Here is a 72,089-nt window from a genome sequence, read left to right as displayed (position 1 = left end):
TAACATGCAACTGCCAGACCTGTTGTGGTATGTCTGTGTAGGTCTGGAGGGGGGCTGCTCACCATTACCATCATTTGAAGGTCTTAGCCTGACCTTTCTTTATGGTCATCTACACCTGTCCTGCTGGGTGAGAATGGTGGTGGGTATGTGACCCTCAGTGACATCCACGTGTGTGACCTATTGACACCCACAGTTATTTGGGCCATCACATGTACTGCAGTGGGGGTTGTCACCTTGTCTAGTATTGCCTAGTATGTTGACACCAGAATTTGTTATGGATTTCCTGCTGACCCATATAGCTGTCACCTGTCAGCTGCTATCCCATTCAGCCACCCAATTCCCTTGCATGCTTGCATCCATATCATACATACAACTATCAGAACATAGCACTCCATTCAGCAATTGATAGGAAGAGTGACTTACCTTGTGGCTGTGCCAGTATTGAGGATGGTGCTGGAGGGCTGACTATGTTGGATGTACATAGTACACTCCCTATACATGGTTAAGCTCAGGTAGTGTCATAATTGGCATCCCTTTTACTGTATGTGCGAGTCAGAGAGAAGTGTCATTCCCTGGGTCCCTACCATGTCAGTGTATGTGCTATGCGTTGTCTCTTTGCCAAAGCCTGGGCATACTGGGCATTCCTCCTTCTGCCTACATGGGTAGGCTCAGGTTGTTCCTCCTCCGAGTCCCTCTGTGCCTGTGCTGGCTTTGGTAATGGTGGGGGGCTGTGTGGCCCTGGAGGGGCTCTCCCTGTAGGGAGCTTATAACAAGAAAGAACATGAGGAACTAGGAAATATTTAATAAATTCTATGAAAGTCTGTATAAAGCAGAGAGGTATGGAAATCAAAAAGGTACAAATGGAAATGTTGATGGAAGGTAGAGGTAAAGGAGGTTCAATAGCTAGCAGTTAGTATAGGAGGATGAAATAAAAATGATGATGTATAACCAATCTACAAGAAAGTCCCAATGAATAGATGGTATTCCTGTGGAAGTTTGGAAGCTAGGAGGGAAAAAACTGGTAAAGATATGAAAGGTTTTGCTTAATAGTATATTAAGATGATGAGAAGTACCAACATCCAGAAAGAAAGTGGTAGTGGCTGTAATACCTAAAGAGGGTAAAGACCCATCTGATCCAGCTTCATACAAGCCCATTTCAATACTAAACCATGATTATAAAGTGTTTATGTCTATAATGGCTAAAAGAATGGCAAATGTGATGCCAAAATTGATTGATATGGATCAATGTGACTTTGTGGAGGGGTGACAAACATTTGACAACATTAAAAGAACACTGATGACCCAGAGGGAAGCAGAATGTAAGAATATACCACTGTTTTTGCTGGGTCGTGATGCACAGAAAACACTTGAAAGAGTAAGTTGGGACCTTATGAGCAGGACAATGGAAGAATTTGCATTCCCTGATAAAATTATAAGGTTGATTAGGAGGATATATGAGGGATCGGAGGCAAAAGTTAAAGTGAGTGGACTCCTCTGTGATAATTTCTGCTTGAGCAGAGGAACCAGGCAGGGGTGTCCTCTTTCTCTTTTCTTATTTGCCTTATATTTAGAACAAGTGGCAAAGAAAATAAGGAACTCAGAAATTCAAGAATATAATTGATATGGTAGTCAAGAAAAGCTGGCTCTGTTTGCAGATTATATTATTTTATACCTGACAAAACCAGAAAATGACATTTTAGTATTGTGAAACATTTTGAGACTGTTTCAGATCTTTTTGGGTACAAAATTAATGAAGCTAAAACAATGACAATAGCTGTAACTCATGTGCCCACACACAAATTGATTCAGCAATATCCATATTATTTGGACAAGATAAAATGAAGTACTTAGGAGTATGGATTAAAAATGATTCCCATGTGGCAGCTAAGGATATGTGGGAAGAGACTAACTAAAAGATATTACAAAAATTGAGAAATTGCATGCTCTGCTATATGGCTAGTAAGATACAAGCAGTTAAAATGTTTTTCGTCCCTTTAGTTTTATAGACAGGTCAGGCATATTTTTATCAAACAGAGAAGTTGTAGATAGCAATTAACAATGAGCTGAAGGATTTTATATGGGAGGGGAAGACAGAAAGAATCAAGTGGGATAAGATCATAGGATCTTATGATCATAGTAGGTTACTAGGCTAACAGCCCCAGCTCCCTTACAAGCCTTGCCAAGTTCAACCCATATTCCCAAGGGTGTCTGATTCAAGCAGACACTAAAATCCAAGACAGACACAGGTGGAAACCCTTGAGTGAATTTCCAGTTACCCATCCAATCATCCAAACTGCAGTTAAATAGTGCCAGTGAGGGGCTTTGTTTAACATGAATAGGAAGCTTGATCCAAAGATGGGGCAACCTCTGTGTGACAAATATGTCACTCCAGCAAGTTCTGTTGGTGTCATTTACCAGGATAAGGTCCTTTGAGTGAGTGACCTGTATGCCATTTGACTTGCGAATGTGCAGCATTTCCATTAAAGATGGGTTAGAGATTGCTGTATATGCAAGGCACAGGTTGCCTCTGAGCAGTCTGTACTACACAGAGTAAAGTGACAATGATTTCAGTCTGTCCACATAAGACAGATCTTGAAGACCCTGAATTTTCTTTGTAAGGAATCTTTGTGGTCCCTCCAATTGCTGCAGGTGTTTGGAAAGGAACATACCAAAGGGAATGTTGTACTCTATTATTGGCCTGATGAGGAAAGAGTACAGGGGGTTATAACCTCTGTTTTTTCTAGAGGGAATGCCCTTACTAATGAGATGTGTAATATAAAATGCCCTTCTTACCACTGTGGAGGCATGGTGATTGAAGTTAAGGTTGTTGTCAACCTGTGTGCCCAGATCTCGCATCACTGACTGTGTTTAGGGTATTGCTATTGATGTGGTAGGTTGCAGGAACATCACCCCTGCTGAAGGGGATGATAATGCATTTTTTTTGCATTAAGTTTAAGGCCATGACTTTGGCACCAATCAGTCTGCATAAGACCTTCTTGCAGGATGTTGACATCACTAGGGGTTTCAATGATCACTCCTAGTTTGTAGTCATCAGCAAACCTTGTCAGGCACAGTCCTTTAGTTTTAGCCTGTACTTTGCAGAAGTAGAATCTGAACAGTATGGGTCCCAGGACCAATCCCTGTCGAACACCACTGGTTACAGGTCTGCTGGAGGAGGTGGAGTCCCCCATTTTGATGGTATGATGATTCTTCCAATAGAACCAGGTGGATTGGGATTACCTGATTTGAAGGGGTACTTTAGAGCAACATAGTTAAGACTCCTATACATAGCACAAGCAGAAATCTATAAGTCAAACTGGAAAGAGATGATGACGAAATAGGGGGAAGTTGAAGAAACAAGGAGAGGCTGGGATTTTGGATGCAGATCTTTAAGGAGAATAACAATAATCATACAGAATATCATATTCATAAAGCAGCAGAAAGTATTCTAAGAATGAAGCCAACACAGGAATAGAGAAAGGAGATTCTGTCGATAGGGATGACTGCAATTAGGGATACAAACAATAGGCAAGAGGGGGATGGGATTTATTAGAGAAAACTGGCAAAGGAACCAAGGTATTGAGAGTAAATAACTAGAGAGAGAAAGGCAATAGAATGGGAAAATGCTAAGAATTTATTTGGACTGCAGGTTAGAGATTGCCTTCAATATCAAGGATTAATATCAGAGTATAGGCAAAGAGAAAGAAATAGAGGGGCCCTAAACGAAAGACCAGCACTGGTAGAGTTTTCAGTAGAATATGGAACAGAAGCTGCTGTTAAAAAAGGAATAATTAGTAGACCATATAAAACATTGCATGATAACTATAATAATCAATCAGAAGAGGTTAGAAAGGATTGGGAAAAGAGTCTGGATAAGCTGTGCCAGTATTGAGGATGGTGCTGGAGGGCTGACTATGTTGGATGTACAAAGTACACTCCCTATACATGGTAAAGCACAGGTAGTGTCATGTTTGGCATCCCTTTTACTGTATGTGCGAGTCAGAGAGAAGTGTCATTCCCTGGGTCCCTACCATGTCAGTGTATGTGCTATGCGTTGCCTCTTTGCCAAAGCCTGGGCATACTGGGCATTCCTCCTTCTGCCTTCATGGGCAGGCTCAGGTTGTTCCTCCTCCAGGTCCCTCTGTGCCTGTGCTGGCATTGGTAATGGTGGGGGGCTGTGTGGCCCTGCCCTGTGCTGTTCCTGCTGCAGCTGTTTCCACAGGATCATATTGTGTAACATGGCACATACTATGAACTTTTGTGTACATGTAACTGGAGAGTACTGCAAGGCTCCACCAGATAAGTCAAGGCAGTGGAACTGTGACTTGAGCATCCAAAACACATGCTCTACAATGATCCTGGTTTGTGCATGTGCTTCATTATGGTGTTCTTGTTTGGGTGTGTGTGCATTTCTGATGAGTGTCATCAGCCATGACTCCAGTGCATAGCTAGCATCCCTCACTAGATGGCCATATGGGATGTCCCCCCCTGGCAAACCTCTGAAACAGCTGTGAGCAATGCCAGATGTGGGAGTTGTGATAGCTTCAAGGGCTGCCAGCACACACATTCATGATAATGCCCTGGGCATCACACAAAATCTGGCAGCTGATGGAGGGGAAGCCCTTGTGGTTTATGTAGACCCTACCCCGCTCACCGGGTGGTGCTTTGATGTGGATGTGGGCACAATCTATAGCACCAACTACCTCAGGGTATTTGCTATATGGTGGAAGAGATGCATACTTCTGGTCAATGCCTCACAGGTGTTGTGGAAATATATGTGCTCATTGGCATGTGGTGTCATGGCATCAATGAGCTGGTGGAGTACGCTGGATGCTGATGCCTGTGAGACCCCCATGGTATCCCCATTTGGTCTTTGGAAGGTACCTGTGGCTAATATTCTTAAGCCTACACATACCTTGATATCCACTGGGATGGGTTCCCCTCTGTTGGTTCTCTGTGTGTGGCGGGGACGGCACAGCTGGATGATTTGCTGTAAAATGTTCCTGTCCACCCTATAGTGCTCCACTATCTCCAGCTCATGTAGGCCCTGGCAGATTACCCTGGGTCTGTCCACACTTCTCTTCATCCTCACTGTGGGTTGGTTGTCAGCATTCTCTTCCTCACCACTCTCAGTCTCTAGCACATATTGATGGAGTAAAGCAGCAGCAGCCTCTAACATTTTTAGTTAGTTTTGCCAGTTAAAAATCCCTCATCTGTGTACACCCGTGGTGCAGAGTTTGTGGGAAAAACTGTCTGAAAGGTGTTTGCATAGTTTATAGTAGTGTGCTGAGCTGCTGCATGTGTAATTGGCTGATTCTAGTACATTCCACCTGACATCTATGCTAGTTCTCCTTGATTGTCTTCCTACTGCTGTTTCCCCTTCCCAGTTTCTCCCTATTTAAGCCCTGAGGGACGCCATGCATACACCGTGCTGAAATATAAACATTGCTGCCATTTCCACTTTTTTTTTTTTTTTTTATGTTTAAAACCCGGTGCATGGCGAGCACACCAATTTAGGCTATGTACACACTGCTCAGGCACATCTGACACACCCCCTTCCTTAGCTGTGGTTAGCTAAGGGCAAACACAGGCCACAGAGCTCCAGTGAGCTTTCAGCAAGCATGACACAACCCCTTATGAAGTCATTCAGCTCTTAGACTTGCACTATTGTATTGCTGGACCTACACGGTTAGGTACAAGCTGATACTACAAGAGAGCATCTGGGGAAAAAAAAATTAAGCTTGTTTCCTGCCTTTCCTGTAAGTGGTCTAGACTGTTTGTAGGTTTCTGAGCCCCCAAGCCTTTCTGTGTTGGAGGGAAGCCTTCCAGCTTAATTTTGTTTCTTAGAACTAGCCAGTTTTCTAGTTTCAGCACACATATCTGTTTCTTTGAGCTTAGCACTTGTTCAGAACTTGTTGTAAGCACTAAATAAGCTGCAAATTACTACATCACTCAACTTTCCTCACTTGTCTAGAGGAAAGCAGTTTTAGTACTTAATAAATAAGCACCTATCCAGGCATGTCTAAGGGTCAGCTCCTGGTGATTTCTCCTATCTACCTGATGAATCTGGGCATCTTGGGGCAATGCAGCAATTGCCTCATGTACACAGACAACCCTCTCCTCCTACCACCCAACACTACAACCTGTGAGAGATGCACTTATATAGCCAAACTGGAAACAAAGCTCTCTTCACCCAAGACTGGACTAGACAGTCAAGAGGAGAAGGTAAACACTTGCTCCACACCACACTCATCACATAGTCCCTCAAAACCTACACCACCAAAACACACATAGAAACACAAAACACACACCTACATTCACGGAAGCTCTCAATAAAAATCTGCCCAAGCATCAGGGACCTCCAAAGCAGAAACGCAAGTAAACTCCACCCAGGAGCGGCCTTAAGTCAACTGGTGTCCTAGGCAAAAGAGCACCACGGCACCCCCCACCACACCACCCAGTGCCCCCATCCTGGTCTACCTACACCAAATAAATACTGGAAAAGTGCCCCTACTAAAGCGGCGCCCTAGGCGGCCGCCTAGTTGGCCTATGCCTAAGGCCGGCTATGACTCCACCTCCCAACACAACCCAAATGACACACAGCCCACAAACTCAGTGTGCCACTCAACCACAGCCCATAAGGCATAGCAACGTACCCAACACTCTAGTCATAGGTGACTCTATAGTCAGGCACACTGATGTTCCACTCACCAGGCTAAACAAGGAGAAAGTTGCTGTCAGCTACCTGTCAGGTGCCAGGATCTGCCACATAATGCATGCACTCAGGTCACTCCACAACAAGTACAAATATGACACTGTCATTGTCCATGCTGATGTGAATGACCTGAGATGTACCACCCTGGACTACATGAAAAGAGACATGGAGGAGCTCTCCGATCTTGTAGCCCAGGCAGGTATGATCCTAGCCCTGAGTAGCATCCTGCCATCACCCAGAATGATACCACAGTACAAGGACAAAATTATTAACTTCAACAATTGGCTAAGCTTCTGGTGTAATTCTAAGGGGATCCAGTATCTGTCTGCCTGGGATGACATGATTGACAGACCACAATGCTTTACCACAGATGGCCTGCACCTGTCGCCCTTGGGATTCCGGATACTGGCTAAGGCTCTTGCCACCCATATAGTGCCTTTTTTAGGCAAGGTTCAAATGACAAATTCACCACTGTAACAGGTACAAGCAAGCAAAATCTGAGGGCAATGCTACTCAATGCTAGAAGTCTAAACCTCAAAATGCACTCCCTCGAGGCATTCCTTAAAATGGAGAATATTGACATCTGTGCAGTGACAGAGACCTAGTTCAAAGATCCAGAGAGCACCCCTGCATTACCAGGCTATAATTCATACCACACCTTTCAGCCACCTAACCCAGAAAGAAGCACTAAAGGTGTAGGTGTGTCCATATTCATTAAGGATATCCACACCTTCAGGCTAGTTGCACAGCATAATGCATCCGAGATTATCCAAGTGCAACTAACTCTGGGCAAGACCACAATCCAAATTGTAGCTTGCTACAGGCCTCCCACCATGCCCCAGGATTTACACTCCTCATTTCTTGATACACTGGAAAGTATTAGCGCATAACCCAACACCCTAATAATGGGCGATTTCAACTACCCCACCATTAACTGGGAAAACTACTCATGTACCAACTCTTTTGCTCAACGTTTTCTGAAATTCATAAATTCCAACACCTTGGATCAACTTATTCACACCCCCACCAGGGGCAGCAATATCCTAGACCTGGTCATTACCAACATGGGCAACCAGTGTTCAACACCAGAGGTCAATTCCTCGTTGGTCAGATCCGACCACAAGCTAATCACCCTAGACATCCACATCCCGCCCCCACCCCCAATTAGGGAAGCCACCATAAAAAAACTTCTCCAAAGCCAACTTCACACTTCTTAAGACAGAAGTGGCAAACTTCATGACACCCATGCAGACAGACAATAGAGGTACCACTGCTGAATCCTACACAAATGCACTTTATAAGTAGTTACACGAGTGCATGGAACATTCTATCCATAAAATAACCAAGATGCTATCCTCCAAAAAAAAGGAAGCCAATCTGGTGGTCCTCTGCCATAAACAAACTCTACAACAGAAGAAAGAAAGTGTTGCAAAAAAGAGTAAAATACCATGACTGGAGGAACTCTCTGGTCAACCTCAGTAAGAAGCTGAGATCCCTCATAAAATCCTCCAAAGCTAGTTATGAAAACAAAATTGCCACTGACTCTAAAGACAGCCACAAAGCATTCTATAGCTATGTCAAGAATCTCAATGGCAACACTCAGATCTGCTCTGAGTTACAGCACAATGGCACTAAATATACAGAACCAACTGATATTGCCAACATCCTGGCAGATAGGTTCAGTGCTAACTTTACCCCCTGTCACCCCTAGAGGGCCCATCTCTATACCGGACGAATGCAAAGTTTCTGTAATCACGGCTGCACAGGTAAAAAACACACTCTCCAAAGCCAAGAACACAGCATCCATTGGAACTGACAATATCCCAGGCTGCATTCTACACGAACTACAGAATGAACTGGCACCCCACCTAAGTACCATATTCAATCATAGCCTCACCTCAGGCTTTGTGCCCACTGAATGGTGCACTGCGGCGGTTATCCCACTCCACAAAGGGGGAGCCATGACGGACCCTGGGAACTACTGCCCCATTAGCCTGACGAGCCTGGTCTGCAAGGCCATGGAATGTATCATCATGGAACTTATAAACAAAGACATTGGTAATCTCCAAACTCTGGACCCTACCCAGTTCAGATTTGTAAAAGGCAGATCATGTCTCCTAAATCTGATTGACTTCTTTGAAGTAGTCACCAAAGCCATAGATGAGAGTAAGGTGGTTCACACAGCTTATCTAGATATTGCCAGGGCTTTCAACACCATCCCCCACTCTGGAATTATAGATAACCTCACTAAACTAGGTATAAATCCCTATGTCACAAGATGGGTTGCCAACTGCCTCACGGACAGAGCCCACACTGTGAAAGTAGCAGACTCCAAATCTGACTTCAGACCAGTGACAAGTGGAGTACCACAGGGTTCAGTCCTGGGTCCTCTCCTGTTTAGTATCTACTTCTCTGAAGTACAGGCTAACACAGAAGGTCCTTGGCTAACAAAGTTTGCAGATGACTGCAAACTAGGAGCCATAATCAAAACTCCTAACGATGTGGACATACTACAAAAGGGCCTCACTGAGACAGATGCCTGGTGTCAAAGCCATGGCCTGAAGCTCAATGCCAAAAAGTGTATTGTCATCCCCTTTGGTAAAAACTCTGTACCCATGAACTACCACATAGCTGGTAGTCTACTTAACGCCAAAAATGTGATGAGACCTTGGGACACAGGTGGACAGTAGTCTCTCCTTTGATAATCACATTGCCACAGTGGTCAGAAAATCCTTCTACATGGCTCACCTCATCACAAAAGGTTTCTCATCCAGAAAAAAAGAGATCATTGTTCCCCTCTACTCATCACTCATTAGACCCATTATAGAGTACAATGGCCCTTTTGGTATGTACCTCACAAGACATCTACAACAACTGGAAAGGCCACAGAAATACCTCACAAAGAGGATTACTGGCCTCAAACAGATGCCCTACGCAGACCGTCTCAAAAAACTCCAGCTTAACTCCGTCACATATCGCCTACTCAGAGGCAATCTCTAACTAACATACAAAGCTACGTCAAACCCAGAACTGTTGGACATGCTCCACTTAAAGAAATTCCAATCCCTCTGAGCTACACGCTCTAGGGACCTAAACCTTGTCATCACAATAAACAGAACATGCTGGAGGGATAGATTCCTGTCCCAGAGACTTCCCATACTCTGGAACAGACTACCTATCTATGTCAAACAGAGCTCCTCATTAGCACTCTTCAAGAAAAATCTTGATGACTGGATGGGAAATAGGAAATTCACCCCAGGGATCACTTCTGTGGCTCTGCTTGGCAGGGGCACAGGAAAATAATTTTCTTGGGTGGCGAAAGCCAGGGTACATTTTTGGCTAGGCTTATATAGGTTCTAGGGCCTATAGCCTACTACCTACCTATGAACCTATGAACTTTGAAGAAATATGTGATTCAGTATAACTCCCCTGATTTGCATACCCCAGTGTGTAGGTCATTAGCTACTGTACTTAAACAGACCTTTTCCCCTTGACAACCAGTGCTCCCTGGTATTGTTTGCATTCTGCATGCCATTGACTATAATGGCAAAATGCAGATTTATCTTAAAATTGAGCTTTCCCATTTTTTTTTTTTATTTTTGGCCCAATCCCGTTTGCGTGCCACTGCCCTACGCTTAAATGGCCGAGATCAGCCAAAAAAAAAGTTTAATTTTCATATAATTGAAACAATTTTTCATGCCAATGGCCTTATAGTTGACCATTGGCATGAATAATGTACATAATGCATGTTTTTTCACAAGCTGTCATGCCCCCGTTTTGTCAGTTGCAGAAATGTACTCAGTTATTTTCCGAGTACATTTCTGCACTGACACTGGAGACCTGGCAGATTGGTGAATCGCTAAATTACCTCATTTGCATGGTTTTCACCAGCAAATGAGGTGATCTGCATGCCGCACGGTTTTCCATTCTAGAACAGTGTAGGGTCACTCGTGCACGTGAAAACGGCACTATCCTGAATCGCTTGGTGGCCATTTTCCATGCAGGAGCTCCTATACTGTTCCTGCATAGAAAATATGGCTTTCTGAATCCTGGGGAATGAGCACTAAGGGGCTAATGGCCAGGGAGGAGGATTACACTGGCATGTATTTATATTCCACCTAAAACTGCTATAATGGAGAGAAAATTCTGGGAGAAATGATAAGCTTTCAGCAAGGAATATTATTTATAGGTGGGGGACTGGAATTTTATTTGGAGCAGTGAAGATGTGCCTGAGGGCCCTGAAGAGAAAATATAACAAAGGAGGGTAGATTTTTGAAGAAATTTATGAAGACATTTGGCATGAAAAATATGAATTCAGTACTAGGAGTTTGGAGTGAATTTATATATTATTCCCCAAGATGTAAAAACTGGGCTAGGCTAGACAGAATTTATATTTCACAGGAACATGTGCATTTAATTGAAAGTCTTGATACGCACCCAGTAATTATTTCATATTATGCACCAATAATAGCTAAAATAAAAACATGGGGTAATGAAATAAAAATGAGACTGGTGCTTTCTCACCTATCTGTTTAAAAGAGGGAATATAAGGAATGGGTAGTGGAAATTAATCAAGAGCCATTAGAAAAGATAGAAATTTCTTCTGAAAATATGGCTAGGGAGTGGGAAAATTTAAAGTGGAGTTTAAATAGGGTTGAAATAAAAGAAAGAGAGATATGGTTAAGAAGTAACAAAAATTATTTAGCATGACTGACAAATGTTAAAGAATTACCAAATAAGGGGAATCTCACAGAACAAAAAGAGGAGCAACTGCAGAATGCTAAACAGAAAATAAGAGATTACTACGATAATATGCATGAGTTTAGAAAGATTGCAGTTAAGCAACTGTTTTTCATAATAATTCTAGAGCACAAAAACTTTTAGTATAACAACTCAGGCAACAGAAAGCAGAAAGGGCTGTTGCCAAGCTTAGGGAGCTTATAACAAGAAAGAACACAAGATCCTGTAGAGGAACTAGGAAATATTTAATAAATTCTATGAAAGTCTGTGTAAAGCAGAGCGATATGGAAATCAAAAAGGTACAAATGGAAATGTTGATGGGAGGTAGAGGTAGAGGAGGTTCAATAGCTAGCAGTTAGTATAGGAGGATGAAATAAAAATGATGATGTATAACCAATCTACAAGAAAGTCCCAATGAATAGATGGTATTCCTGTGGAAGTTTGGAAGCTAGGAGGGAAAAAAACTGGTAAAGATCTGAAAGGTTTATTTTAAGAGGATGAGAAGTACCAACATCCTGAAAGAAAGTGGTAGCGGTTGTAATACCTAAAGAGGGTAAAGACCCATCTGGTCCAGCTTCATACAAGCCCATTTCAATACTAAACCATGATTATAAAGTGTTTATGTCTATAATGGCTAAAAGAATGGCAAATGTGATGCCAAAATTGATTGATATGGATCAATGTGGCTTTGTGGAGGGGAGGCAAACATCTGACAATCTGATGACCCAGAGGGAAGCAGAATGTAAGAAAATACCACTGTTTTTGCTGGGTCTTGATACAGAGAAAACACTTGAAAGAGTAAGTTGGGACCTTATGAGCAGGACAATGGAAGAATTTGCATTCCCTGATAAAATTATATGGTTGATTAGGAGGATATATGAGGGATCGGAGGCAAAAATTAAAGTGAGTGGGCTCCTTTCTCATAATTTCTGCTCGAGCAGAGGAACCAGGCAGGGGTGTCCTCTTTCTCTTTTGTTATTTGCCTTATATTTAGAACCAGTGGCAAAGAAAATAAGGAACTCAGAAATTCAAGAATATAATTGATATGGTAGTCAAGAAAAGCTGGCTCTGTTTGCAGATGATATTATTTTATACCTGACAAAACCAGAAAATGACATTTTAGTATTGTGAAACATTTTGAGACAGTTTCAGATCTTTTTGGGTACAAAATTAATGAAGCTAAAACAATGACAATAGCTGTAACTTATGTGCCCACACACAAATTGATTCAGCAATATCCATATTATTTGGACATGATAAAATGAAGTACTTAGGAGTATGGATTAAAAATGATTCCCATGTGGCAGCTAAGGATATGTAGGAAGAGACTAATTAAAAGATAATACAAAAATTGAGAAATTGCATGCTCTGTTATATGGATATGGATAATAAGATGCAAGCAGTTAAAATGTTTTTCATCCCTTTAGTTTTATAGACAGGTCAGGCATATTTTTATTAAACAGAGGAGAAGTTGTAGATAGCAATTAATAACGAGCTCAAGGATTTTATATGGGAGGGGAAGACAGAAAGAATCAAGTGGGATAAGATCATAGGATCTTATGATCATAGTAGGTTACTAGGCTAACAGCCCCAGCTCCCTTACAAGCCTTGCCAAGTTCAACCCATGTTCCCAAGGGTGTCTGATTCAAGCAGACACTAAATTCCAAGACAGACACAGGTGGAAACCCTTGAGTGAATTTCCAGTTACCCATCCAATCATCCAAACTGCAGTTAAATAGTGCCAGTGAGGGGCTTTGTTTAACATGAATAGGAAGCTTGATCCAAAGATGGGGCAACCTCTGCGTGACAAATCTGTCACTCCAGCAAGTTCTGTTGGTGTCAATTACCAGGATAAGGTCCTTTGAGTGAGTGACCCATATGCTATTTGACTTGCGAATGTGCAGCATTTCCATTAAAGATGGGTTAGAGATTGCTGTATATGCAAGGCACATGTTGCCTCTGAGCAGTCTGTACTACACAGAGTAAAGTGGCAATGATTTCAGTCTGTCCACATAAGACAGATCTTGAAGACCCTGAATTTTCTTTGTAAGGAATCTTTGTGGTCCCTCCAATTGCTGCAGGTGTTTGGAAAGGAACATACCAAAGGGAATGTTGTACTCTATTATTTGCCTGATGAGGAAAGAGTACAGGGGGTTATAACCTCTGCTTTTCTAGAGGGAATGCCCTTACTAATGAGATGTGTAATATAAAATGCCCTTCTTACCACTGTGGAGACATGGTGATTGAAGTTAAGGTTGCTGTCAACCTGTGTGCCCAGATCTCGCATCACTGACTGTGTGTTTAGGGTATTGGTATTGATGTGGTAGGTTGCGGGAACATCACCCCTGCTGAAGGGGATGATAATGCATTTTTTTTTTGCATTAAGTTTAAGGCCATGACTTTGGCACCAATCAGTCTGCATAAGACCTTCTTGCAAGATGTTGACATCACTAGGGGTTTCAATGATCACTCCTAGTTTGAAGTCATCAGCAAACCTTGTCAGGCACAGTCCTTTAGTTTTAGCCTGTACTTTGCAGAAGTAGAATCTGAACAGTATGGGTCCCAGGACCGATCTCTGTCATACACCACTGGTTACGGGTCTGCTGGAGGAGGTGGAGTCCCCTATTTTGACGGTATGATGATTCTTCTACTAGAACCAGGTGGATTGGGATTACCTGATTTGAAGGGGTACTTTAGAGCTACATAGTTAAGACTCCTATACATAGCACAAGCAGAAATCTATAAGTCAAACTGGAAAGAGATGATGACGAAATAGGGGGAAGCTGAAGAAACAAGGAGAGACTGGGATTTTGGATACAGATCTTTAAGGAGAATAACAATAATCATACAGAATATCATATTCATAAAGCAGCAGAAAGTATTCTAAGAATGAAGCCAACACGGGAATAGAGAAAGGAGATTCTGTCGATAGGGATGACTGCAATTAGGGATACAAACAATAGGCAAGAGGGGGATGGGATTTATTAGAGAAAACTGGCAAAGGAACCAAGGTATTGAGAGTAAATAACTAGAGAGAGAAAGGTAATAGAATGGGAAAATGCTAAGAATTTATTTGGACTGCAGGTTAGAGATTGCCTTCAATATCAAGGATTAATATCAGAGTATAGGCAAAGAGAAAGAAATAGAGGGGCCCTAAAAGAAAGACCAGCACTGGTAGAGTTTTCAGTAGAATATGGAACAGAAGCTGCTGTTAAAAAAGGAATAATTAGTAGACCATATAAAACATTGCATGATAACTATAACAATCAATCAGAAAAGGTTAGAAAGGATTGGGAAGAGAGTCTGGATAAGCAATTCACAAAGAAACAATGGGGGAATATATGTATGACTCCCAAATATGAATCAAAATCTAGAGGATTTAGGATTTTTGCATGGAAATGTTTACATAGTATTTTTAGACCCCACGTAGACTCCAGAGAATTTTTTCTCAGGTAGAAAGAACATGTTGGAGGTGTAATAAGGAAGAAAGAGGTAATTGAAAACATATTTTCTAGGAGTGTAAGGAGTTGGCAGACTTTAAAGATTCCTTGCAGACTATTCTATCAGATATACTAGGTGAGTAAATTGGTGTATCTAGGGAAATGATTTTTCTGAGCTATGATACAGAATCAGAATTGTCTAGACATAGGAAGGCCTTGCTGAGTCTAATTATCGTGGCTGCCAAAAAATCAGTTACTAGAAAATGGAAATCAAAGTCTAAACCAACTGTATTAGAAGTAGTGAATATAGAAACAGAGATAAAACAAATGTATTTGGGGTCTTTAGAAAAGGGTAGGAGCAAATTAAAAAGAAAAAATGGGACTTGCGGGAACAATGCATACAGAGGAGGAATGAGGTTTAATAGAAAGCAGAATATGAATGAGCCAGGTAATGTTTGACTGACAACGGCTGGGTAGATTATTGGTGATGTATAATGTTTGCAACTAAAGTTATGCCAGTATGGTTTGTGATGTGTAATGCTTGCAACTAAGATGATGTCAGTGTGGTTTGTTTTCATTTATATAAATGTATGGTTGTCTATGGCATTAGTGATAATTTAATAAAGATGTTTCTTTTTTAAAACAATATATATTCATTTGGTTGCCAGGTGGTGGTGCTTAATATTAAACGCATGAATAACTGAATGTTCAAAATGTCAAGGTACTGTTTAGGCATAAAAGGTGAGTGGTATTGGAGGGGATGAGATCATTTGTGTTACTCAAGGTTAGGGTCAGGGATAGATGGGGGATATGTTTTGAATGTTTGTGTGCGAGTGTGTGTATTTTAAGGCTCGGGTCAGTGTTAGGTAAGGGGGTAGATGTAGTGTTGTTAATGTGTCCTTGTGTGTCTGAGTGAGTCTTGTGTAGTGGCAGTGTTACAGGAAGGTTTTTATTGAGTTAAGCGGTAGGGTTAGGATTGGGGGAAGGGGCATTGTTAGGGTTAGTAATGGGTGCCCCTTCACACATGCATGCCTACATTCTTAACATACCAAATCCCTCTACTTACTGTGACTACTCAGAGATACACACACACACACACACACACACACACACACACACACACACACACACACACACACACACACACACACACACACACACACACTCAGTCATCTTAGTCTATTTGTACCCTGCAGATATACACATATACTACCATACACTGGCACCCCTCCCACCACTAGCTATCCAGTGGACATCACTAAATTTACCTGCAACATTGGGTCTCCAGTTGACTTGAATGCAGAATAACAGCATGTTTGCTGTGTTAATCATCATGGTTGGCCATACTATTAATACCCACTGAGTAATATTCTGCATCATTCATCAGATTAATTCACTAACTATAGGCCTTTCTGGGGGACAGTACATGGTTAATTATCATTAACAGCTGCTCTGAAATGCTTCATAATCTTACATGGCCAGTGGGATGGCCCACTGTGGTAATTCTTCCAGCCATGAAAAATCAATGTTGTGGGCATGGCTCTGAATTAGAAAGGGTTACCACAAGGGATTGGTTGCTCATGTTAGGGCTTCCTCTCAAAGTAATCCTTTCTGAATCCAATGGTATGACTATTAAAATCAGCTTTATCTTAGCAGCTAGCACCTTTTGTGTGGAGTCTGCATGTCCTCCCCGCAGTCGAGTGGCATTCGAAAGACATGTGTAAATGGGCGTGCCTTCGTTGAAGGTTGGGCGTTGAGCTGGCACCATAAAAATCTACTGCCAATCATTAGCAGACTGGAGTTCCGCTGTGGTGACACCTAACCGGGAAAAGCCGAAAGAAGAACAAACAAGAAGAACAAAGTGGAACAGGAGGAAAGACATATATCCATTCTTCCAGCTTTGAAGTATTTGACCAATGATCTAGTAGACAAAATGATGCATCCTATGTATTTAAACATGCAGCAAATAGAAACAATTTTGGCATACCCCAAAAGTTTACATTTGAAACAATGATGTATTCATGAGACAGGGTGCATATGTAATATTCAGGAAGGGGTGGTCAGTGTTCAGGTCTTATAGCCCCACAAAGTTTATCTTTGAAGATGTAAAACTTCCTTACCCTTCATTGCTAAGATGTGCTTAATGGATTCTGAAAAAAAGGAAGCCAAAACTATCTTAAATGATATAGCATCATGTTTGCAAAACTACATATAATCTAATCAAGTGTATGCTTTATCATTAACTGTTTTATTTCCATATGTAAACATCAAGACTTTAACTTTTAAATATTTAATGTATTTATCTGCTATACTTGTTAGCACATAAAAATGTATTGCTTATGCTTTTATTTTGTATCTTGTGTTACTAACCTGGATTGTGGGTGAAAAAGACCCTTGGTTACTCCGCCAGCTGGGTTAGTTAACAAACGAATAAATAGTAAAGTGCTGCAACCTTTTGCATACTGCACTCAGTCAAAATGATGTTGCTTGCTGGCAATATGGCAGAGTAATAAAGCTCTGCCTGCAACCCAGATGATAGCTGATGGATTAATGGTCTAGGTGCTGGAGGAACTACAATTGAGAGAGTGTGAGTGAGTGACTGTCGGCTTGTGCAACCTACAGTGAGTAATCGCAGACTGGCCCATTACAAGACAGACACTAACAGAGGCTAATCATAATAACAGATGGTGAGAGGGTTTGGGATGTGCAGTTACCAAACAGCATTCATGCTTCAGTGGGGTAATCCATATATAGCACTGAGTTCAGTAGGGATATAAGAGTACCCATATATCATAGATGCTGCTGGGAGTGGTTTGGTTAATTGAAAAATCCACACTCACTCTTTGAGTAATTCAGCACTTATGTGAATGGGACCGCCATGTAGTTCTCTGACCTGGAGACATTTAGGATCCAACTTTAAATGTAGATGGTTTTGACCTTGAGGGATGAGGCCACACCCTCAGGCCACTGTAGGGTGACAGAGATTGGTGTAGGAAATGTAAGAATAAACTTCCATCTTGCCTGTCTGATGATTGCTACTCCAGCTGACTCTCTTACCAAGAGAGCTGACGACTGATGGGAACAGACATGATTATCCACAGGGAAAAGGGTGAGAGGAATATTAAAAAAAAATGTTTTTTGCTCAAAGCAAATACTACATGTTAGTAAAGTGCAGGTAGCAGTAAGCAGTACCTCCACACCTGGGCTGGTTTTATCTTACTTTCTCTTACTTTTTATACAATCTTCAGCTTAACATCTTTTTGCTCCTGTAGATTTTAGTATTTAGTTTTGGCTCTAAATTTCCTGATATTTTATTCAGAATTACTCCAAATTTTCATATATTTTCTAGCAAACTCCTAAACAGTATTTTTAAATGAAATGCCAGATTCTGTGCCACAGAAGTTAGACTTTGGACTGGTATTCAGTTGAAGAAAATGTGTGTTCTTGATGGCTTGGTGCAGCAAACATCTAGCAAAGTCAGCAGAAGACAAAGACAATGTATTGGGACTAAGAGTATACCTAATGCTTTGTTCTGCTTTACTGTGATGTAGCATGCAAACCAGAGTATCCTGGAACAATATAGAGAACTTTGAGCTGTACTCATATTGTGATATACACTCACTTCCCTCTTTCTGTTATTTAAAAGTCTTAAACACACAATAGTATTGCAGCAATTCAACCGCAAAGCTAGTAACATAATAATCAAAACTTTTTATTAAAAACAATTAATTAAAAGAGTAAGCACTTTTATCTGATGCAGACATCTTCAGTATCTAATCAACCCATTCATTCCATTTTAAATCATTAACTTAACCAATCAAATTACATCTTCAAATCACGATTCAAACATTTATATAATTGCTTCTTTTATGTTTGTTCCCATACGTACCTCTATTGCAAGACTATGTATTAAAATATTACTCCTTAATAAAATCATGAATAATGTACATTTTTAAATCATGTGATTTGAAGAGATAATTGATTGAAGGATCACCGATTCATTGATCTGTATGTCTTTAGGTTGTAAGAAAAAACATTGAGTCCCTCTATTAAAATACACAGGGGAGAAGGGAAGATATGTATACTCTACACAGAAGGCATTCCTGTCATTGTTAAATGCAATTGAGAATGTGCAGATGTTAATGACAGTTGATCCTTAAAGTGCGATGACTTAACAGGAAAATATGTCACAGTATACATGCCTTTCTACACAGCACAAACTAAACAAGCACAGCACAATTTATCTTTAATTAAATTTTTTGAAGTGGTTTGGAATTTTAGTTTGCTACACAACTTTACAAAACAAAACCATATTACTTACAATTTCTGTAAAACTTCATCAAAAATAGGGTAACGATATAAAGGCAGTAGAAATAAGTACAAAACATTGTAAGATATCTGAAAAAAGTGGAAGTCATAAGCATGGTAGACATATACAAAGGGCAGGTACATTGAAATGCACACATAACAGAGCTCTGTGTGATTTACAAAACCCATGTAAATATATAAGACATCAGTATATACCAACATGTACATTTTTGTTTTGGAACCTTTATTAAACTATCACTAAAGACATAGGCCAACATACATTAAAATAAAACAAAATATACTGTTTCCATTTACATACATTATGCATCACATATGTTCTTTTTTATAATAATCCTCCATCCAACATTACATAAATTGCACAATTCCTGTCTTTCCTTATGCTTTACTCCTTCTCCGGAACATTATTCTTCATGTATTGTTTCCATAATTTCCATTTATTTCTGTGTAGTTTGCTACTTTTCATTTCCAAAAATCCCATGTCCAGTTCTTTTATCTCTATTACAATATTCAGTACTTCAAATACAATAGGTTTAGACCTTGATTTCCATTTTACAATAATTGCATTTTTTGGCAGCCACCAGAATTAAACTAAACAAGGCCTTACTATGTCTATGCAATTCAGATCCTGTGTTCCAGCTCAACAGAATCATTTCCTTAGTTACACTCATTTGCTCACCCAATATTTCTGACAGAATATTCTTTAGGGGACTTTCAAAATTTGCCAACATTCATTACACTCCCAAAACATTATCTAAGTCTAGATAATTATGATTCTATCTCACAGCTCAAAAAAATAGTTTCCTTAGTTACATCAATTTGCTCATCCAGTATTTATGACACAGAAGTCTGCAGACAATTTTTAAAGTCTGCCAACTCATTACACTCCCAAAAATATGTTCCCAGTCACATCTTTCTTCCCCATCACATCTCCTACATTTGCCACACTTCCAGCAAAAATCTTAAACCTTCTAGACTTTGTTGTATACTTGGGAGCCATACATACATCCTCTCATTGTTCCTTTGTGAATTGTTTATCTGATCTCTCTTCCCAATCTTTCTAACCTCCTCTGATTGATTCTGATAGTTATTATGCAATATTTTTATGTCCTAATAATTATCCCTTTTTAACAGCAGCTTCTATTCTAAATTCAGCTTAAAAACTCTACCAGTGCACATTTTACTTAGGATTCCCATGTTCCTTTCTGTTTGCCTGTACTCTGATCTCAATCCCTAGTAGGGAAGGCAGCCTCTTGGCCTCATCCCATTCTATTACTTTTATCTGTCTAGCTATTTACTCCCAGTACCTTAGTTCCTTTGTCAGTTTTCTCCAGTAAATTTCAGCCCACTCTTGCCTATTCTCTGTATCCCTAATTGTAATCATCCCTATATGCAAACTCTTTCTCCATTCTCACATTGGCTTAGTTCTTAGAATTCTTTCTGCTACTGTTTGAATATAATATTCAGTATGGCTGTTATTTGCCTCAAGAATATGCATCCCAAATCACAGTTTCTCATTTCGTGAATCTTCTACCATCATCATCCCTTTCCACTTTCAATTGTAACTTTCTGCTTATGTATACCAGCCTTAATAGTGTAGCTATAAAATGTCCATTCAAATCTGGTAATCTTAAACTACCTTGTTCTATTGGAAGTATCAACTTATACCACTTAACTCTTGTCCTCTCCCCCCCAAAAAATAAATTAATTCAACTCTTTACTAATTATTGTCCACAACTTGCCTGACCTGTATATAGAACGAAAGGGACTGAAAACATTTTCACAGCTTGTATTTTACTATGCATATCTATAAACAAGAGCTTCCATTTTCTCTGATTTTATATTATCTTTTGTTTAGTCTCTTCCCACATACCCTTAGCTTCCGTAACAGAAGCTTTTTTAATCCATACTCCTAAATACTTCATCTTATTTTGTCCCCATACATATGGGTATTGCTGAACCATTTTCATGTGTGGGTACATAATTTATGACTATAGCCTTTGTTTTATCTTCATTAATTTTACATACCAAAACAACTTTAAACTGTCTCTAAATTTTCCACAATACTGAGATAAACTTATTAGGTACAAAATAATATTGTCATCAAATAAGCCAACGTTTCTTGATTACCTTGCAAATTATATTATTGAATGTCTAGGTTCCTTGTTCTCTTTCCAAGTAGTTCTAAGCATAAAGCAAATAAAAAGGAGGAAGGGACTACCCCTGTCTTGTTCCTCTGTTCAGACACAGCTTATCAGAGAAGAGCCCACTCTCTTTAATTCTTGCCTCTGATCCCTAAATTATCATCTTAATTAACCTGATTATTGCATCAGGGAATAGAAAATGCTTCCATTATCCTACTCATAAAATCCCAGCTTACTCTGTCAATAATTTCTCCTCATCAAGACCCAACAACAACAATGATATTTTCTTACATTCTGCTTCCCTCTGGATTATCATTGTTTTATTAATGTTGTCAACTGTTTGTATCTCTACAAAACCACATGTATCCATATCTATCAATTTTGGTGACACCTTTGCCATTCCTTTAACTAGTAGAGAAATAAGCACTTTATAATCATGATTTAAAACTGAAATGGGTCTATATGAAGCTGGGTCTGATGGGTTTTTACCATTTTTAGGTGTTAGAGACACCACAGCTTTCTACCAAGATAAGTGTTTCCTCTACTTTTTAAAATACTATTAAACGAAACCTTCAAGATCTTTATCACTTTCTTCCTTCATAACTTCCAAACTTCCACAGAACCACCATCTGTTCCTGGAGAATTTCCTACTGATTGATGATATGTCACCATTTTATCTCATCTCCTCCTGTCTTAACTATTAATTGTTAAGCCTCGTCTACCTCTAATCTTGTCATTCTTAAGTCTTCCATAAATATTTCCATGTTTGCTCCTTCTTGATTTCCATATTTCTCTGCTTTATACAAATTTTTATAACATTTCCAAAATATCTCTAATACATGTGCAGGATCTCTGGTTATTTTTCTTATTACAGGCTCTCTAAGCATAGCTCTCAACCTCTTAGCACAAAAAATCTGGACAAAATCAAAATAATAGGGTGCAAAGCCTCAAAGTAGGGACAAATGATAAATATCACTTTTATAAACTTAGAAAGATGCTAGAATAAAAGATATGTCACCACGCATTTTCTGAAGCGTATGAAGTCTAAAACTCAAATGACTATCATTATTCAGTGAATTCATTCCTCACTGATTCACAACAAAAATCCAGAAAATCACAAAGTTTATGAGGAAAAGACCAAAAATATGAGGCAAAAATCTGGACATTTCTGTGAAAATCTGTACAGTTGAAAGGTATTTCTCTAAGTTTGGCAACAACCCTTTCAACATGTTGCCTAAGTCATTGTGCTAAAAGTTTTAGTGTTCTGGAATTATTATCAAAAAACAGTTGCTTAACTGCAATATTTCTAAACTCATGCATATTATGTAGATATCCCCTTATTTTCTCTTTGGAACTCTACAGTGGTGCCTCTTCTTGTTCTGAGAGATTCCCATATTCTACAATACTTTAACTTTTGTCAAACACTCTAAATAATTGATAGTACTTCTTAAACCATATCACTCTTTCTTTTATTTCTACCTTAGTTTCAACTCCATTTTCATTCTACCCCACTCACTATAACTTATCAAGAAAGTTCTGTCTTCCCTAATAACTCTTGAATAATTTCCACTACCCATTCTTTAAATTCTTCTTCTCTTTCTAAATGTCTCATTTTGACTTTATTACCTTGTATTTTTATCTTATGTTTTACTGGTGCATTATCTTAAATAGTTACTGTGTGTGTGTATCAAAGTTTTCAATTAAATATATATGTTCCTGTGAATATAATTTGTATGTAGTCTAGATCCGTCATTGTACCTTGGGGAATAATACATCAATTCTCTCCGAGTTCCTTCTACTGAATTCACATCATCCAGACCAAATATTTTAATTAATTTCTTCAGATATCTACCATTTTTGTTATATTTTCACTTACAGGTTCCCCAGATACATCCTCACTGTTACAAATCAAATTCCATTCCCCACTTATAAGCAATATTCCCTTGTTAAAACTGGTTATTTTCCTAAAACTGTCTTAAGCACCATAACAGCAATTTTTGGTGTAATATAAATACATACCAGAATAATCTCCCTGCCCTGCCAGTAGCCCCTTTCTACCACAAAGCTACCCTTAGTATGTTTTTTCACTAATCTATTACTATTGGAGCTCCTCTAGTAATTAGTATAACTATTCTCCTTTTCCTTTGCCCCTGATAGTCTGCTGAATATCCATCCTGAAATCCTTTCTTTATCAGATTCACACGATCATTTCTTTCGAAATGTGTCTCCTACAGAATTGCTATTTGCTCTCTTAACTTTTTGTCTGTACCTGCAAGGCCATTTACATTCCAAAATAATAGGGATAGGGTGGCTATTATGATAAGAAGGTATTATTCCCACTTATCCCACATGGCAGCTTTTTTGAATGTATATTTACAACTTTTTGTGTTACATGCACAAAAAAGTTATGTATTCATCATAATGTTTCATCTGTATTGTCTATTTTCGTTCTTCCTCAACTGATGGGTTCAGAGCCAATCCCTCAGATCTGACTCAGCTGTTGTTAAAGCTCATGGCAACCAAAAAACTCCCAAACTTCTCCCTTACCCATAATGCACCAACTCGAAGTACCTCAGATCTTGCTTGCTGACGTTGGAAGAAAGGAAATATTTATAGTCAAATAGGAAGAAGATTACATCTGGAGCTCAAGCTTATACAGGATGGGGGTTGGTGGGTGGTCAGTTGATGAAGAATGAAAATGGACAACACAGATGGAACATTATAGTGAGTACATAACATATTTATTTGATATTGTCAATTTTCATTCTATCCTCAACTGATGGGACAGAGTCCCCAGCTACCTAAAATCTAGGGTGGACTCAGGAAAGGATATCCCTGAGCACCATTGAACTAAATAATACTCTACCTGGAGACCAGATCCAATTTGTAATGGGTAATAAAGGTATGGGGAGCAGCCCAAGTTGTTGTTGCACATATATCGTACATGAACATTCTGGATTGAAACACTGAAGAGGTGGCTATAGATTTAGTTGAATGGGCTCGTGGTGTTTATGTTAGAGTAATGCCCAATTTGTTATAAATTAATGAAATACAATCAGTTAGCCAACTAGATAATGTAACTTTAGTAACTGGTTTTCCCAATTTTACTTCCGCAAATGAAACAAATGATCAGTCAGTTGTTCTGAAATCTTTCATTCTATGCAGATAAAAATGTAATTGTCTGTGAACATCCAATAAATGTAACATGTATTCACCTTTGTTAGCAAATTTAGGAAAGAATAGCAGTAATTTAATGGACTGATTGATATTAGATTCTGACACCACCTTAGCAAGAAAGGTTGCATTAGTCCATAATGTAACTCTGTCTTTATGGAAAATCAAGTATGGTGGTTTCGAGGACAATGCTCGAATCTCAGAAATTCATCTGGCAGAGGTAATAGCTACCAGAAAAATTGTTTTCCAAGAAAAGTATTTCAATTCACATGTAGCTGCTGGTTAAAAGGGAGACTGAGTTAGAGCCATCAGTACCAAATTCAGGTCCCATGGGGAAGTAAGATCTTTAAAAGGGCATCTGAGAAAAAGTGTGCATTTCAAGAAGGCTTTGTTCAATTTATGAGATGCTACAGCAGAACCATCAAAACCAATGTGAAAATTTGATATAGTTGCTAACTGAACTTTAACCATAAATGCACTACCTCCTTCTTTAAAAATATGTGTCAAAAATTCAAGGATGATATGTATCAGGGCTGAAAAGGGGTCACTATTACTTTGATGAGCCCAGTAAACAAACCTCTTCCATTTGCTGGAATAGAGTTTTCTGGTAGATGGTTTATGGGAAGTTAGAAGGATTTGATGGACAGGAGAAGAAAGCATAGGTTGTCTGGCTATTAATGGAAGCAGAGAAGCCAGACAGTTAGCCTGAGGATGGTTATGTCTGGATGAATCATGCCTGTCGGGTGAGACAGGAGGTCTGGAGTTGGATCCAAAATCTAAGGTTGGCAAAGCAAGTAAGGCCAAAGGAAGGGGAAACAAATCTGTTGAGGCCAGTAAGGTGCAATGAGGATGACTTTGCTCTTCAACATGGTAGCGTTCTGTAGGAATTTGAAAATCAATGGGACTAGTGGATAGGCATAAAGTAGACCAGGGGCAATTGTGAATTAGAGCATCCCTCTGTGATTCCCCTTCAGGGGGGATTAGGGCAAAGTAGCTGCTGCATTTGTTGTTTAGGGGAGAGGCAAAAAGATCACAGCAAGGCTGGTCCTATTGATGACTGATGGAAAATCATTTCTGTCATGTTCTTGTTGAGGGAGCATGCATGTGGTAAAAGAATGCACTTGCTCAGTTTGCCTGCTATCACTTTGGATTCCCCCTGAATGTGCATTGCTATGAGAAAGTGGCTGGATAAGATTCCGCATTGACACAGTCTGAGAGCTTCTTGATACAAAGGGTAAGATTTGGTCCCTCCATGTTTGCTGATGTACAAAACTACTGACATATTGTTTGTTTGTTTTGCAATAGTCCCTAAGGGAATAGTATCCTGGAAGGCCTGCAACACTAAAAGCACTGCTCTCATCTCTAGGACATTGATATGTAAGTTGGCTTCTTCAGTGGACCAAGTGCCCTGGAATGTTTTCCCCAGAACCCCCCCCCCACCGTAGCTGGGAAGTGTCAGTGGTCACTGTGGCCTTGGGCTGAGGGGGGATAAATGGAAGGCCTTGTAGAACCTGATCTGACTGAATCCATCACCTGAGATCTCTCTTGCATGTCTGAGTGATTCATATCTTATAAGACAGGGGTTGATGAAGTATTGACCATTGTGTTGCTAGCATCCACTGATGAATTCTCATGTAAAAGCTGGCTAAAGGTACTAGTATTATTGCCACTGTTATTGATCCAAGAGCTTGAAGTACTAGGTGGACTGAAACCTTGGCACTGCAGATTATTTTTCTGACCTGAAATCTTATGGTTTGAACTCTTGAGGGCAGTAGTGAAGCTGTGGTTGACTTTGTGTTGAGGATTGCTCCTATGAATTCTAGAGTTTGAGTTGGTGCTAGTTGTGACTTTTTGTAGTTTATGGTTATCCACAGAAGGGAGCATGTCTGGAGAATCTAGTCTCTTCCCCTTATCAATTGGTACCTTGTTGAAGTGGAAATGAACCAGTCATCAAAATCTGGAAACACTTGTAATCCTTGCAGTCTCAATTGAGCTGTTACTACTGCCATTCACTTGATAAACACCCTGGGGGCTGTGGTGAGACCAAAGGGCAGAACTCTGAATTGGTAGTAACTGGCTCCCAGCCAGAAGCATAAATACCTTCTGGATCATTTGTTCATCTTTATATGATAGTAGGCATTCTGAGGTCTATTGAGCACATCCAGTCATCCTTGCCCAAGAATGGACTGAACTGTGATCATCCAAAACATGGCTCATCAAACTGACTTGTTTAAGATATCAAGATCCAACATTGGTCTCCAGTTCCCTGTTTTCTTTGTCACTACAAAGAACATTGAGTAAGTTCTGGATTCTATCTGGTTAGGTGGGACATCTTGGATGACTTTTTTTTTCTAGCAGCATTTGAATTTGAATGGCTGCTTGCTTCCTCTAACTGGGTGGAACATCAAGGAGTTTTCTCGAGATTGGAGGAGGAGGAGGGAAAAGGGAATTATATAGCCTCTGGAAATAATTCTCTGTACCCAAGTATCTTTTGTTAAATCTAGCCAGGCTCTCAGGTGCATGGATAAATGTCCTCTGACTGTCTCTAGAGGTGAGAAGCAGGCTTTCCTTCAGGACCACTGGTAGGGTCTGTCACAGAAAGATTCTCTAGACCCCTGGTTTTGCAGGCCACCTCTGCCATGAGGGCATTGTCATCCATTAGCATCCCCTCCTCTGCCCCTGGGGGAAACCTTCTCCACATGTCTTGAATGGACTGGCAGACTTCTTGAACTGCATCTTTCATCTATCTCATTGATTCTTAGAAAAGAATCTTTGAGGGGTCAAAAAATGTATGCCCATGGCAGAGACATCTTTCCATCCTTTTCACACCTGGACATTGTGTCCTTCACCTTGGGGCCAAACAAGAACATGCTGTCAAAGGAAGCATTGATGAACAAGGACTTGAAGGCCTCTGCAAAATCATACAAGTGCATCCAGGCATGCCTCCTAATGGAAATTTCAGAACCTGCTGCCCTAGAGGTTCCTTCTGCTACACGTGAAACTAACCTCATGGAGGAATTGGAAATGGATTGCAGGGTAGCCAAATGAGAAATCACAGATAACTGAACTCCTTCAGAAACACCTGCTAAGAGGGTATTCAACAACTCCTTAATCAAATTCCTCTGAAGTCTTGTAAAGTGTGCCAAATAATTTGGAGACCTTAAAGTGAAGGTCACTGTAGCATAGACATGCTTCCCAAATCTGTCTATCACCCATAAGAACCTGTTGGGGGAATGGACAGTGGAACTCTCATTGTCAAATTTCTTTTTCATGGCTGCCACTATGACCATGGCATCAATAGGCACCCCTTTTCCCAAAAACTGCTTGTCCATGGGTGATGCCATAATCTTAAATGGTCACCAAGGTATAGGTTCAGCGGTGTCAGGTTCATTCCATGCCTACCAAGAGATCAACTCAATGAGCTCACTGGTGGGGGGAGTCACCCAGGAGATAGATGGGCCAGTGCCGAAGGCCTCCAGGAATATGGACTCCTTGGATGAGGGGTTGCTGGGCAAGCAGCCATCTCTTGTTTAAGGATTTCAAGGATGTCTCCACATAAGACATCTTCAGGAGGTGACTGTGGGGATGCTTTACCTTCATTGAAATCCATATCTTCTGTAATTGATCCCTCTGGTGAGGTTAGGTGCTTCCTCTTGCACATCTTCCTCTTAGATACCTCCTCCATGGTATGATCTGGAGAGGTATCAAAAGAAGAAATAAAGATTTCCTGTGGGGAGAACTGGGGTCTTGGTACTGGCTGTCTATGTGGAAAGATTTGGTGAGACTCTGAATGCTGAGACATCAGGGTTGAAGATCTAAAATCCAAGGGGGTTGCATCCATCTATTCTGTCAAGGAAGAGAAAACTCTCTTCACAACCTTGAAAGTAGATCACCCCAGAGAAAGGGAAGATCTTGGATCCAAGTAGGCAAGTGTCTAGACCATGGTCCTACTCTTCTCTGAAGGAAAATCCCAGAGGTGGAAGCGAGAGTTGAGCTGTTCAATGCTGAGGCTCTGAGGCACAGAGATGGCTTTGAAAGCATTGGAGTTGACTGTAACACCTCAGCTCTGATGGAGAAGCTTCTACTCAGAGAGCTCTCCAGATCTGATGGGATATGAGTGCTCAGAGTAAGCTTGGGACCTGAGGATACAGCAATCCTTGGATCTGAGTCAGACAGATCTAGGCAGCTAGGATCCACAGACTCTGAGACAACTGAAGGAGTCAGAGGAGGAACTTGTAGTGGGGATGTAGTAGTGGAATGGACCTCCTGACCCAGAGGGGTAGGAGCCAAGGGGACACCCATCTGACCCTGCATCGAGAGAATTTTTCTTTCCAGAAAGGGGGAGGGTACCCTAGAGGGTACCAGATGCACTGAGGGTGAATATTGAGTCCAGTGTAGTATTTAGATGGACTGGCAACAGCCAGGACTGAAGAAGATTGTCTTTGATCTGATGAAGTTGGATCCATCAACTTATGTTTCTTTGGATCTGAGGGCATTAGATCAGACAATTTCAATGTTTTTGAATCCGAGGTTGAAGTCTGATCTCTCTTAATCCATTCTCAGGAAGACTCTGAAGCTGAAGACAATGAGGAAGGCTTTGGAGACCCTGTTTTTGTCTTAGATTTTAAATTAGAAGACTTATTTCCAGATATAGCCTCTCCAAAAGAACAGGGTAAGAGTTCTTTCAATATTTATTTTTGCATTCAACCAGAGTCCTGAGATTGACTGCATGACATATTGAACAGTCCTCCTGTAAATGAAGAGGCCCTAAACAGAACACATAAGGTGTGTGCATCCGATAACAGAATCTTATGTCTGCATTTTGAACATTTTTTAAAGCCAGCAGGACCTTTCTCCACATTATTCAAAACTATATCAATGCTAAAAGTTTAACTAACTTAACTTTTAACTTTTTTTCTGGAGACAGGGAAAGGAAAGAAAAAGAAACTATTAATTGTAGAAATAACTGCAATTACTGTAGATTAATAGAAAAAAGAATACTAATGATAGTATTCAATAAATACTTAAAACAGTAATAGAAATAAAAGACAGATAAGGGGAAAATGAAACACTAAATATTTCAAAGTTTTTTTAAGAAAAAAATAGAAATTTAGACTTATAACAAACACGCAAGTGACTGATTAGCACATCTTTCACTGAAAGTGGCAAATAAGATCTGAGGTACTTAGGGTTGGTGCATTATGGGTAAGGGAAAAGCTCGAGAGTTTTTTGGTTGCCAAGAGCTTTAGCAATGGCCGGGTCAGATCTGAGGGATCAAATGTGAACCCATCACTTGAGGAAAGATTGAAAATTAACATTAGATCTAATGTTTGGCAAGTTGATCTTTTATACATATGTTTCTTGTCATCTCCATCTGAACTTATGTCATACTTTTTTGTTTTAATGAAAACCCTCAAACAAAAAACTAAATATGTTTTCAGATCACCCCATAATGTATTGACTTAGAACAAACACACAAAACTATGTGCCTCTTCAAAAAATAAGTTTAACCCTCCTAATAGGAGCAATTGTTCCAAATTGACAGTTACTCCTACAGGTATTACCTAACCCAAAATTGAGGTAACCCATTGTAAATCTTATGCTACAGCCTTTTGTTCTTTCAGAAAACATTAACGTTTAGCCTTACAAAAACAGTGCACTGGCTGTCTTCAGATAAAACTAAATCATACACTGTTCTGTTAAATGCACCAAAGTATTAAGGTTGTTAGGGAAGGTGCTATCTCTTATTCACCTCTTATCATTTCAAGCTATATTTTTTACTGAACTTATTGTCCTGTAACTCTACATTTTACATTACTCTCAGCAAATAATATGAGCAAGATCAATTGCTTGCAACTGAAGACACCTTGTTTCCACGGAAACACATTAACAGAATGTATATCTGCCTTCAGCAGCAGATCTCTTACATCCTACTGCACATTTTCTAAAGGAAAACAAAGCAAGCTAATATAGCTGAACATGCAAGAAACTTAATATTTCTCATAGTATTCATCATTCTGTCTTATGTTTCAAGCCTACTTCTTTTCAGAAAACACTTGTTTTATATTAAGCCAAGGACATTAATACAGACAATCACCTATGCAAAAATATGATAAGACATTTCATCTCAACATATAATATAATCAGTGCATTTTTACTCCCCACCCTAGATACCAAGATTACAGCATATTAACTTAAACATGCTTTTGTACAGTGTTTCTTCTATTTTTACATTGTAATGCCTATATTTCTTAAAACTAAAAAATACTGGTTTACTTTACTATCTTTATCACATGTAACAATCACTGAAAAGATTCACCTTCACCCCATATTTAAGATACCCCTGATTTTATATAGAACATGCAGTTTATATCATGAAATGTTTTATACAAATACTATTAAGAACAAAATTATTTTACTTACGGTTACTTTTTCCCTTTTAGTGTCCTAAACATCAATGACATAAAGTAGAGTATATGACTTACAGTCCATCTGCAAGTTTAACAAAGTCAACAAAAGTCCAGTCTTTCCCAGCCACTTTTTCTTGCAAAGCCATATATCACAAATGTGATCAGATTGATGCTTTATTATCTCATATTTATTCACTAATTTCAGTGTTGGTTGTCTTCTTCTAGTTCATCTCCATATCCCAACACCAGACTTCAGTTCAAGTCCAAAGTACTCCTGTTGCTTCTAGTCAACTTCTGTGTTTTTTCACTGTCTCTCAAGCAGTTTCCTCTGGAACATTGGAAAAGGTTTCACTGGCAAAGTGTCTCTATGAGCTTTACTGTCAGAAGAATAAAAAGCAGAGTCCCCTTTTGTCTGCTGGCTCACTTTTTTTAGATAAACTTTTGTATTATCTCCTTAGCCTGCTCTGCATGAAAAAATGTATTTGATTCTCCAGAAAAAAATATTCTGGAGATAGTTGCATACAACTTGAATCTCATACCTGCATCTTGACAATATTTGATTGCTGGGATAAATTTGCTTGTATTAGGCATGATGTACAATGAATAATAATTCTCCACAAACACTCGACTGTTTCCAATTTATAATACTTTTCCCTTCTTCCACAGTTTTGTAAGCATAAAGTCTTTCTGCTGGTATAATTGCATCTTTACTAATACAGGGCCTAGCTGCTTTCTCACAGCCAGGTTTGCAACATACAATTGATGTGCCCTTTCAATTAACAAATCCTGCTGTGAAATGCCAGTTCAGTTGCTTATTTGTGCTTTCATAAAATTAATACAGTCTGTTCCTTACAATTTCTTTGGCACAGCAGAAAATCTCAGGTTTTCTCTGTATGCTCTGCCTACTAACTCCACCATTATTTGAAACAGCTCTTACTGAGAAGTGTCATATTCAGCCAGCCTTTTCTTTTCAACTTCTGATTTTTTACTTTTATCAGCTCATCTAAATAGCTAGTTAAAGTTTCTTCTATGTTTTCCAGCCTTTTGTTATTTGAGTTGATATACTCCTTTAAAGGAAAACAATGGGATATCAAATCAAATATCTCTACCCGATGTCTCCCTAAAATCCTGTTATGTGATACAGCCTCAAAAAAACATAACCGCAGCTTTAAAAAAAATTCACTATTCTCTTTTACTGCTTAGGCTTCATACTTTTCCATACTGTTTGACTTTCAGTTTTAAAACCAAGATGAAAACTGTCTAGTCGTCTCTTAAATAATGATGTCACATCTGCCATAGCTCTTGCTGAAGATCCTGGGAGGTTTCCTCCCCCAAAGTGACGTAAACACTGCCTTATTTGCATGCTGTACAGAATCCCTGTGATCCTCCCACATTGTGATGTCAAATTGTGATGCCTTTCCCAGCCCACTGTTAACCTAATAAATGGACTAGGTGCTGTGTGGAACTCCTTTTCTGTGTTAGCAAATCTGGTCGACTCTATTCATGTGAAGCACTTCTTCTTCACCAGCGTTTTGCTACTTCATAAGTAAGGTAAGTCTTATTACTTCTTAACAGTGTATCCTAAATGTAATTTGTTCCTGTTTCTATGCCTCCCTAGCCCTGATATTGTGTCCTCCCAAGTTTTTAATTGCACATTAGTGGAGTTAATCTTTTTCTGTTTGTAAGGGTGCCATGTGCTTCCCTTTCACAGCTGCATTTTTAGCTTAGCCTACTTATTTTCATTTTGATCCAGGGTTTATATTTCCCCAGTTATGTTTAATGCTTGATGAGTTATGGCGGATACTATTTGCTAACAGAAGGGAATAAGAGAAAGTGGAATGTGTGTGTGTGTGTGTGTGTGTGTGTGTGTGTGTGTGTGTGTGTGTGTGTGTGGTGGGGGGGGCTGCTTACAAGCCAAAGCAGAGTGCTCTCCAGGGGAAAATGAATATTGGCTCAAACAGGTAGACACATATTCAAAGTTAACTGTAGCTGTTTGCAGACAGTTCAGACCCGGACTGCGCTTTTTCGTTTGTGCCTTTGTCCCACTTCTATGTATGGCTTTGTCCTAATTTCTTGCGCTGAGGTTCATAGATATTTCAGAATCAATTTATCCTTGCTTTTGAACCAAATTTCTCTGCTTGGTTAGTACACTGCTATAAAATGTAAAAATCTAAATCATTGTAGAAGTAAAGCAGTGTGTGTATCTGCGTGCGTGTGTCTGCGTGTGTGTATGCACTACCATAATTTTTTTTAAATATTGACTCAAAAAAGCATGTGGGTGCTGTCATGCAAGTCTAAAATATTTCAAGTTTATAGTGCATCATTTGTTAGCTATTTAAACAGGAAGGGAAAATAAGTGGCAGACTGCTTTGCAAAGCAGGGATTATTGCCAGTGCTATGTAGCTTGGTTTTAAATTTGACAGGAGTAGTGCAACAAAAAAAGTCTCCCACTGTAAGGAGGAAAAGGCTGACAAGCAAACAGTACATTACTCTGGTCACCTGCTGTGGCGAGCTGCCAATCACATGCAGATAATGGGTCAGATTACCCTTGGCTCTTTGACAGCTAGGGAAGGTAGGTGTGAAGTGGGAGGGGAGATTCCTTGAAGAGCTAGATTTCAGCCTTCACAAAAGAAAGCAATTTAGCATTTCTAAGATGAAAGGGCTAGAAAATGCACCTTTCAGTTCTGTTCTGTAGCATTTGCACTGCTTGTGTTTTAAGTGGTCATTGAAAAAGGTAACATTTTAACCAAAAGTAGGGGATTTTAAGATTGCAGTGAATGCCTGTTAAGTCAATGAAGTGACAGCAGCTTAAGGCAAAACGTGGCAGATCTGATGCAATTTTTTTGAGACAAATAATGCATTCTGGGATACTTAGAGGCAGAGTAAACAGTCTGAATTTTTTCAATATGCCAGACCCCATGTGGTCAGAGTCAGAAATTGCATCTAAATATATCTAAAAAGCTCAAAATAGTCTCAGAGTGCTATTAAAATGTAGGAAACATCAAACCATGATGAAATTAATATGTTTTTTGAGTCTGAGGGCGCGGTTGTCCTTTAATGTTCCATTTATTTTAATAAGCTCTGAGTACATTTGATTTATTTATTTATTTTTTTTTGTAAATTACTGTAAGCCAGCTCTTGTACCAAAGCTTGATCTTGAACTGCATTTTGCTGAACAGCTGCAGGATTCTTTCCAGTCAGTGTTTTCTCTTTACCGTTTCCTGTTGATTTTCTTTCAGGTTCTCAAACTTTCTTCTTTGCTGGCATCCAGGCAGTGCGCTTACTAGCCATTAACTGAATTTTACTCAAGTTGGCAGAATTACTGGCTTTTATTTTTCAGTTTCCGTTTTCACTCTGGGCGAGCTGAAATTGTTATTGATTAGTATGCAGCAATCCTAGAAGCCCCATACCACTGAGAACTTTAATCAAACCACTCATAAAGTGTATATGCAAATCATGTGGGTTGTTGGGTTCTTCCATGGTTCACAGATAAAAGAATAGCTGAGTTTTTTTGGTTAGTACATACATAAATGTATGGGACAAAATGTGCATACTAACAACATCAAACTCAAAAATGACCATCCTGAAATTACTGATATACTGATGTTTTGTCAGCAGAATGTAAGTGAGCACACACATCAATGTATAAATTAAAATGTTTGACACATGGTACTGCAAGCATATATATAGATTCATAGGTAGGTACTAGGCTATTGGCCCTAGGGCCTATATAAGCCTAGCCAAAGGTACCCTGGCTTTCGCCACCCAAGAAAATTATTTTCCTGCGCCACTGTCAAGCAGAGCCACATAAGTGATCCACGGGGTGAATTTCCTATCTCCCATCCAATCATCAAGATTTTTCTTGAAGAGTGCTAATGAGGAGCTTTGATTGACATGGATAGGTAGTTTGTTCCAGAGTATGGGAAGTCTCTGGGACAGGAATCTATCCCTCCAGCATGTTCTATTTATTGTGGTGACAAGGTTTAGGTCTCTAGAGTGTGTAGCTCATATTGATTGGGATTTCTTTAAGTGGAGCATGTCTAAAAGCTCTGGGTTTGACATAGCTTTGTGTGTTAGGCAGAGATCACCTCTGAGTAGGTGATATGCGATGGAGTAAAGCTGCAGTTTTTTGAGACGGTCTGCGTAGGGCATCTGTTTGAGGCCAGTAATCCTCTTTGCGAGGTATTTCTGTGGCCTTTCCAGTTGTTTTAGATGTCTTGTGAGGTACATACCAAAAGGGGCATTGTACTCTATAATGGGTCTAATGAGTGATGAGTAGAGGGGAACAATGACCTCTTTTTTCCTGGATGAGAAACATTTTGTGATGAGGTGTGCCACATAGAAGGATTTCCTGACTACTGTGGTGATGTGATTATCAAAGGAGAGACTACTGTCCACCTGTGTCCCAAGGTCTCTTATCACACTTTCAGTGTTAAGTAGACTACCGCCTATGTGGTAGTTCATGGGTACAGAGTTTTTACCAAAAGGAATGACAATGCACTTTTTGGCATTGAGGCCATGGCTTTGACACCAGGCATCTGTCTCAGTGAGGCCCTTTTGTAGGATATCCACATCTTTTGGAGTTTTGATTATGGCTCCTAGTTTGCAGTCATCTCCGAACTTCATTAGCCAAAGACCTTCTGTGTTGGCCTGTACTTCAGAGAAGTAGATACCAAACAGGAGAGGACCCAGGACTGAACCCTGTGGTGCTCCACTTGTCACTGGTCTGAAGTTGGATTTGGAGTCTTCTACTTTCACAGTGTGGGTTCTGTCAGTGAGCCAGTTGACAACCCATCTTGTGACATAGGGATTTATCGCAAACAACAAGAAAGTAAAACAACTTAAAAAACACCAACGAGGAACCTTGTTCAACAAGAACAACGCACACCAGCTGTAAAAGGTCTTAACGCTTTATTAAATCCACAAGAAGAGCGTTTTCGCCACGGAACACCGTGGCTTCATCAGAGAATACAAAAGATCAAGTGGAGTATACACTTTATATTAAAATAAAACAGGAAGTGACATCATCAAAACATCCTGAAATGCCGCAGCATGAATTTAAAAGCATGAAGGAATGTGCCACATACACGCACAATGTAGTAAAAACAATCAGCACTTCGTGCTTAAAATAAATTTAATTAAAATTCTAAGTAAACAGGCTCAACCAATAAATCTGTAACAAACGACACATAGGAAACAGCTTTTTCTATGGGACACAACTAAAATGACACTGAACCTAATAAAAGGGTATAGATGGCAAAAGCCACCTACAGTGTTGTCCATACACGCCAATACATAGACCGGCTATGTGTGTGAAGCGAATGCAAAAAAGAAAAAGAAAAAAGAGAAAAATATACACATATGTATATTTTCTAAACTGCAAATATTAATTTAATACTTGTATTGTGTTATTATGTTGATATGTAAGTGTCTACCTTAGAGAACCCACTAGGGCAATAGCTAAAGGCCATAAATATGCAGACTCTTTTTGCCACTGGAATCTGTCCTGGGATTATCGAAAATAGCTTCTCAATTTTAAAACAGGGGCAATGTTACAATTACTGTTAAGTCCAGGATGGGTAAATGCATCCACGCGCAACTGCCACTCCAGCTCCCTGTTCTCCAAAATCAAGGAAAAGGGTCCACCCCTTGATTTTACAGGTACGTGGTCTATTGCCATAAAGTTGAAACTATGGCCTGGGTTTAAAGCAATGTGCTTGGCTAAAGCATTATCATCTCTGTTATTCCTAATCGCATAAAGGTGCTCATACATTCTATCCCGCAACCTTCTGTCAGTTTTCCCAATATAGAACCCCCGACAGCAGTTGCACATAGCAATGTAGATGACAGATCTACTCTCACAATTTAGGGGTAACCTGATAGTGTACTTAGCATCCCTCACCTGAAAAGTCTCACCAACAGAAATGTTATTACAAAACTTACAAAACCCACATTTAGTCATTCCTTTCCTTCTGTTGAAAAACCCTTCATGCTCATCTCTTTGCATGAGTTCCTTAAGGTTGTTAGACCTCCTAAATATAAATCTAGGTTCCGTCCCCAGTTTTTCAACCAGGTAACCATTGGAAGAAATAAGGTACCAGTTTTTCCTAATAATGTCTAAGATACCTTGAGTGTTCATACTATAAGTAGTAACGAAACTCAGCGAGAAATCGCACTGGGGTCTTGGAGATACACTAATAATGCTCGCCCCATCCCCCTCAGGTACCATTACTTGACCCATGTTCACATCAAGGTCATTAAGTACCAAGTTGTGCTGGAAAAGCAAGGGTTTGTAAAAGCCTTTGATCCTTTTGGATGTGACTTCCTCGATGAGTTCGCCCAGCAAATCGTCAGGGTACCCCCTATTGGAAAACATCTCCTTCAACAGAGTACACTCCTTAGTGAAATCCACCAACGTACTGCACATTCTTCCTGCCCTCACCAGCTGTCCCTTCACAATGGACCTTTTTTGTTTGTATGGGTGGAAGCTGGTGAAGTGCAGGAAAGAATTGCAGTACGTAGATTTCCTAAACACAGTTGATGTCAAAACCTTATTTGTTGTGTCTTTCACTAGTTTAACATCCAGGTAGTCTATCTCAACAACCGAAAACTTGAATGTAAATTTCAAAAATTCAGTTGAAGAGTTAATGGATTCCACAAACTCTATTGCTTGTGCTTCTGAGCCCCTGAACAACAAAAACATGTCGTCCAGGAACCGGGTGTAGAATGTAACAAGCCCACTGTTGCCAAGAATTCTATTCAATATATTTGCCTCCCAGTAGCCCATCACATAGTTTGCTACCCCTGCGCCACAGGGAGAGCCCATAGCCACTCCGCGTTTCTGCAAATAGAAATCTCCATTAAAAATGAAGTAATTGCTGGTCAATACAATCTCCAGCAACTCCGTGGCCAAGTCAACCTCAAGCTTAGAAGCACCAAAACTGTTCAACATGATGCCAATCCACTCCACCGCCTCCACGTGTGGAATGGAGGTATATAGATCTATGACGTCAATGGTCAACAAGTTGTTGTTGTCATGGTATGGTACCCGATTAATGTTCTCAAGGAACGTCCATGAATCCCTACATATACTAGGGATTCCTTTTATATACTTGTCCAATATCTGAGTGATAAGTTTTGAACATGGATAAGTTATGGACGACCTCCCATCAATCAGTGCCCTCATAGGAGGGTCACTGATGCTCTTATGGATTTTAGGGATACCAAACATTACGGGTGTCTTAGAACAGGTTATATCGATGTAGTTGTACAAATTCATGTCGATTTTACCCATCAAAAATAGGTCCCTAAAATAACCTCTAGTTCTTTGAATGCTGCCATTGACTTCATTCTTTGAGGATGCTGTGTAGGCGTCACTTTCTAATAGTAGTGACATCTTTTCATTGTATGTTGTATTGTGGAAAATGACCAGCCCCCCACCTTTGTCGGGTTTTAATACCCGTATAGGTAAACGACTGACCTTGTCTAGGAGTGCCATCTGTTCTTTGGTAACATTATATTGTTTAGCCCTAGATCTATATTTAATATTGTGGGCTAAAAATCTAAAGTCCATTTCACAGTTGTTTTCAAACAACTGTAAAGTGGAATGCAGAGGGGGATTGAACACACTAGCTAATTTCAACTTATTTACCATAGTATCTTCCTCCATTGGTCTATCACCATCAATCGGTTGGTTGAACATAAGTTGGAGGTTCATCTTCCTGACAAAACATTTAAGCTCAATGATTTCTTTGGCAATGTTACCGTTCTTACTTGGAACGAAAGAATTTCCAAATGCCAAAAGTTCAATCAACTGATTGTCTATAGTGATATCGGAGAAATTGTAAATCCTAAAATCACCATTATTGTTTGTAAGAATGGTGGGATAATTAATTTCCAATGCTTGATCCAGGACGGCCGTGTTATCTAAGCAGTCACGTAGAGGGGAACCACTCTCTGTCCCCTCATCACCCAGGTCTGCCACTAGTTCTTTCTCTTGTTCCCATATGGCCTCCTGTCGCATTGGCCTAAAAAATTGCTATTACTGTAACTTGTGTTCTGTTTGTTAGATTTGCTGTGGTTACTAAAAGCCCTCTGAGAATTGCCAGGTCCTCCTTTGCCACTGGCTATCCCCTTAATTCTGTTACTCCTCCTAGGTTCCACATTATTGTCACTAACATTGCCTACAAAGACATCCTCCTCTATTATATCTTCAAGTCTGGTGTCATTCTCTTCTATTAATGTTGTTGAGTTGCCTCTGCCTGTACCTGTACATGTAATGCCATTGCCCTTAAGGTTAGGGTATGCAGACTTTTTCAAGTATGCCTCCCTGTCTCGAACTAGTTTTCTACTTTTGTTACCTTTTAATTTAATTAAAAGTGTGTCTATGCTTGACAAAATTCTCCCATAGTCGAACCTGTATCTACCAAAATCAAGATGGGCTTTAACATCTTTGTCCAGGTCGTTTATGTCATTTAGTAAAATGTCAATATGTATTGCATAGTACTTTACAATTAAATCAAGAAGTTCACTACCTTGCTTCTGAAACAAGGTTTCTAAATCAGTTAAAAAGTCAGAGTCGGCAATAAGGCCTGAAGGCATAAAATTATTACGTAGTCCCTTCGGTACCAGCTCTTCCGCAATGCACTGTTTAAAGTATGCAGACTCCAACTGCAGCTTCTTAAGTTTAAGCAGTTTGGAGTCAAACAACTTAAGTTTATCAGATAAACAAATGCTACTGTTAGATAAATCAGTCCCAGTAGTCATACCTTCTTGCCCAAACGTAAAGCCGGTAGTGTCCAGTAGCCAACCACCAAGGTTGGGTAGCCCGTCAACCCTACCAGTAGTTCTAATAACGTTAATGTCCTGGTCCGTCCGTTGGTCACCGTTAAGCCGAGCATTGGATACTGCTCCTGCATAGGACCCTGAACGGTCAGCCCCGTCCTCGTTTAAGGGAACGCTGCCCACACGGAAATTGCTCGTATTCTGACTAGAACCTGAGTTGATAAAGGAAACCTCCAACGGTCGCCGTTCCGGTTGTGCAGCTGGAATCCAGTCATTATCACTGCCCTGGCTCGGCCCCATCGGCCCGGCCCCAACCGGTTGTCTCTCTTTTAATTCCTGGAATGCAACTTGCATATTGTCCATACGTGAGTTGATTTGGTCGAGTCTGTTCGATAAACCAGCTAATAAGGCTGTTAAGTCCATTTCCACTCCATTATTGCCACTTGCCATACCGCTGTGCTAGAAATTGCTGAACCAACAGGTATCCTCCAAAAACGAACAAGCGCAAACAACAAGAAAGTAAAACAACTTAAAAAACACCAACGAGGAACCTTGTTCAACAAGAACAACGCACACCAGCTGTAAAAGGTCTTAACGCTTTATTAAATCCACAAGAAGAGCGTTTTCGCCACGGAACACCGTGGCTTCATCAGAGAATACAAAAGATCAAGTGGAGTATACACTTTATATTAAAATAAAACAGGAAGTGACATCATCAAAACATCCTGAAATGCCACGGTGTTCCGTGGCGAAAACGCTCTTCTTGTGGATTTAATAAAGCGTTAAGATCTTTTACAGCTGGTGTGCGTTGTTCTTGTTGAACAAGGTTCCTCGTTGGTGTTTTTTACATAGGGATTTATACCTAGTGTAGTGAGTTTATCTATAATTCCATAGTGGGGGATGGTGTTGAAAGCTTTGGTGAGATCTAGATAGGCTGTGTGAACCAACTTACCCTCATCTACGGCTTTGGTGACTGCTTCAAAGAAGTCCATCAGGTTTAGGAGACATGATCTGCCTTTTACAAACCCAAACTGGGTGGGGACCTGAGTTTGGAGATTACCAATGTCATTTTTTATAAGTTCCATGATGATACGTTCCATAGCCTTGCAGACCAGGCTCATTAGGCTAATGGGGCAGTAGTTTCCGGGGTCTGTGGTGGCTCCCCCTTTGTGGAGTGGGATAACTGTTACTGTGCGCCATTCAGTGGGCACATAGCCTGAGGTGAGGCTATGATTGAACATGGTACTTAGGTGGGGTGCCAGTTCATTCTGTAGTTCAAGTAAAACACAGCCTGGGATGTTGTCAGGTCCCATGGATGCTCTGTTCTTGGCTTTGGATAGTGTGTTTTTTACCTGTGCAGCCGTGGTTACAGGAACTTAGCATTCTTCTGGTATAGAGATGGGCCCTTTAGGGAATGACAGGGGGGTAAAGTTAGCACTGAACCTATCTGCCAGGATGTTGGCAATATCAGTTGGTTCTGTATATTTAGTGCCATTGTGCTGTAACTCAGAGCAGATCTGAGTGTTGCCATTGAGATTCTTGACATAGCTATAGAATGCTTTGTGGTTGTCTTTAGAGTCAGTGGTGATTTTGCTTTCATAACTAGCTTTGGGGGATTTTATGAGGGATCTCAGCTTCTTACTGAGGCTGACCAGGGAGTTTCTCCAATCATGGGATTTTACTCTTTTTTGCAACAGTTTCTTTCTTCTGTTGTAGAGTTTGTTTATGGCAGGGGACCACCAGATTGGCTTCCTTTTTTTGGAGGATAACATCTTGGTTCTGTTAGGGATTGTACGATCCATGCACTCCTGTAAGTGCTTATAAAGTGCATTTGTGTAGGATTCAGCAGTCATACCTCTATTGTCCATCAGCATGGGTGTCGAGAAGTTTGCCACTTCTGTCTTAAGAAGCATGAACTTGGCTTTGGAGAAATCTTTTACTGTGGTTTCCCTAATGGGGGGTGGGGGAGGGATGTGGATGTCTAGGGTGATTAGCTTGTGGTCAGATCTGACCAACGAGGAATTGACCTCTGGTGTGGAGCACCAGTTGCCCATGTTGGTAATAACCAGGTATAGGATATTGCTGCCCCTGGTAGGGGTGTGGATATGTTGATCCATGGCATTGGAATTTATGAATTCCAGAAAATGTTGAGCACAAGAGTTGGTACATGAGTAGTTTTCCCAGTAAATGGTAGGGTAGTTGAAATCACCCATTATTAGGGTGTTAGGTTGTACCCTAATATTTTCCAGTATATCATGAAATGAAGAGTGGGAGTCCTGGGGCATGGTGGGGGATCTGTAGCAAGCTACAATTTGGATTGCGGTCTTGCCCAGAGTTAGTTGCACTTGGATAATCCCGGATGCATTATGCTGAGCAACTAGCCTGGAGGTGTGGATATCCTTAATGAATATGGACACGCCTCCACCTATAGTGTTTCATTACAGGTTACGTGGCCGAAAGGTGTGGTACGAATTATAGCCTGGTAATGCAGGGGTAATCTCTGGAGCCTTGAATCAGGTCTCTGTCACTGCACAGATGTCGATGTTCTCCATTTTAAGGAGTGCCTTGAGTGAGTGCATTTTGAGGTATATGACAGTATAGTGGTGAGTTTCACTCTAGGACATGAAAAAAATCTAATGTTTAAATAATCTTGTAAAGAGTATTGTGATATGATGTGTTAAAATTTATGTCTCATGAATAATGTTTTAAACATTGCTCTTTTAATTTCTCCAAGTCTATTGGGTTTCTAATACCATGACGAGGTATAAAAATATATTTAATACATTGTTGGAAAAAAAATCCAACCACCAATGACATTGTTATACAAAGAGCCAACAGAGCCCTCCAAAAGTCTCAAGATCCTAAGTCTCCATGTTAGATATATGTAAAAATCTTAAACTACCAATATGTACATGAAATCCTCAAGGCAGCAAATCAAAAGGGTACTTTATTGTGGCAGGGGCACAAAATAACATTTTCACAGGACTTACCAATGTCTATCAAGCAGGCAAGACAACAATTGGCTCCATATTGTGTTTTTCTCATCAACAAAAGATAAAATTTCAAATGAAATACCCCATTACCCTTGTTTTTACAAGTAATCAACAATAATACTCAGCCAAAAATAACTCTGAAGCCAAAACTGCCTTTAAGGCATTCAGAGAACTTCCAAAGCTTTAAATAATCCTTAAAAAAAGCTTTAAACTATATTCCTCTTCTTATAACCTGACAAATGTAAGTAAAAGTGTTACTTAAAAGCTGCATTAGATGGCCTGTCTTGTAAAATGCAGTCCGGAAAGCTCTGGATGTCTCGTCGTGACCCTTGCAGCCTTCTTTACAGTTTTAATCCCCATTTGCAGTTAAAAGTTGCCAGTGCAAGCTCCCATAGCTCTCAACCCTCCATCTCCAAAATGAGGAACACTACCTCTTTTAATGTGTGACAAATGGGCAAAATATGGAACACTTACTAACAGCTTACTAACAACTTCACCTAGGAAGCACATAAGATGGTTAAAATGTGCTATTTTACATATAAAACTTATCTTGATGAATTAATATGATTCTGCCCTCTTTATCATGGATATCAGTTAAAAAATACCTGACACTGAATGGTTGACAGATACTTTCAATGTGGAACTTTGAGAAACATGAATGTTTCAGGACCTCAAATGAGGAACGTTCCTCGTAATGAGGTACACTTGAGAGGTATGCAAGCTCCATTTAGCAGGCCAAGGCTGCAGTTGCAGAGTTCACACTAAGGAAGGTAACAATTATCTCCGTCATACTGGGAAACACATCCGCATCTTTTCTGGCCATTTTTCAACTTCCTGTCTACAGAGGGATGCATTAGGATGTGACACAGCACTATTTCCTTCCTTCCTGCAAGGATTCTCTGGGTAATGGAGTCCCAGGTTAGCAATCGTCATTGCAGCTCATTTTACAAGGATTCAAAAGAAGACAGGAAAATAAAAAAAGGGGAAAAGGGGAAGAAGGAAGAAAAACAAAGGAAATAAAGCAAATCTGTGATGAAATCAAGGCAGCACATTCAGGAGCGGCCTTAGGTCAACTGGTGCCCTAGGCAAAAGGGCTCCATGGCGCCTCCTCACCACACAACCCAGTGCCCCCATCCTAGTCTACCTACACCAAATAAATACTGGAAAAGTGCCCCTACTAGAACGGCACCCTAGGCAGATGCCTAGTTGGCCTATGCCTAAGGCCAGCTATGAGCACATTCCCTGACAGCATTGGAGATGTCTACCTTCTACAGGCAGCTTGCAACTGCTCATCAAGACAGGGTAAATGCAGTAACTTTAAGTTAGCTTACCTAACACTAACTGACAACAAATGTTTATAGCAATCAGGTTCATTAACTATCAGGAGCTGTTCTTCAGTATATAATATGCTCAATAATATATTATCTAATCAAAAGGCTAATATGGTTTGAAGTACACTTTAATGAATTTCCTAGCTAGAACTTGTTTTTTTTTTCCCCGTGGAATTCAAGAAAATGGTCTGCAATATTGTATTTACTCAGGCTTTAATGGGTTGTCCTGTTTTGTCACATGGTCTCTTGTAAAAAGTCTTTTGATAGGAGAGTGTATCTGACTGAAGCTAACTGCTTATAAGCCAGTCTACATTTTTTACAGTAGTATGGTCTGAGCATTGTAAACTATAATGTAATGTAAAGTTGTAGATACATAGACTATGTGATTTAATACCAAATACCAATTTCTTTGCAATATGTAACTATAGCAACAATAGTTTGCAGAGGCTTAATCTTGGTTAAAACATATAGGAGCATTCGTGGTGGTGCTGCTGCGGTAGCGTTGTTGCCTCACAGTAAGACGCTGTCCGGTTCGATTCTCAGCTAAAGCGTCTTCTGCGTGGAGATATGTGTAAATGGTCGCACCTTCATTGAAGGTTGTGCATCAGGGCTGGTAACCCGGCACGTAAAAATTCAACTGCCAATCATTAGCGGACCGGAGTTCCGCTGTGGCGACCCCTAACCGGGAAAAGCCGAAAGACACAAACAAACAAACAAACAAATGTGAGGTGGTTAAGGTTGGTGGATCTTTACATTCCTTTTCATCTATTTTGTGTTTTGAGTGACTACAAGCAAGGTTAAATGCTTTTCCTGCATGTTAGAACTGTTCTTTCGGTTACTGGACATTGGGTTATGTCAACGGAAGGGCTGAGGGAAGCCTTTCGCACAGTGGAGGAACCCAGTATGCTTTCAGCTATAATTCAATAAATGAACATTTAATTTCATTTTCTGGTGCACTAAAAGAGCTTTTTTCTGATTATACTGGATGTCTGAACACCATTTTACTACCATCGTATTGTGAGTAGTATGTGTGATCTACTGCGTATGCTATTTTGGACGTATAAAACAATATGGGCTCATTAACATTAGGGGAATCCATTCTGATATCATTTTTTGTTTTTTTTGAGCCGCTAGTATTGGGTTTACACTCTCAGAACATTGGGCGCCATTTTTTGGACTGGTTTCTGTTCATTTTTTAACAAGGCGTGTGCTTGATATCATTGTGCAGTCCTTGAAACCATTATATACTGTATGCATAATCTAAACAGCTCTGAGTGCACAAAATATTTTGAGTCTATTAACATCGGGAATCTGATTTTGCTTCATCCCTGTGATATGCATACTTATTATCAGTGACTATTAAGGGGAACAATGGTTGCCATTTTGTTGGATCTGGGTAAAGTTCATTCCTAACAACAGGACGAGTATTGGGGACTTATGTGATGGTTATTTAACAGTGGAATCAGCAGAATATTCTTGCTAAATGCCGGATTCAAACTGGACTCGCATTTTTAGGATTGTATATCCATTTTTTCAGGCTGATTCATGTAATCGGGTTTATGATCGACAAATGGTGCTTTGGACATCTAGGTGGACTATAAGTATACTTTTTATTTTCATTTTTGAGACTATTATATGACAGTTTTTACTCTGGACCATTTTCTATATGTTTTCCAACTTTTTGTATATGAAACATGACATTATTAGTGTATTTAATTAATGTGGACTAGTCCAATTGTTGGTTAGAATTTTACACTTGTCAGTATATGAGCACACCGGGGTTAGCCCTACAGGTTTGGTTCCAATGGTGTTATACATATTGGACAACTAGTGTGCCTAATTGATCACAGCAGGATTTATAATATATTTACAGTTGCCATGCTTAATGAATCTATGATTTATTGCATTAGTTATACATACTAGACATTAGTCTTAGCATTATTTGTGTCTTGGGACTGTACATTTTTTAATCTGTTTCATGAGGGTGGTGATGTTTCACATCATTTAGACAGTTATTCCTCTCCTTTTTGTGCATTTTGTATAACCTTTTATGAACAGTTTGGTATTAACATTATATGAAAAGAGTGTATAGGGATATATATACTAACTACAGTTTCCACACATTGTTTGGGTTACGCTTTGGGACATTTTGACCATATCCCCTATTTGGGTTATTGAATTAATAACAGGACCTCTGGGATTGTGATATCTAAGGTGTTTGTTTACACCTCCAGGAACCAATTGGGTTTATAAAGTTAATTTATTATATAAATTTGTACCTATTGAGGCTTTCTTTCAACATTAACCCAGTCAATGAAAATGTGATCATCAGAGGTGAACTTTTGGACAGAACTATACTATAGGAAATATCCTTGGCAGGAAGTATATTTACATTTGTGGGTTCAATAATATTATTAAATTAATACCTATTGAACATCCAGATGATGGCTATATGATGAGTGAATTGATCCTAGCCTGATCCATAATTTTGCTTTTCTGATATGGCAACTAATATTTAGTAGCAGCAAGGGCTATTATAGTTCATTGTAAACATTACGGTGGAGGTTATAGATATATGGTTTTATGGACTTAGCACTGCTTATGAATAAATGATATTTGCAGTTAAGTGATGGAATAGCAGGGGCTAATATTGTCCATGTCTGACTAATTGCCTTTATATTTCAATTGGATAGCTATATGAATATAGCATTACTACAGAGTCACTGACTGAACTGGTTGGGACAACTGAGTGTTGAGACTTAGCACTGCTTATGAAAAAATTGATATCTGCAGTCAACTGATTGTATAGCAGGGGCTAATATTGTCTACACCTGACCATTGCTTTCATATTGGATAGCTTTATGAACATAGCATTGCTGCAATGGTTGCCTATTGGATTTAGATATATGATTACAATTTTTGTAAACAGTCTTGTACGATTTTTTAAATTGGCTCCTGGATCAAGCTTAGGTTCGTGGTTGCTCTAATTGGGGCAGTTTTTACATACTCATAGTTCCAACACCTGGTGTTCATATAGGGGACAAATAGGGTTTATTAAAAGTGGCCTTTCCACCAAATTATTGATCACCAATGGATCTTACTAACCTGTTGCAGGGTTTATCCTCAGATCGGGATGATTTGGCCATATATGGCCTAGGTAATACAGTTAATCTGAATAATGGGCCTGAGGATCTGCCTTTGGAAAATACAAGTGAGGCACAATTTCTTAAACTAAATAAGAGCATGAGCTCCTTACGGACCAATGTATGGCATTCTAAGCTCTTCAAGGCATACCTAGCCAGAGGTATTTCACCAAGGGGGCTGAGGGTACGTATACAGCCACTGGTTAACAACATTGACACAACCCTGACAGAACAATGGGCTTTGGCTCAACAAAGACCTTCCATGGGTTTTGTGGAAGTTTTAGCCTCTCATTATGAAAGAACTATTGATAAGGACATGTTGGAAATCACTCAAATGTGTGCAGATATCAGAAATTTGAAAGACAAGAATCCTATAATACTGGCCTTAGGAAACTTAGCTAAGATCTTCTAACCTTGGAACAAAAACTGAAAGACAGAAAAATTAGGAAGTTCCATAGGGACCTGTCTGACTATGAGGGTAGGCATCCCTTTTCCAGCAACAAGCATGTCAGGTTTGAGCAAACACATAGAAAGGTTGTTAAAAGGAAAAGACCAAGGTCTATTTTAAAGAAGCCTTCATCATCCAGTTATGATACTTCGGGTGAGGAATCCTCGTCAGGTTTAGAGCCTGATGCACAGCACTCCCCTGACTCCCCTGCTTCTAAATGAAGCAATACACAGATCCCTTTAGGGGTAAGCAAAGGGGGGATAGGAAACACCACAAAGGTGGACAATATGGAAGGATTGTTGAAACTGATGGTGCAGAAATAGATAATAACAATCTACCCCTCTGTCACCCACTCAAGTTAAAGTTTTGAATAAAGTTCTTAATTTTATACCTGGCTTTTATGTGTCGGAAGATTGATATTACCTCATTTTATAGATTACTTAACCTAAGATTATTTTTTCAGACAGCATCTAATCCTGAATCGCAGGATGGTTTCAGATACCACAAATCACATTTTATACCACCAATGCATCATAATGTTCTAATGTTTCAGAATTGTATTCTCAAAGATCTGCATTTTCACTTTAGGGAGTTCCGTGCCAAATCAAACAACCTCTCAAAGATCGAAATGGAGTCCATTCATGAACTTGAAAAAAATCATGATTTGGCAATATTATCTGCGGATAAGCATGGGGTGGTAGTTGTGCAGGATTGGATCCAACACAACACAAAAGTTGAGAGACAGCTAACTGATGGTCGCTATTATACTCACATGACATTGGACCCAACTCCTGGCTTTAAGAAACAAATTAATAGTTTTTTGGCATCAGCCAAGAACGATGGAATCATTACGGACACCACACTTCACCACCTTATGGTACACGACCCTTCAAGTCAATATATATATTTCCTACCCAAAATCCATAAGAATCTGGAGAATCCACCTGGTAGACCCATAGTTTCAGGTAGGGGCTCTATTACGGAACCATTCTCCCAGTTTCTATCACAATATCCTCACTGGGCGGGCCTGGAAGCATTAGAATACTGGTTATATAAGTCAGAATTGTACCAACCAGGCTTTAATACCTTCTTAATTTGCCTTGCTGAGCACATTCTAACCAGGAATGTGCTTTACTATCAGAACAAATGCCATTTATAAATACAAGGCACAGCTATGGGAGCCTTGTTTGCTCCCATATATGCTGACTTATTCATGGCCCACATTGAAGAACAGCTCATCTATGACAATACACACAATCTCTATCTAGATGAGATTGATATTTGGAGAAGCTACTTGGATGACTGCTGGCTAATATGGAGATCAGATTCTGACTATCTTATGGAGTTTGTTTAATATTTAAATGATAACAAACGGGGTATACAATTTACAGTTAATTACAGCATTGACAGGATTACCTTTCTGGATGTACTAGTCGCTAGGAATAGTGACCATACATTGACATCAGAAGTGTATCATAAATACCCCCAATATAACTCCCTTCTCCATGCTACCAGCTTTCATCCCCCACATATATGCAGAAACATCCCCAAATCACAATTTTTGCATATGAAATGAATATGTTCAAATGATGCCACTTATGATGTTTATCAGGAAGACCTAACCACCAGATTCAGGAACAGAGGCTACAAAATGGGGAATATTTATAAGACCAGACATTGGGTGGCTAATCGTGACAGGCAGGATCTTTTGAGATATAGGGACAAGGCCCTGGACAAGGATTCCACCAGCTGACTAGTCACTACCTATGGAAGGAACATGGATGTCCTATTTAATAGTGTTTATAGATATTGGAACATCCTCTTAGCAGATGCTAAACTATGTGATTTTTTGGATGACAGATGTCATTTTTCTTATAGGAGAGGTAAGAATTTGGGGTCATTTCTGAGTCATTATAAACATGGATGGAGATGTAAGGGTGATTCCATACAAATAACTCGCATGGGGGACCAACTCAAGGGATGTTTTCCCTGTGGTCATTGGACCCATTGCAGAAAAATAATGAAGACATGCCAGTTCAGTAGTAAAAATACTGGCCAAGTACTTAATATTTTCTTTTTTGCTAATTGTCAGACGGATTGGGTGATCTATTTGGCTACCTGAACCCGTTCTGCGTTTTATGTGGGAGAACTGTCCAGACCACTAAAATTCAGAATCTCTGAAGATTACAGTGACATCAGGCACACTAAGCTTATGAATGCTTTATATAAGCATATTGAAGTACACAAAAATGCATCCTTTAACTTAACTGTGGTAGAATTATTGTACAAAGGACAAATAAAGCAGGCTGGCATCAGATTTTAAATAGTAAAGAAAAAAATGGATTAGCAAACTGGGAGGTTTGTTTTCACCAGGACTTATTGAGTACCTTTAATTGGAATTGTTAATTAATTCATTAATTTAGAGCCTCACCTAGTGGCCTTATATAAAAAGGAGAACAAGTTTATATGTCTTAACTGCACTGAAGAAAGCTTTGCAGTTTTTACATCCAAAACCAGTCTATTTTGTCTCTTTTTTATTTTTAAACTATGCTTTTGAGCTAGTTTTGCAATAAATATCTAATGCTACAGACTGCTGGCTCCCTATGTTTGTACTGCTATCAGGTCTTTTTTGGAGCTGAGCAGTTGCCGTGCTTGCAGGGGCTGCTTTATCTACTAGTGGTTAAGGTTGCACATCTTGTGTCTAAGTGTGTTTGTATATATATTCCCCAGGATTCAGCAAGCTCTGCGTGGTGTGCAGGAATAGTGCAAGAGCTGCTGCAGGTAATACGGGCGATGTGCAATCCAGGAACAAGCTCCTGGGACATGCACTAGCGCTCCTGCACTATTCCTGCATGAACACAGCTCCTGTATGCTAATTACCCCATTTGCTGGCGAAAACCATGCAAATGAGGTGAATTAGCGATCGAGGAAGCAGGCAGGTGTCCGTGCAGGAATAGTGTAACCTGCAGAAATGTATTCGGCTACTAACCGAATACATTTATGCAAATTACAAAACGGAGGCATGACAACTCCAAAGAAAGCATGTACTCAATGTAGTAGGCATGCCAACGGCCAAATATATGGCCATTGCCATGGGAAATAGTTGCAAAAATTATAAAAAATAACTTTTTTTTGGCCGATTTCAGACGTTTAAGCATTGTACAAACGGGATTGGCCCGAAAATAAAAAAAATGAGAAAAGTCAATTTTAAGATGATTATACATTTTGCCATTATAGTCAATGGCATGCATAAAACAACAAGACCATGGAACAGTGGTTGCTAAGGGGGAAGGCTGAGTGTCAGTTTTGTAACCATGCATTAGCAGTCAGTTCTATGCAAATTAATGGAATGATACTGAATCACAGATTTTCCCTCAGTGCTAGCTTGCACCCAACCGTGTAGGTGCAGCAAGACCATGGTGTAAGCCTAAGAGCTAGATGACCTCACAAGGGGGTGTGTCATGCTTGCTGTAAGCTAAGTAGAGCTCTGTGGCCTGTGTTTGCACTTAGCTAAGCACAGCTACAGCAGGGGGTGTGTCTAAGGCTATATTGTCTTACACCAAGAAATGCAGAATGTGTTTGTGTCCAGGGAGGGCCAGTTTCTGCTAAACAGTGTTTACATTGCCTAAATGGGTGTGCGTGGCACACACTGGGTTGAAAAAAAACAGGAAATAGCAGCTCTGTTCATATCTGAGCACTGGGTATGCACGGCGTACCTCGGGGCTTAAAAGGGAAGGCAATGGGAAGGGAAAACAGCAGTAGGAAGGCAATCAAGGAGAACTAGCATAGCTGGCAGGTGAAATGTATCAGAATCAGCCAATTACACAGGCAGCAGCCCAGCCCAACACACTACTATAAACTATACAAACACCTTTCACTCTGGTTTTTCCCACAAACTCTACACCACTGGTGTACACAGATGGGGAAATTTTACCAGACAAAACTAACAAAATGATAAGAGCTGCTGTCGCTCTCATACATCAATATGTGGAAGAGGCTGAGGGTGTTGAGGATGAGAATGCTGATGACCAACCCACAGTGAGGAGAAGGAGAAGAGTGTACAGACACAGGGTAACCTACAAGAGACTACATGAGCTGGAGATAGTGGAGTGCTATAGGTTGAACAGGGACATCCTACAGCAAATTGTTGAGCTATGCCGGCCACGCCTCACACAGAACCAACAGAGGGGAACCCATCCTAGTGGATAACAAGGTATGTGTAGTGCTAAGAATACTAGCCACAAGTACCTTCCAAAGGCCAACTGGGGATATCAATAGGATCTCACAGGCATCAGCATCCAGGGTACTCCACCAGTTCCTGGATGCCATGTCAGCACATGCCAGTGAGCACATATATTTCCTCAACACCCTTGAGACGTTGACCAGCAATATGTGTCTCTTCCACCAAATAGCAGAATACCCTGAGGTAGTGGGTGCTATAGACTGCATGCACATACACATCAAAGCACCACCTGGTGAGTGGGGTAGGGTCTACATAAACCGCAAGGGCTTCCCCTCCATCAACTGCCAGGTTGTGTGCGATGCCCAGGGCATTATAATGAATGTGTGTGCTGGCATCGCTGGAAGCTATCACAACTCCCACATCTGGCATATGAGACAGTTGTAATAGAGATTTGCCAGTGGGGACATCCCATATGGCCACCTAGTGGGGGATGCTGGTTATGCACTGGAGCCGTGGCTGATGACACCCATCAGAAATACACACACACCCAAACAAGAACTCCATAATGAGGCACACGCACAAATGAGAATCATAATAGAGCATGTGTTTGGGATGCTCAAGTCATGGTTCCGGTGCCTGGACATATCTGGTGGAGCCTTGCAGTACTCTCCAGCTACATGTATACAAATTTTCATTGTATGTGCCATACTACACAATATGATCCTGCAGAAACAGCTGCAGCAGAAACAGCATGGGGCAGTGCCACACAGCCTCCCCACCATTGCCAAGGCCAGCACAAGCACAGAGTGACTCAGAGGAGGAACAACCTGAACCTGCCCATGTAGGCAGCAGGAGGCATGCCCAGTATGCCCAGGCCTTGGCAAAGAGGCAACACATAGCACATACACTGACACAGTAGGGACCCAGGGAATGGCACCTCTCTCCGACTCTCACATACAGTAAAAGGAATGCCAAGCATGACACTACCTGTGCTTTACCATGTATAGGGAGTGTACTATGTGCATCTGGCATAGTCATCCCTCCAGCACCATCCTCCATACTGGCACAGCCACAAGTAATTCACACGTCCTATCAATTGCTGAATGGAGTAGTATGTTCTGCTAGTTGTATCTATAGTATGGATGTGAGCATGCAAGGGAACTGGGTGGCTGAATGGGATGGCAGCAGATAGTGGACACCTATATGGGCAGCATGAAAAACATAACAAATACTGGTGTCAACAAAGTAGGCAGTACTACATAAGGTGACAAATCCCACTGCAGTAAATGTGGTGGCCCAAATATCTGTCCATAGGACATACACATGCATGTCAGTGAGGCTCGCATGAGGCTCACATACCCAACAACAGTCTCAGCCAGCAGGACAGGTGTAGATGACCACCAAGAAAAGGCTGTGCAAAGGCCTCCAATTGATGGCAATGGAGAACAGCCCCCCTCCAGACCTATATAGACAGACTACAACAGGTCAGGCAATTGGATGTTAGTTCTGAAGGGTAAGATGTCTGAAACTGAAATGTAGGTCAATAAAACCTAAGATCTGTACTCTACTGATATGCCTCTAGTCTGCATGATAGGTCAGAATACAAAATGAAATGGAAGCCAACAGAGTACCTGAAATACCAGTACAGTCATAGCAAATGTTTACAGTTGTCAGGTGTGCCCCCCACAATCCTATGTAGAAATGCAGTAACATGTATGTGTGGGTTCAATAACAGTGGGCACAGATTACCTGAGCTGGCCCAATATGCAGGATAGATTGTTGCATGTGTACAATATGCAGGGCTCTATGTGTTAGAGTGTTGTGTGTTATATATTGTGTGGAAGTGGTCAGCATGTAGGCATGGCGGGTTGTGTCCCGGTGGCCTATGGCCAGTACTGTTGATGACACAGCCATGTTTTGACAACTGCAGTGCCAACCACAATGCATCCCAGCAAGACCCAATTCAGCAGTCATCCATACTCATTGTTTGGATGTAATATCTGTCACCATCAGAAAGATGGACATGCCATGAATGTGGGCCCAGACATACACACAGTACACAGGTGGAAGTACCCTAGACAGAGTATATAAAATGTACCTGTCAATTGCACACACCTTTGGAATTGTACATACAGGTTAGCAGCACATTAGTTGTCAGTGTAGTATGGAATACTGATGTAGTCTGGCCAATCACTGGCAGACCGCAAAAGGCACAGTTATGAAGTAATGAGAGACTGCAGATGTCCCCGGACAAGACAGCATAAGGGGACTGTCCCAGGTATATCTGTGAGTCAGCTGCAAGAAGCTTCCATATCACAGGCACTCAGCTCACCCCACCATCAGACAAAGGTTTATCACAGGTCATATCCCGGCTGTTGGGAATGAGTACAGTATGACCCCCAAGTCTGTATGGGAATAACCACAGAATGCAGCATGCTGAAGAGGTGTCCCATGCAGGTGTGTCCCTAGCTGTAAGCAGCATCCTACCAGCATCCAGAACAATGGATAAATATGGACAGGAACTATTGCCATTAACACCTCACACACTTACCTTGTCACTCCAGGGGAATCCAGTGGCTTACAGCCTGGGACTGTAGGAGTGAAAGAATGCACTGGCCTGCTACAGATGGCCTGTATCAATATCAAATGCCCTACAGTCCTGTGTCAAATGCCTGTGCCTCACTCATACTGCCAATGTATGTTATTTCATGGGGTGCCAACTAACAACATAACACAGTCCACAGAACATAAATGCAAGGCCATGTTGACAAATCCCAGTAGCATGTCCACCATGTCCTACTGCATGAACTGTGGACCAACCCCCTAAATACTGCTTGGATGAAGGGACAGCTATAGAGATATGTCCCAGATATTGCTTGCATAATGTTAGGAAGAGGATAGAATAACAGAGGGGGGTGTAGAAGCATGGATGCCATGGAGTGTGTGCAGTCTGAAACTCTGATGTGTGTCCATACTACCCCTGCCTGCAAACCCAGTAATGGGTGGTGACAAACCTGCTTATAAACCACAATCTGAAGGGGAGCTAACCAGATATATGAGCCCTGCCTCTGGGTAACCTGGGTGAATCTGTACAGCTGAGAGGTATGGCCACAGCATGATATGGCCATTCTGTTACGTCAATAGATGTACAAGCAGGGGATCCTCAGCCACCATAGTACCAAGGTGCTGCAGCATTTACACAGACCCATCAGCAAGTGTCTGCGGCTCCCCCTCCATAATGGCATGAGTGTGCAAGAATATGTAGGCTGCAGACCAAATATTGGACACAGCTTCATTCATCTTGTATTCCCCAGGAAATAACTGTGAGCAAATAAGTATATCTGTCAGTAGTTGATGACATAAAACATCACAGTGTAAAACAATACATATGTCTGAATATCTCTGCTAACACCAAAACCATGTAACACAAGCAGCACAGACACAATAGTTACAGTGTGCTACTATCCTTTGCCCATTGTGACTCCATATTGTCAACCTATCTACAGATATCCTGCAGAAACAGGTTGCTAGCTGTAGGTGTGGAACACAGAATCCTGCACTGGAGTACAGCCTACCTGGAATGGATTCTCACACTCAATACAGGCGGTCATACTGGGCATGCTCCCACACTTAGAGAAATGAAGCCCATGTCTGACAACAACAGTGGACTATACATATCTGTCAGTTGCAGATTTCTGTGCACACACACCACACTGCACATCATTCATGTTTTGCACACACATCAGATAGCAATACACACATAATTCCAAGAACAACACACTGTAATAGGTCAAACATACACAAATAGAGATGTGGGGAAGAGAGAGGGACAGACAGTGACAAAGAGCTTCCCATCATGAGGCTTGTCCCACCCACCACACATCCAACTGGCTAATATCACATGATGTGCTGATGTCTATCACTGTAGACATTTGCTTCTGGTAGCCCTCAGCACTATAGTGTCTGCGGTGCTTGTGATAACTGTGTAACATGACAGTACAAATCAGTAGTCATCTAGCATTTGTATACCCAGCCCTGTCAAATGTAAAGTTGTGTGTGACTGAGTGTTGTGTGTGTGCTTCCAGAGGAATGGTTTATGGCCCATTCACACACTGCACTTCTCATTGCCCTACTTTAGCAAGCCTGCTGATGTCAGTCACCTTGAAATACCCCTTTGGACACAGTTCAACTCTATCAGCTCTATGGTGCATGCAGTAACTGTGTAATGCTATAGTGTAACATACTAATTAGGTAGGAGTTCTAATCCCAGAGATGGAACCTGTGTGGGTTTGGTTGCTTGTGTTTGTAGGGATCAATGATTTTGAGACCATTCACAGTTACTACACCTTCCATTGCCCTACTTTAGCAAGCCTGATGATGTCAGTCACCTTGAAATACCCCTTTGGACAAGGTTCAATCCTAAAAGCTCCGTGGCACATGCAGTAGCTGTATAATGCTATAGTGTAACATACTAATTAGGTAGGAAGTCTAATCCCAGACATGGCAACTCTGAAACTGTAGGTGTTTGTGTGTGTAGGGATGAATGATCTTGAGGCCATTCACAGTCACTACACCTCCCATTGCCCTACTTTAGCAAGCCTACTGATGTCAGTCACCTTGAAAAACATCTTTGGGTAAGGTTCAGCCCTGTAAGCTCTGTGGAGTGTGTAATAACTACATAATGCTATAGTGTGACATAATAGTTAGGTAGGAGTTCTAATCCCAGATATGGCAATTGTGCGGGTGTTTGTGTGTGTAGGGATCAATGATTTTGAGGCCATTCACAGTCACTACACCTCCCATTGCCCTGCTTTACAAGCCTGCTGATGTCAGTCACCTTGAAATACCTCTTTGGACAAAAGTCAGCCCTGTAAGCTCTGTGGCATGTGCGATAACCGCATAATGCTATAGTGTAACATACTAGTTAGGTAGGAGTTCTAATCCCAAACATAGCAATTGTGTGTGTGTGTGTGTAGGGATCAATGATTTTGAGGCCATTCACAGTCACTACACCTCCCATTACCCTACTTTAGCAAGCCTGCTGATGTCAGTCACCTTGAAATACCTCTTTGGACAAGGTTCAACCCTGTAAGCTCTGTGGCATGTGCCATAAATGTAGATCAATGTAGTAGCAGTAACTGCACAGGTATGGGTTTGAATCTCATCTGTGGCAAATGTTTGTGTGTACCTCAAATATTTTGGCCCCATTTACACCCAGTACATATCTGAGAGCATGACTTTAGCAGTCCTGCAAATATCATCCACCTGAGAAGTACCTGTTGCCAACCCTAAACCATGTGAGGTCAGTGGTGCATGTGGTAAATGCGTAACCATGATGGTTCGTAAAGATTGTTAGATAGAGGTTTGAACCACACCCCTAGCAAATATAAATGTGTGTGTAGGGTGAAATTATTTTTGGGATCTCTCACCCACTACATCACCCAATGCCAGTATTTACAAGGGCTGGTGATGTTCCTCACTATAGAAGTGCCTTGGAACAACATCCATGCCATAAGCTCCATGGTGCATGCAATAAATGTGGTACACTGTAGTAGCAACACATAACTAGATAGGGGTTTGAATCTCAGTACTTGCAAGTGTGTGTGTGTGTCTCTGTCAGTATCATATGTGGAGGTTGCTGTGACTGTGTAATAACAGGATACATTGTGGGACGGGCTTTGCTAAATTATTATGTTGAGGACCTAGTATATGTCACAAACAATGTCCACTTACAAGGACAACATATGTCAAACACCAGAGAGTTTGATGTAGACAATCAATAGCCCTACATGTGACATTATGGCTTGATTAACAATATAGGCAACCCTTGTATTACTCAGAGAACATTTTCCACCCACGTCTAATACACAAACACACTTGGCTGCTAGGCAACAACCACTATATTGGTAGTTCCCTGCATATTGCCTCACAGATACACATCTCCCGACTTGAGTCTGTGTTATCCAGGAAGTAAAAGGACATGGCACCCTGTTCCATCCCTACAGTACGCAAATAAATGCTTACAGTGGTCCTTTTGCTATGTTTCCCATGGGATGCCTGCAACAACTGTACAGTCTGCAAATGTAACCTACAAAAGGAATATCAGGCCTTATACACATGCCCTGTATGGACAGATGCCACTAACTCACTGAATACCTGTATCATGCTGTCAATGTATGTGCAAGCACAGCCTCAGTTCCATAGCCAGGTCTCACCAAATGAGGTCAAGAATGCCACATCAGAAGATAACAATCTGTCCACACAACATGCCCCAGAGACCTCAAGTACACTTCCACACATCACAGAATATGAATGTGGGACATGTTCACAACCCAGATACTGTTCATGTTATGGAATATAGATCACATACATGGAAAGCATTGCACAGCACTGGCCACCCACAATAGTAACCCAGATGAATGGATGGTGAATACAATACCCACCTGTGGGAGCCAATCCAGGGACTACACCCCTGAGCCACACTGGAGACCATTGTCATGTGACCTGATGCCAAGGTATTCCCTTTACCTAGCCTTGTACAGCCTTCTACAGTCACCTACTACACACCTGTGAAGCAATGAACCCATGCATCTCAGTACTGGCAAGTGTGTGTGTGTGTGTGTGTGTGTGTGTGTGTGTGTGTGTGTGTGAATTAATGATTTTGAAGACATTCACACTCACTACACCTCCCATTGCCCTATTGTAGTATGCCTGCTGATGCCAGTCACCTTGAAATAACCCTTTGGCAATATATCAGCCAGATAAGCTCTGTGGTATGTGTGATAACTGTGTAATACTGTAGTGTAGCAAACTAGTTAGGTAGGAGTTCTAATCCTGACCCTGCCAATGGTGATAATGTGTGTGATTCCCCGAGAGAGTGTGGGTGTGTCTTCCTTGACACCTGCTTTTGTGGACAGTCACATGTACTACACTTCCCTTATCCCTCTTTTATCACTGTTGCTGATATCACTCACCTTCAAAGATACATTTGGACAGCTTTCCCACTTGTAAGCTCTGTGGCTCATGCAATAACTGCATAACAATTTAATAGCAATTCCTAGTCAGGTAGGGGTTTGAAACTCAGTACTGGTAAGTGTGTGTTTGTGTGGCATCAGTGTCCTGTTGGGGTGATTGTCTAATGATAGGATCCATTATAGTGTGGGTTTTGCTACATCATTATATTGAAGAGCTAAATGTCCCATTGTCCACATTACAAGGCCAACATTTTCGAAACACTGTAGAGATTGTTGTAGACAATCCTCAGCCATAAATGTGTACAGCCATGTGCAATTACCATGTGACAGTATGAATTAGTACACAATATAGGCAGGGGCGGCTCGTGGCATCGGACTGCAGCCCCCTCCGTTGTTTTTGGTAGTGTGTATATGTTTAATTTAATATAAAAAAAAAATAAATCTTTTTTTTTTGTAGTTTAAATTTCGAGTCCAGCGACTTCGAAATCGCATTGCGCACCTTAACCGCGGTTGTAAACAGCGTTTTTTTTTTTTTTTGTTTACATTGCAGCCCGGAGGAGCAATTAAGGCATCATTGTGATGCCCAGAAGTCTATGCGGCAGCGGTTCTAAACCGCATAGACTTGGAAGGGGCTCGGACTGCGACTAAAGCCTAAATGCTGCTGATTGGTTGTCGCTCTCTTCCCGAGCTTTGTGCTGGGAAAAGAGCGAGAATCAAACAGTCAGTAAGTCAGTTGTGGATTAATTCGATCGTGACTGAGGCAGTCACACAGAAGGATTTAAATTAATGCCATTGGATTTTTATTTTTTTTATTTTTATTATTTTTTTTTTTTTTTGGGAGGCCTATATTTTACTGAAGAAAGAAGAAGAACTGAAGAAAGAAAAGTAGTAGAAGAAGAAAGAAGTTAGAAGAAGAAGAACAGAGTGACGGTGCAGAAGACCAGAAGTATGCCAAGTAAGTAGGATTGGAAGGGTAAGCTAAGGGTAAGTTATATGTATCCCTGAACACTGTTAACATGTTATCAGAAACCCTCTAAACTGATTATCCAAACACCCTGTTATCAGAGTTAATAATTTTGGGCCTGGGGTTTTAGGTAACTGGGGTTGGCTTTTAGCCAATGACCTGTCTGTACATATATATACTTCTGACTCAGCTGCTAATCTCTGACTGCAACTTGAGCTCCATTTAGAAACAGTAAACATCAAACAGTTACAAACACGACAGTCCTGGTAACAAAGAAGAATAAAACCAGATTGCTGGAGTTCAACTAGCAGTCTAGTGACTGAGAAGCTGGCAGGGGAGGATAGGCAGCACCTACCCCCAGATGGAGGTTGGTGGCTCCCAACTGACTGTATCTGCCACTCTGATGTAATGTGATGGACTTGCACATAATACCAAAAGCAGCAGTAGCTAGCAAAGGAGTGACCTTGGATTGCCAAAGCCAATAAGGGTAACACCCTGTCTCTCGTGCAAAATAATGCATATGTGGAAATATGGGGGACCACAGGTTGCACCAGTGGTTATGCAGATGGGCAGGTCATTACCAGATGGTGAGGCTAAGGCTAAAAGTATAAATGCTGTCATGGCCAGGAAGCAGGTGAGAACAGAAGGAGAATCTAACATCTGCTTGGATGACAGCCCCCTGCCCAAGACTTTCTGGCAGATCTAAAAGTGCAATGATCTCTACCATGAAAGAATCAGATCCTGTGTGCAACTCGGGAGGCTCAAGGGTCAATGGGCAGAAGAAAAAATATACATAAAAGAGGCCACAAACAGTACAGATGATTCATTCATTCTTTCATTCAGTGCTGACTTTTGTTAAAACTGACATAGTTGTGTAACTGTTGTACCATATCTGCACATGGTCCTATCTGACATTCAGTCCTGCAGATTCATGTATTCCATGTTTAAATCTATTATTTTCCATATAGCCATCTAGTCTGCTTTTAAAAGTAGTTCATTTTTGGATTGTTTGACTTTTAATGGTGACTTACTCCACAATCTTGGGATTTGTTGTGTTACACATGTATATCTTCTTTGAGTCTTATGTTTTATTTTATCAGTCTATCTCCTTTCTCTTATACCATGAAGTGGTATGACCAAATCCAAACCTAATTGATTGGCATTGTTGTCCATGATTAAATGCTGGGCTATCTGTCTACGTGTGCGCTTTTTTTTTTTTTAATGCTGATGACTGTTAACTTTGCAGCTTGCAGCAAATGTGATGCACTTCATACATTTCTCATCTGTTTGTAAAGGTTTATGTTCTGCCACTATAAATCATGCACCATAGAAAATATATGAGAGTTAAGACCTATAGAATGGACTATGTTAGGAATGCAAAAAACAAAGATGGAGTTGAAAACAGGACTACCCCATGTGATGAGAAGGGGAAAAGAAAATTGAACAGGGTATAATCAGAACTAGGGAGGAGACTAAACTGGGCTAACTGGACTCCTTGCAGGAGAATGGGGTACTGAGGATGGGAGATTTTATAGGATGTTTTGGTAGGTATGTGGGAAAGTCAAAGGGACAGTACTAGTGTGGGGTACAAAGACAGTATTACCTAGATGATACAAATTCCCAGTCAAGCTTAACCAGACACTGTTTAGGGACAACTGGACATTTGGTCTAGGCTCCTCAATAGTGCTTTGGACTTCTAGAGTAGTAACTACCTATGGGAGCTGTATACACCTGTAGCTAAAAGCAATTTGGGGCTGCCTGATGTGCATTGGATGGACTTCATTACTTGCTTTTTGATAAGCACTGCTAAACGGTGGCATCAGGGAGATAAAGATAAAGTGGAACCTGAGAAGTGTTATGAAATTAGAAGAAGCCGACAGATTTAGATAGGCATTACAGAAGATTAAAGTAATAAAGGAAACATTTCTTAACAAGGCTGAAACTAGCACGTGCTTGTATGTTAGATGAAGACTACGTTTGTGTGCCACTGTGAGTGTATGTGTGACATTGCTGTGGACATGAATGAAAAAAGTTTATATCAATACAGAGTACCTTAGATTTATATCACCATTCTGCATGATTCTATTATGATTGCTGTAATACTGGATGGTGTGGATCCATTATGTAATAGTCTTAATAAAAAGATAAAAAAAAAACTTGCATAGATCTGAAGTAACTGATAAAAGAAAGATAACATTTTTGAACTTTATATAATCTACACTAGCTTTATGACTAGGGTCATTTCTAAAGGTCAAGTAGTAACAATTTTTTTCTGATGTGTACTTTATTAATTCTTTGAAGTGAATTTTTGTTGAATATACCTACATATCTACATTTCACCAGAAGCAGTTCATGAACATATTATTTAATTATGTTCTTCAAATTATAGTTATCCATGTGTTGTGCAGTAGCAGTTAAGACTGACATAATTTCTCATTGCCTTTACATACTCTTCATATTTTTTCTTATAGTTACCGTCAACATCTAATTTCTTTTTTATTTCTTCAGTTTATGATCCATTGTAGTCTGTCTGGTTGTAATCTATTTTCATTGGCAGTCTGGTGTGTAAAACTCCAGATCAACATAACACACAACACACAACATAATAGCAGCAACAAAAACACATATTAGGCCTGAGTCATAACTAGCGCATTATGATCTCAAGAAATGGATGTTAAGAAATTCACCTTGAGAGCAAGAGCTGGAACCTGTAGTTATAGACACAAACGCACACATACAATTCCAGCTGCATTTGAGCCAAAGTGTTCAGCACACTGAAATGCCCATCACTGGCCTTTAAAGCTACAGCAACACCAACAGGCTTCCACTAGGATGCAGTTCCACCATATGCCAGACTGCCACCCTCCTTCTGGATGGCCACTCAGTTCCACATCAACCTTTAGGCTGGTTCTTGTACAACCTGACTCTTAGCTAAACCTAAAGGTCAAGGCTCCATCAATCTGTCCTATACAGAATGCATAGAGTTCCATAATTGTGATGGCACGAATGCTTTTGTAACAAAGCACATTTTTCTTAATATATATTTTAACAAATATGAAATAATATCTAGAATTTCCTCTTGGTTCAAAGCTTTCTTCAGCACATATTTAACAATTATTTGCTATTCTTATGCAGAATTTCACTGTGCAACATAACATAATTAGGTCAGAGGTAGGCCTGGGAGACATGAGATTAAGTTCTAGAGCTCTAAGTCATTCGTGGGTTAGAAAAATTCCCTTGTGTCCTGTGCTAATGACCATAATAATAATAATATTAATACTACTATTAATTATAATAATAATAGTATGTCCAGGAATTTCAGTATTTTATACACATATTTGTACATTTATATGTGTTTCTTAATCCTGAAACTATGGGTCACCCTTATGTAGCTTTGGTACAAAAAATGAACACTTGTGTCAGTAGCTCGGTAAGTAATGGATGTACATTGACAATTTGTAGCCTACAAGCTCCATCCCCACAACAGAAGCAGTAATTATCTGGTACTGACAATACAGGACAGCATGAATGAGGTGCTACAGCACTTTTAAGGAGCCATCCTTATGTGGATATAAGGGGTCCATGATTCTTACAAAAAGGAGTAGTGGATGTTTACCAGTGTACTAATGAACTTTCTTCAAGTTATTATCAGTACTACTACCTTTAGTCTTCCCTCAGCACTGGTCATGTGTAGTGGAACTAACTTGGTCAGCAGGAGTAAATAAATAATTAAACAATCTTAAAAGAGTATTTATCACAAGCATTTTACCTTTTTTTCAAGTATTGCAGTCTTGCAAAGCATACTCCAAGTATTTGAAATGAACTTTCAGACCTTTTAAATAAAAGCTAATATAGTGCTTTGTCTTTTATTCTTCAATTGTCATTTTACCTCAAACAAACAGAACAGCATGTCAGAGTATTACTGTTCTAAATTGTGTTTTTTGGCAAATTAGTGACAAATCACTAAAGACTGAAGTTAGAAAATGACAGACATTTGAGTTTCAGATTTTATACCCTTCAGAAAATTCATACTAATGCAAGACCTATTCTATTATCTTTCTAAGTTTATTAGAGCAATATTTAAAAATTGTCCTTATTTTTGGGCCTTTGTCCCACTTCTGTGTATGGCTTTGTCCAGATTTCTTGCTCTTGAGGTTGAGAGGTATGACAAATGTGTCAGGGCCATCACAGTCAGCCAGAGACATTTCAAATTGTGACATACTTGTTGCACCCCACTCCCCCATGTAGTGACTCCAGATGTGTCCAAGCAAGGCAAGGAGTAGTTATGCAGTGTCCCCCCACCCCCCATCCAAGGTAGACACAAGTACTACAGTGGCTTTTCATCTGTCCTTGATTTTGCAGAATGGTCTGGTTTCTGTCATATTTTTGTACTGTTGATTTATGCTTATTAGTCAAAGTGCCTGTTACTCTGTGTTTAAGTAGCAATGCTTTAATGACCATAAGGTAAGCTTGTCTGAGATCGTAAGATGCAAGTAAGCTTTAATAAGCATACTGTTAAAGAATTGCCAACATTGAAAGCCTTTCTGTTGTTGCCATGCAGAGACTACTTGACTAGATAATGTATAAGCTTTGGGTATTAAAGGACAGGATTCCATTATTTTAAAAAGCTCATTACACTTGTTGGAGACTTCCAGTCATCTCTACAGACTTTACCCGTAAACTAAACAGAATGCCAATCATGTGTGGTCCATAACCTGTACAGTAATCCTTTAAGCAATGTATCTTGAGCTTGTTTCTTGTTTGCTTTTCATTTTTTACTTTTATCATGTTTTCCCCATGAAACAAGTTGTCAGGCAGCAGGTCTTTTTTGGATAAGAAACATTTTTACAAGTGGGGGCATCACAGAGATTTCTACTTTCAGCATGTTACTTGGTACTTTAATAAAGCTGAATATATTATAATTAGAACTGCAGTGCAAGGAGAAGTGGTTTGAGTTGAGTGCTTCTGTTTTTTCTTATACTTGATTTTGACTGGCATTCCAGTAATGTATTTAAAAAGTAATTTATTTTTTCATGCATCACAACCTTTTGTTTCCATCTAGATATTAAGTAAGCTGTCATGCAGCCAATGCATTGAAATATTTTTATTCTTCTACAATTATTTTTGTCTTGATTGGACTGTCATAATGATGGTTTGCCACCCAGGGCAGCATATTTAATTAAAGTTAGTTTTTTATGGTTTTGAGCATAGCTCCTCCCCTTTCTAGTTGACCACACCCTTCTCCTTGACCCCTCCCATTCAGCTGTCTCCTGCAGCCCCCCTGTGATTTGAAGTCACCAGCTGCCACTGAATATAGGCAACCATTATAATGCCCAGATACCACTCTCCACCCATGGATCATACACAAAAACATTTGGCTCTTACTCTCCTACTCCCTTCCTTTCTTACTTTGTCTCTGTCTCTCTCTCTCTCTCTCTCTCTCACTCCCCCTCTGGTGGATGTGGAAAAGTACATCTGCTTTGTTTAGGCAGCAGCATGAGTTTGTAAGTGATGCTCATGATTAGCTGATGGCCTGTACATGAGTTGGAGTCCCTTGCTTGCTAATTGCATGTGGAGCAGCTGTGGTATCATTCCTATAGCCAATTACATTGAAACACACTCCTATAACTAAGCACTTCATGTGGGTGTTGGCCCTTTTCCTTCGCTGTGAGCATGACTTCATGTGGGTGTTTGACAAACAGTATCACAGAGGGTAGTTAGAAATACCTCTTATAGCATACACTGTGGAAACATGCCAACAAACAGGAGGGGGATGTTGCAGACATGGGGACAGAATGTAAGTATTGCTCTTCTACATTTGAAGTAATGTTGGTTTAACAGGGTTTGTGTGGATATGGCTGTTCTACATGATTTAAAATATGGCATGACAGTGTTATGTGGTTGAGGAAGCTCTCACCTGTAGGGCTATCTGCAGACTGGCCAGAGTTTGGAGTCTTATATGTGTTGTGTTACTCACACATTTCCTATCTTTAGAAATGCAGTAGCATAATCTGATGATTACAGTCAGTATATGGTGACATCCATGTGAGTTAGTGACTTCATATCCCTCAGAAGACATATGTCACAACAAACCCTGTTACACCAGTAAATGTATGAGTTTATCACAGCAACATGTCAATACTGGCCCTGTGTTTGTGCCCCCAACCCCAAGTCTGTCAACCTTTGTCCATATGTCATGCAGTAAGAGGTGCATATGTTCAGTACATCATTATTTACTGACATCATACCTGATAACAAGCCAGTGAGATATCAGACTGCTATACATGTTATGTATAGTAGGCCTTATATTTGAGGACAAAACCTGGACATTCTGTTATAGTGTGTACAGTAGTGAGGTCTGTGTGCGTATGGTGATTGTTGACAGAGTGTGTATTGTGAATATGTAACTTGGCCTGTGTACAGACTGTGGTAGATGTCATTGTTCTTGGTCCTGTTCTGTCTGATGTTGCATGCAGCTCCAGTGTATGTTGTAGGGCCAGACTGACACATGTCCCATACCACAGTCAGGCATCAGACTACACTGTGTATTGGCCCAGTATATGTAGGGTTAGTGTGTGAGTGGCACATATGAGGATGGTGTTGTTCACACAGTCCATATGCTGTAATATTAATTAGGCTTACCATATACGACTGTGGCTGTGTTCAGACTGGTTGTGGGTATGCACTTTCACACTGGTGTCTGTTACTCCATGCTGTTACATGCCTTTTGTGCCTGCTATATTTGCAAGTACGTGTGTATTCCCCCAGAAGAAACTTAGCCAGTGTTGTGGCAGTCTGCCTGTAGTTTGCACAGTGCTTTGTGACATGCCTAGCAGCTCAGTGTATTTACCTAGTGTGATGTTATGTCCAGATATTTGTCAGATGCACTGTTGCCAGGCCACCATAACTGCTGTGTATTTCTGACAAAGCAGTGGGATGCTGTAAAGATGCATGTCTCTAACTAGTGGGAAGTATGTGGGCTTGTGACCTCTTCTCCTCCAGTTAATATGTGTCAGGACAGACAGGAGTGTGTGATTGCATAAACTGTGTGAGCTTATCTGTTCCAGCATTTTCATGATATCCCCATTTACATGGCTGTAAACATCCACTTGTCAGGCTTGGTCCACGTGTCTTGCACTAAGGAGTTCTGTGTATACCTCTGGACTAACCAGAATGTGTCAGACTGTCCACATTTATTGGTCATATCTCTGCTGTATTCCACAGGATCATTACTGTGATTTGTGTGGTACTGCACTATGATGATCTTATGATGTCTGTCAGTAACTGATGGTGTACATGTTAGTATCAAATGTGACTTCCCACACATTTCTGTTAAGACAACCCCTGTTACTGTAGCAACATTTTAGGTTTATACCTGCAATACTTACATGACATCTCTTTGCACTAAGACTATTGGTGCTGAGGTATGACTCCACTACATGTAATGGACATATGTTATACATATATGTATACACACACACACACACACACACACACACACACACACACACACACACACACACACACACACACACACACACGCACACACACACACACATATATATATATATATATATATATATATATATATATATACACATATATATATATATATATATATATATATATATATATAATATACACACACATATATATATATATATATATATATATATATATATATATATATATATATACATATTCTTATGTATAAACATGAGTGTTGTATATACCTTCCCAGATGTATCCCACCATATTTATCTGATATGTGTTTATATAGATATAACAACATACTGATTCAACACTATTTTCACTAACAAGTACTACACAACTGTAGAAGCAAAGCAGTTGTTTACTACTATTCTGGATGTGTACTGACAGATATATTGGAAAAAACAACAAATTTGTTCACAGCTGTGATGGCTTAGTGGTTAACTGTTGTGACTATAGTGTACAGGATCCTGCTTTCAAGGGCTGTTTATTTTTTTTGCTAGGCAGAACAAGGACTGTTGCATACAGAGTGGTTAAGGCAGTTTTGATCAGCTTTAAGTGGGTTTGCGGTGGTTTGCACAATGGTAAGCGCTACTAATGTATGGTTAAATGAAAAGGCGCTTACACTGTGTAAGCTTCATTTACCACTGCACAAATCTGCTTAGCATTTACATTTAAGCAATGCAGAAACCCACTAAGCATGGGTCAGCCCAGGTAACCAGTGATCACATTCCAGTCTGATGAAATAGTAGGGTAATGGCATCTTTAATAAGTGTATTTAATTCCATGTACATAACATGCTTCTATGTGCTGTCATTACAGTAGCAAGGAGTGTGAGAATACTGTCTGGGACACCTGAGTATATATGACTTGTACAAAAATCTTTTCCATTTGATTGTGTTTCATACATGGGTAGTAGCCCAGGTTATATGCAGTCACACTGGCATGTAGTGTATCATTACGTTACTACTGTTAACAGTGCTTTCCCAAGTAAGAGTAAATTGCAGATTGTAATACTGGAACCAAACACCCCTGCATGCAAAGATGGACTCTGAGTACTGATTATCATGTTCTTGGTGTGTGAGCTGTGTGTTGTTAAGTATTTGCTACTGGATATTGATCTGATATGTGGATATTAATTGTAGGCTACTATGTGTATAGGACATGTCATTGAGGGCTGCTGTCATGTAATAATGGCATACCTATCAGTGTCAGACGTCTATCTGTCCAAACATTCATCCTAATGCATAATCTGTTGGCTAGCTGATGTCTGCAGTCTTTACAGATGTACAGATTTCAGGTATCCATCTTGAATGCTTACAGGCAACCTATGCTTGACTGACACTGACATGTCTGCCCAGCTGTGTTATGAATGCCACAGCTAGGAAACCCCACCCTGTATGCACCGCATGCCATGGATACCTCAACTACACTACCACAGTCAACATAACATGCTTGGGTACAGGTCTCCAACATAGACACTGGCCATGTTATGTAATATATGTTGCATACATGTCAACTGTAGCATGTCAATGGGCCTCTGCAAGAGGCAACCAGATGATTGGATGTTGCATTTAACTCTCAACCTTAGGATCACTTACGTGGCATCAGTTGATAAATGGCCTGCTGACAAATGTCAGGTGGCATGATACCACTGTACTCACATCCCCTACTCTTCTCATATCTCCATGGACAATATCTGGTACACACCTAGGAACACCTGCACCTATGGACCCCAGTACTGGCAAATGTGTCAGTGTGCATTACTGAGAATAACAGTATCTGTGTGTTTGTAAACTTGTAGTTGATAATGCCCTGAGGGCCTTCTCACCCACTACACCCCCCATTGCCATAGTTAGAAATGGCTGCTGCTGTAATGGACATTAAGCGTACCGTGTTACACTCTTCACCCTATGGGCTACTTGGATCTTGCATTACCAGCACAACACTGCTGTACAAATGGGTAGATAGGCATGGGCTACCCTCTGAGTCCTGGCAAGTGTGTGTATATGTGCAAGTGTGTATATCTGTAAAATACAGCATTCTGAGGCCACAGTCTCCAAATACAATATACATTGCTATACAGTATATGGGATAGTGATGTTGCTGACAGTAGGAGAGCCATGACAGACCATAACCCTACTATCCCTGTGGCATGTGCAATAGATGCATATCCCTGTAGTAGCACTGATGAGATAGACCAGGGGTTGTATTGCAGTCCTGGTCAATGTGTGATTGTGGGTATGTCAGAGTATTATCATGGGTTTCAATGAGTAAAATATGCAATGTGGGGTGTGGGTGCTGGGTATACTGTCTTTACACCATGGTACCCCCAGTACATGTCCCAAGGTCCACTGTATAAGGGCCACTGTCACCATCAACCATACAGGTAACTGATTACAATATCCATCCCAATGATGCATGTGCTGTGTGCACATTATCTGTAACAGAATGGGCTCACTGACAAGGTAGTTAGCACTGATAAATCCAGGTCTCTCAGGTGTATTTATGACTGTTATGTGTTTGACAATGTGTATATGACAGCATGTCACACTACGTATTGTTCATTAACAACCAGTACATCCCCCATTACCATACTGTACAAGGTCTGGTGATGCTCTTCACTTAACAAGAAACTCGGTACACACCTCATCCTAAAAGCTGTGTGGTGTGTGCAATTAAGGCCAAACACATTAGTAGCAATAAGTACCTAGGTAGGGGTTCTACTCTCAGTGTTGCCAAGTAAGTGTGTGTGTATGTGAAGGGATCTACTTTAGTTTGCAGAAAATACATGTCCCAGGAGGTCATCTGTCTGAGAACTGATGTGGCCTGCTATGTTGTGGTGTGGACAGCACCCCCCCTGCAGTGCTGGTGCTGGTACTGTCACTACGGGAGCAACTGCGACTTGTTGCATGTCCACATAGCCCTCCACCTGTTTGTGTTGCCGACCTATGTCCATGTGGCTGCTGCCCTCCTCCCACCATATGCTCGAACACAGACATTGCATGGTCGAGGATTCCCACCATCTCACCCAACTGTCTATCCAGGACCTCTGCAAAATAACGGTGGGCACCTTCAGGATCACGGATGTTGTTGATAACAGCAGAATGAGTAGCCCTCTGGTGCCTGAGACTCTGTCTGGTATAACATTCCATACATGCCTGTGCCTCCATTATGGCCAGAAACATGCATCTGGTGACACCTGCTGTGGCACTTCTGCCAGGGGCATGATAGCCAGCAGCCCTCCTATGATCACCCTTATACATCTGCCTGTGTGGTACCTAGCCAGTCATCCAGCTATGGCTGCTGTGTCCAGACATACTTGCCATAGTCACCACACTGTCCTGTCCTATGCCACAACCCACCAACTGTCCCTCATCTATGGCTACTGGTGATGGGGTATGTATAGGCAATATGACTGTGTGTGGGGATGGGGTGGATAACAGTGGGATGTCAGCCGATGGCACAGCTTCAGCACCTGACAACCCTGCCTGTTCCTCACCATATCTATCATCATTGTCAGAGTTTGTATGGACACTAACATCAGTTTACCTGCAGGAGGGACCCTGAACCACCTTGCCACCTGTGAGGAGAAAACAAAATATGTACTTTAAGTCCTGTACATCATTGCTTCCCCCTACAAACTCTCACACACAGACACACACACACACACACACACACACACACACACACACACACACACACACACACACACAGACTCATACACACACACACACACACACACACACACACACACACACACACACACACACACACACACACACACACTTACAGATGAGGTGGCACAAAGATATTACAAAGACTTCTCATTAACCAACTGTCAACATGCATGACATATGACACTCAACAGCATGCACTGCAGCTATACTCAATCTCTGTTACCACGTAGAAGGATTTCCTGACTACTATGGCGATGTGATTATCAAAGGAGAGACTACTGTCCACCTGTGTTCCAAGGTCTCTTATCACACTTTTGGTGCTAAGTAGACCACCGTCTATGTGGTAGTTCATGGATACAGAGTTTTTACCAAAAGGGATGACAATACACTTTTTGGCATTGAGCTTGAAGCCATGGCTTTGACACCAGGCATCTGTGTCAGTGAGGCCCTTTTGTAGGATGTCCACATCGTTAGGAGTTTTGATTATGGCTCCTAGTTTGCAGTCATCTGTGAACTTTGTTAGACAAAGATCTTATGTGTTAGCCTGTACTTCAGAGAAGTAGATACCAAACAAGAGACAACCTAGGACTGAACCCTGTGGTACTCCACTTGTCACTGGTCTGAAGTTGGATTTAGAGTCTGCTACTTTCACAGTGTGGGTTCTGTCAGTGAGCCAGTTGGCAACCCATCTTGTGACATAGGGATTTATACCTAGTTTAGTAAGTTTATCTATAATTCCAGAGTGGGGGATGGTGTCAAAAGCCTTGGCGAGATCTAGATAGGCTGTGTGAACCACCTTACCCTCATCTACGGCTTTGGTGACTGCTTCAAAGAAGTCTATCAGGTTTAGGAGACATAATCTGCCTTTTACAAACCTGAACTGGGTAGAGTCCAGGGTTTGGAGTTTACCAATGTCATTGTTTATAAGTTCCATGGTGATTCATTCCATAGCCTTGCAGACCAGGCTCGTCAGGCTAATGGGGCAGTAGTTCTCAGGGTCCATGGTATCTCTCCCTTTGTGGAGTGGGATAACCGTCACTGTGCACCATTCAGTGGGCACATAGCCTGAGGTGAGGCTATGATTGAACATGGTACTTAGGTGGGGTGCCAGTTTGTTCTGTAGTTCATGTGGAACGCAGCCTGGGATGT

This window comes from Protopterus annectens, chromosome 4.part0 (genome assembly GCF_019279795.1).
Source record: "Protopterus annectens isolate FY-2018-M chromosome 4.part0, PAN1.0, whole genome shotgun sequence".
Lineage (NCBI taxonomy): Eukaryota > Metazoa > Chordata > Ceratodontiformes > Protopteridae > Protopterus > Protopterus annectens.
The sequence above is the reverse complement of the archived record's forward strand: the minus strand, read 5'-3'. Positions refer to the sequence as shown.